Source organism: Benincasa hispida, chromosome 9 (genome assembly GCF_027475165.1).
Source record: "Benincasa hispida cultivar pf3 chromosome 9, pf3_genome.v1.1, whole genome shotgun sequence".
Classification (NCBI taxonomy): domain Eukaryota; kingdom Viridiplantae; phylum Streptophyta; class Magnoliopsida; order Cucurbitales; family Cucurbitaceae; genus Benincasa; species Benincasa hispida.
The window spans coordinates 12,450,957-12,523,045 of record NC_143486.1 but is presented as its reverse complement, the minus strand read 5'-3'; the positions used below and the strand labels follow the sequence as shown (position 1 = coordinate 12,523,045).

The following is a 72,089-nucleotide window of genomic DNA, read 5'->3' as shown; positions in this document are numbered from 1 at the left end:
ATATTGACATGGGTTGGGTCGTGGAACACTCCTTAAAATTTTAATTGTATTCTCATAAGCACTCTACACTTGCATTATCGTAGAAACGAGAGCTTGTGATATAGATACACCTAATTCCAAATCAGTTAATGCATCAAACCTCATTTATGGGATTTCAAACTCAAATCTCTGAGTTTGGGTAACTTTATTTATATGATTCAGTCTTCATTCCCCTCAATGACACAACAACTTGCCTTATCATGAATCAAGATATTCTCTCTGTTGTAATTAGCAATATAACTTGGTGTCTATCCACAACTAATTGTATTTTATCCAGTACTCGTACATACTTTACGTCCATTGGAAACTACCAAGGTTAGTAGCATCAATTATAGATAGGAAAATAAGAAATTTTTATGGGACACAAGTGTAGGAAAGTTGAGCCCTGTTGTGAACTAGAACATTGAAGCTGTACACACTAGAGTTAGGAAGGGATTGGAACAGGTAACTTAGGGAGAGGAACATAATCTCTCGATAAAATGGCTACGAAGAATCCCTCCAAAGAATAGAACTTTGTAATAGAGTGATTACCAGTTACTACAGGAAGAAGGAAGGAGATGGTTGGCCAAATAGATAACAAAGCACATGTAATCCTTGGAACATATCTAAGCTAATAGAGAAGTTTAATTAAAGCGGGCAATGCATAAAAATCGTCCTTTTAGAACAATTTTTGGGTTGGGATCAGCCTCTCTGTCAAAGTTTTTCAAGATGTGGCAGTGCCTAATAAGGAGTACGACATTCCAAAGGGCATGGGGGAGAATTCTAGTTCTTGGATGCGAGGTCCCTGCTAAAACCTTTTAAAAAAAATCATTATGGGGTTAAGAGGAGGAGAAAGCTTCAAGATCCGAATGGACTGCATCTAGAGGGAGGAGTGGGAGGACAATCGATTTCTTCCATAATGAATTGCCATCAAAGACTCAGTGATGTTACTATTCCTAGGAACCTAAGGATACGAACACGATGTTTGAGTTTTGCTATCACTTGGATCCTATACTACATACAATGCATTCATTGATCTTTAGTGCCGTCTTGTTTTTCATATCACCTTCTAGCTTCACAGTTTCATCTCTTGACATCTTAACTAGTGAAGCAATTTGTAAAAATCAAGGTCGCTACCTCCGTTAGGAAATAAAAACTTATAAAATTATCTTAGTATTAAGATTCATTAGAGAAGACAAACCTTTGTCCAGAAGATAAACCATTGTCCAGACAGCCCAAAACCTACCAACTTACAAATGACTAGAGAACAATTACTTATAAAAGAGAGTGTCATTGATGCAAAACTTCACGTCATTGGTTGAATTGATGAGGATGAGTTTGAATGTAGGATAGGGCAGGGTCATGATACTGTGAAGGGCGTTTGATAATGATTCTTGATGGAAAAAGGAAACTTCAAGTGTAAGAGGGCATGAACCAGAAGCATACTTTGAATAATCACAATAGTGTTGGAGAGATTCCTCACGGACATGGGGTCATACTTGAGGTAGTTTGTGTTTCACTCCATGGGAGATGGATTGATATATCTGAAATTTTGGTTTCAATAGTGCTACTGGGTGAGCATGCCAAAGTAGGAATTTCGAAAGCTATTATTTCTTCCGCTGAAGGCAAGTTGAACTACCATGGAAGTGAAAATTTTGAGCAGTAGTCAGGCTATAAATTCTTCACTTTCATCCTTGGCTTTGAACTGATTGAGAATGATTATCAAAATTTGCTATTATTAACTAGGAATGAGAATGCTAATTTTTTGAAATTGGTATAATACCATTGATAAAAGTACATACACAGAATCTAATTTTTTGCCCCACTGTTACCTTTGGGAATTGCTCTGGGATGCAGTTACAAATTTCTCCAGGTTCTCATTTGTTAGGCCATCTAAATGCATTAAGTAGAGAACTTCTAGTCTAAAACTAAACCGGGAAACAAACTATCATGTGTTGTCCTAGTGGTCAAGAAAGGTCATGGGTTTACTAAACTTAAAGTTAACGAGTTCAATCCGTAGTAGTTTACCTAGGATTTAATATCCTAAAAGTTTCTTCCTTGGCACCCAAATTTTGTAGGGTCAAGTGAGTGTCTCCTTAGATTAGTCGAAATGTATGTAAGCTAACTTGGATACTCATAGATATAAAAAAAATGGTTTACATTTTTATATTATTTGACCATGGAACGAGAAGAGCTAATTTCCAAAATTGTTATGAACTTATGATATCGTTTAATGAAAGTAACGTAGACAGAATCAATATCAACATGAGAACTGTGCCACCACAATCTAAGCTGGTGGGGGGAAGCAGTGACAAGTTTCTTAAATCTCTCATTTGAACTATGTCTATTTGTTTCACCCATTGTTTAATACATTGTAATTTGCTCTTTACATCTGTCCATGCCTGGAAATATTTGGACCTTATCTGCACTTTGTCTTTCCTAAAGATACATTTATTTTGCAGGTGGAATCACTTACCAACCAGGAAGAAGTTGAATTGCGTACAAAGATCGAAGCCCTCGGACTTGAAGTTACAAAAGTACCCTCAAAGTCCTTAAAGCAGCTTGATGAAGTCAGTATGATTACATTTATATACATTAATTGCATTTATCTTTGTTCAATTGTGCGAAGCATTTTCATGAAGAGATTGATTATGTACTTCCAAATTGTCTATTTCATGCGATCTATTTCAGCTGGAAATTGCCAAGGAGTTGGATAAGCTATCTGAAAAGCTAGACAATGTGGATGAAATGATTTCTTCAGCAATGGCTGCAGATCCACAGGTGCAATCTCTGTTGAGTGATACTGCTGATATTTGGATGCCGGTGATAACCGCATCAGCTGACGAACGACGAAACTTTACAGCTTCCATTGGAGAAAATTCAGAAACAGAAGAGAATTGTGCGAATTAGATATCATTTTTTTTTCTTTTGTTTATTTAAGGGATAAGTCATTTCATTTCCCTATCATAATTTTGTTAAGTTTGATCAAGAATGTGTTATAATGCTAGCATTTACAATGGTCGGAATGTATTTTTCCAACGGTGCCATCTTGTCTGTAAAAATCCTTCATAATTGTTTGGAGATAAATGTTACGAAGCTTTTTTTTTTTTTTTTTCAATTGATATGAAGTAAATAAATATGGTAATCTGATATATGCCCTTTTCTTTTTTGTTTCTATGAAATTAAGTTTACCGGCGTGAAAAATAAAATTTTGATATTTTGCAACAAATTAACGGGAGAAGAACTACTTAAATGATTGTATAAATTGGGTTGATAGTATGTAAATCATGTTGAAAAGTATAGAATCAAATATGGAATAGCATATTTAGATAATACCAAAATTAGGTTGAAAAATATAAAATCAAACATTGAATGGTTAAAGACATTTGTTTCATTCAATCAATGAAACAATCTCTTGAAAAAGAAAAAGAAGACATATTTGAGTCTTGGAAGTGATTCTGAACCTCCAAACATGAATCCTCCAAACATGAATGATCCTAACAAGAAAGCAAAATGACTTATAAAGAATATTGGACTAAAGTATTGGGAATGTTAATACATGTTTGGGAGTGATGTTAAAATTATTAAAAATTATTTTATCATTTCAAATACGTCTTTTAATTCTTCAAAATTAATTTATATTAAATTTTACTAAAATGCAATTTTTCATATTAAAGAAATCGATTTTAAATGATTAAAAAATAAAAATATGTTTCAAAGTAATTTTAAAAATGACAATCATTCAGAGGTTGACTTGGACATTTCAATAGATGGGTTAATCTACACAATTAGTTAAGTCCATTTATTTATAATTTACCGACTCAAGTGCCTGTATTCAGTTCCTCGCCCAAAATTTAACACAGCTGAGGCTGAAGCTAGGCATAAATGAGATGAAAATAAAAACTATTCACTAGAATTAAGCTAAAACTTGGCTAAAAAGTGAGTTTTGATAGAAGTAGGAACACCACACAGATTTAAGCTTAGTAACATGAAATTATGCCAATTAATGCCACACTACTTTGTTGAGATCAGCTTGACTACTAGACTTAAAAACGACGTGACAACAGAACTGAATATCCAGAGCACAAGGGAAAAGACAAAAATTCCAGCCAAAATGGTAAGAAATGGAGGACCTTGGGCATCGGTACTTGCTTTACTCGAACCATTTTCCTCCTTGATGGAATTCCCATCTGAGGAATTTGAGGCTGTTATAGAAAAAGATCTTTGCCTTAATTCCAATCCTCTGGTGTTCCTATACCTGCATAAAAGAAATCACACAAGCACTCATCTGATTTTAGTAATATTGTGAGTACAAATATCAGTCATCTCAAACTCTTAAATGTATTATAGTTTCTGGTAAATGTGCCTAGCAGGTGAAAAGAGAATCTCAGCTACTGATTTGGCTCTTATAAAAGCATATAAGTACTAGTAGTAATTAGTAAATGATGCGAAAAGAAAGCAAAAAGCAAAAAGGCTAAACAGATAAAGGATAATAAAGATTCTAAAAAGCAAAACAAAGGATAATAAAGATGGAACCAAGAATGATAGGAAAATACTTTAGTTTCCACCTCAATACTCCAGAAGATTTTAAAGAGGAAACTCCAAATTACTGAAAAGACAGAATTCCCTTGGCATGTAAGAACACAGAAATGCTGATGGGTTCGATTCATTCCACTTCGAGTCAACTGACAACTTGAGAAGATAATAGGATTGAATTAATTGTTTCAGGATTTAAACCATTTTTGTGACATCAACAAAAGGATACTTTGGTGCATCCAACAGCTGTGGTTAACCCAAAAAATCTTCTTTTTACAAGATACCTTATCGGCCATTCCAGAATTATTTTTTCCCGGAAATCTGAAGTATAACACTATCAGAGGAGCTTTCAGAAAGAACTAATAAGACTTTCCCTATCCGGATACGAAAAATTAATGGACAAAGTTCTATACGTGCTCTAGAACGACCAAATAAGTATCAAATCAAAAGATCCATCCCACGTAGACGTCGAATAAGATCAGAAAGTCTCAATCTTAATACTAATCAGTGTTACTAGCCATGTTGGAATATCTTTAATCTGATATCTTGCACTTCGAACAATCAAGTACGGAGGCTCGTTGTTGTATTTGTATTTGTACTTGACATATTTACGTTATTTTTGCCTGGTCCTTGAGTTTAGAAAAGTGCCTTATATAAACTCTCTAACTCACTCCTGATTTTGTAATCTAAATTATTCTCTCTAATAATAAACGATTCTTCCTTTGCTTGTAGACGTAGCTAACACACTATTAGTGAACCACGTAAATTAGTGTCTCATTTCTCTATTGCTTTACATTTTTTGTTCATCTTTATTTGTCGATTTCTTTAACAAGCCAAAACAAAACTAGTTCGGATTTAGTACCTACCTTCAAATTCTATTTTCAGCACAAGAATCAAAATGGATCCCCTTTACATACAAAATTATAGACGAACTGGAATGCTAACATGCTCACAAGTCACAACAGTGCAATACCATGTAAAACTCCAGATATCCTCAGAAACTTTATATGCCCAAGAAAAATGCAATGAATTGAAGAGGACCGCTTAAATAGGTATCCAATCAAAGGTTCATTACATTTAAACTTCAAAACATTCAGAGAAGTTAGATAATACTAGTATAAGCTGTTTGCGTCAGTAGCTGAAACCAATCAGGAAACAGCGAGGCAGCAACTATCATCCAATTCCACTTTCAACACAGAAATCAAAGTGGATTCACTTTAATGCTAGCATGCTCAATTCAACACATAACAATCCGATTATAAACGTTGAATGCAAGGGATCGAAGAAGACTCTTAAGTAGAAATCAAATCAAAGGTGCGTCACCAAAAAAAAAACTTATAAAACCAAAACCCAAAGCTAATGGAAGCACTTGGCGTGAGAAGCCAAAAGCAATTATGAATTAGCAACTACCAGGTAAATTCCATTTTCAACAAAAAGAATCAAATTCGATCCACTTTACAGAACTAAGTAACAGATGAACTTCATTGCAAACATGCTCAGCAGTCTCATTACAACATACAACAATCCCGATATCTTCTGAAGAGGAGTGATTAAACGACGGATACCTGAAAGAAGGAAATGGAGAGGCGTTCGAGTGAAATTGAATGGCATCGATGGAGGAGGGAAGAGCGGCTCTGTGAATCAGACTCGGGCGGGAAGTGAGATTGAGTCGAAACGACGGCGCGGCGAAGATGGAAGCCATTCTTCACCTTCAGTCGTAATACAAAGACTTTGGAACTTCCAAAGAGGAGAGAGCTCTCACGAGATGCTCCAGGGAGAGTGGATGATGCTTAATCAATCCCTTATCCACGTGTCATTTTCTTACCGTACAATTCTTTTAAGAACAAAAAACTTATTTAAGGTTGCCTCATACTAGCGGAAAGTTTAAACATAATTCAATTGAAATCTCGAACAAGTATAGTAGTGATTTAGAACAGTGTGAGATATATATATATTAAATTTTTGTTGCAGGTCATCATCACACTATTTTGTCTCAATTTTCATACAATAATCTAATAAATTTCTAATTCAAATATTTATAAAAAGTTAAAGATAATTTTGTAACTTTTCAAAAAATAAGACTAGTTTCTGAATGAATTATAAAGTTAAAGGATATTTGGTATAATTTAGATAATAAAATAACATATCATCTTAGAATGTGTTAATGATGATGGAAGTAGTTATATACTATATTAGTACCAAAAAAATTAGAATTACCATACTTAAATGGATACAAATTTTTAGGTTGTCAGCATAAAATTAATATTTGTTCTTAGTTCAAATAAATATGGGACGTAACTTAATAAAAGGTAATGAAACATGCACTTTGATCACCGTACTATACTTAAAATTCAAAAGCCAATATATTTATGAGTGAAACTAAAATAATACATAAATCGTACTTATTCTTGTATGAATCTGAATTTTATTTTAATATGTTAATTTGAGTCTAACATATGGTAGGTTAAGAATTTCTTACTAAAGAAAAGTTGAGAATTTGATCCCATTCCTGCACTATCTTGTTTATACGCAATTTGACCATTTTACTTGGCAACTTATTACCTGTCAATTTTTAACACCTAAATAATCCTTAAAAATTTAGAATGAAGTAACTTCCAAATTAGGTGAATTCAATGTATGTATATAACTTAACACTTTATTATTACTTACACTTTATAAAACATGTATTAATTTTGATTGAAAAGTAATATAAATGAGTCTGATACTAAATAAAAGACATATATGAATGAGTTTGAAATAGTCAAAATTATTTTATCATGTCTAAAAATAGTCATATACACATTTGAATCTACCATTCCCGATCAATTTGTTCATGTCTAGAAATAGTCTTATACATATATTTGAATCTACCATTCCCGATCAATTTGTTCAAAATGTAAAATCCAACATCAATTTTAAATTATTAAAAACCTTTATTGAAGTGATTTTTAAATATAGAAAAAGTGATTTTAACCCCTTCAAAATACTCTCAAATAGTAGCCTAAGTTTTAGTCCCAAGTTTGAACCTTGCAGAGAGAATGTGATACTGAAAAATGAACGTACACTTTGAAGTATGTAGTACAAGGAAAAGTGCAGCTGAAGCTCAGCTCGTAATGGGGTATAACTTGGCATTCAAACCTTTTTATTAATGGCTCCCACCATTTCCTTTCCTTCCCATTGTACTTCTAACGACTACTTGATGAGACCGAACGAATAAAAAATTAGCCAGAAAACTCGGCAAGTTTAAAAACAAGTGATGCTAAAATTTACTAATCCCGAAAGGTGACTCCAGATGATCCTGCATCTGTGTGGGTAAACCATGCTTGAATAATTATTACAAATGTCAAGAAATCTCTCAACCTGAACAAATTTGTGAAGCGGAATCAACTTTCTTTTAGTCAGTCACTTCAAAATCAAGCAGCTTTCTTGCAGTACTCCTCGAGCCATTTCAACGTCACACTCTTCGGCCTCTCTAGTGGCAACCCAAGAGCTCGGTCCCATATTAACTGAACCCAAAAAATAGAACACAGTAAATCTCAAAGAATTTGGCAGTAATATCACGAAGAATTGAACATGAATGTTGAAGAAAACAGACCTGAGAGCAAATCCCAAGACTCCTTGAAACACCAAAGAGAACAGTAAAGTACCTGTGCACATAGTTAATAATGAAAATTTTGGTTATCAATTGGTTAAAACTTAGAAAGTAAAATGCGTACAGTTGAATCGCAATCTACCTTGCTTCAGTTAAACCAAAGTAGTTCAACAGCACTCCACTATGAGCATCAACATTCGGCCATGGGTTTTTAACCTGTAAACGAGGAAAATACCACGAGAAGAGACAACAATGTAAGATCCTTGTGTGCCCTCCATGAGCATCAACAATTTAGAGGATAGTTTCATATAGTCAATCAAAAAATATACTATGTTGACTCAGAAATCAAGAAATATATAGTCTTGGGAGCATGTCTTGGTTCATAAAGAAAGAAGATTCAATCCATTTTACGATCATATGAAATGGAGAGAATTTGAATCTATATGGTTGGTAAAAATGATTTTTAAAAAAGTCAACCAATAAAAAAAAGAAAGAAAAGAAAAGTATCGCTAGAATAATTTCATACCTAACTGTGCAGGTCTTCATGTTAATAACGAAAGTTCGAGATTTACTAACCTAACCTCAAAAGTCAAAACTAACCTACCCTGCACCTCATAACTGGCAATGAAACTGCAGGTCTTCATTTATTTATTTATTTAGTATTATTTTTTTAATGTTGATATGGCCATACAATAAAATGAGTTATATATGCTTGTAGAAATGGAAGGTAAGGAGCACATACGGAGCATGCACAATTAAGCTAGATAAGGCACAGAGAGACTTATCTTGCCTTGCCAAGTTCTGTTAGGATCGGTGGCACAACTTCGTAGAGCTTGGATACCTGCAAACGCCCATGCTAGGTTATCATGTGAAGGATTTACAGTTTACGTAAATAAGAAGAGATCTATACAGGTCAGATATATGTTAATTTAAATTTCCAATCAGAGATAAAGGGCAACCAGCTGAAAAAGAGGATCGTCAGGCAAATGCTTCAAGGCAAACTCTCTCTGACAAGAATATCTTGGATCTGTTTTACGCAGAACTCCATGACCAAATCCTGGAACAACCTACAATTTGAAAATAAGGATAGAATTGTTGAAAGTTTATATAACCATTATGCAACCTTAAATTTGAAAAGGAATTGTGTAAAATACATCTCCGCTTCTTATAGTAGATAAGATCCTAAATACGTTGGTGTTTATGAAAATGGGAGAAAATATCTCCCAGACAAACAAGCCACTATGACAGAAATGCTTGAAGGAAAATTTTCTCAAACTGGCAAACTAAGAGGGGGGATTAAGCAATTTTCCAACTAAAAAACGGCCAAAAATGCACATTCCTATTGATGAAGACCTGGAGAGATAAACAGTGGTTATTATAAAACAGTACAGTTACCAAATTACACATGATACTATCATTTTATAAGTGAAGCTGAAGGTAAATAAAGTATGAGCTCCATGCCTAACATTTTTAGCTAGAATGAAAATGAAGAATGAATTTTAAGCTGTTACCTTGCCACTGTTTAGTGTTTTCCAAACATAGTCTTTCAACTGCTCCTTAGTTATGTTCTCTCCACACTCATCCACTACCGATTTGATCCAAAGCAAGACTTCCTGCAAGCAGTGCGAAATGAGCAAATTGGCAATCTCTACTTGTTGATAAGATGCATAGGGCAAAAAATTTTCCATGCATTCATGTCATTAAGCCAATTGCTACTTGTTAAGGTTAATGCCAAGCATTACTTGATTTCAGATCTAAGGTCTTTTCTTTTTTTTTTTAGATCTAACTATATAAGGTCTTAAACTGAAGAATAAGCACCATCACTCAAAAAATACAAAGCAGAAGCAAATAAATTTCTGAAGAATGTTCCATTACGTACAATCAGACTATCAGTTATAATGAATAAACCCAAAGAATCTTCTCAATACCATTTGCCTCTCTAGTGCTATGTTTTTTCCACTTTTTAGATAAATTGAAGGTGAGTGGCTTGAGGGGGGAAGAGGTAGTAACATTTTTCATGCATTCATGTCATTAAGCCAATTGCTAATAGTTAAGGTTAACGCCAAACATTACTTGATTTTAGATCTAAGGTCTTTTTTTTTTCTTAGATCTAGTTATCTAAGGTCTTAAACTGAAGAAATAAGTACCATCACTCAAAAAATACACAGCAGAAGCAAATAAATTTCTGGAGAATGTTCCATAACGTACAATCAGACTATCAGTTATAATGAATAAACCCAAAGAATCTTCTCAATACCCATTTGCCTCTCTACTGCTATGTTTTTTTCCACTTTTTAGATAAATTGAAGGTGAGTGGCTTGAGGGGGGAAGAGGTAGTAAGAAATAAATCCATCATTATCATGAGAGCGTTACAAACGATAATTAAATACTTTATTAAAGAGTTCAGTAGTAAATGGAGGAGAAGAAAAGGTAGCTATTAGAAAACAATCTACCCCGCACCTGATTTGCCAAACCATGTAATGGTCCAGCCAGACCATTTAGAGCAGCAGCAAATGAAAGATAAGGATCTGAGAGTGCACTGCCGACCTGCATGACAGAATTAAATAACTCAGAGAATGACATGGGCATGAATATTGATATGCAAAAACATTACACTAGCTATGCTTGAAAAGTCATTATGCAACAGATGTTCAGGCTATATAAGATGCTATAAAATACAAAAGAGAACAATTGAGAAGCGAGATTACTTACAAGGTGGCCCGTGTGAGCACTTACATTCCCACCTTCGTGATCACTGCAAGTCATTTTTACAAACAAACATTATATTTAATTTGATTATTCTCTCTTGCTGGCTCAAGTTTAGAATATGATATATAGAAATTTAAAGTCTAGATCATATGGAGTAGAATGACATACACAGTACCTATGGATGGTAACATAGAGCCTCATGAGTTCTTGCATTTGGGGACTGTCAAATCCTAACATGTGTGAGAAATTCCCACCATAATCCAGAGAGTCATCTTTTGGAATTATATGGCCATCCTTGAATATCCTTCAAATATGTTTAGAAGGAAATCCAAATTAATCCAACAAGGTAACAAGGAGGAGAACGTGCAATAAGGTGCCAGAACATTTTTAAATATGCTAAGATAATACTAATAGCATGATGGCACTGATGGAAAGGGAGGATTTCCATGTCGAGGTATAATTAGTTGAAATACAATAGACAAGTAAAAAATTAGAAAGTGATCTACCAACCTGCGGTAGACATAGGAAGCTACCAATGGCACTCGAGCAATCAAATTTAGTGAATCTTCATATGTTGGTTCCCAGTACCTAAAAGAATGAATAAGTTTCAGTACTTGAGTAAATAAGAAGCCTGAATCATGAATGCATAAAACTATACTTTGATTTATGAATTCCTTTCTCATAAGCCTTCTGGAATTCACTTTGAACCTGAAATGAAGTAGAAGTAGACACCTTAAAAGACCGCTAAAACAGTACATCAAGATAATTACATTACTACTAGAATATAAATAATTGTGCTTCTGACAAACTAAAACTTAGCAATACAGAGTTGATAAAATTGAAGCAAAGCATAAGATGACGGGGTTTTGATCAAAATAAACAAACTGAAAAATATTTAAGAAAATCAAATATGAAAATATCCAGATTGATCCTATTATGTCATACAGAAACCTTTCACATAAAGTTTAGCAAGAAAATCATAATCACCTCATCTAGGACTTGACAAATAGAGAACGTCATTACTAACCTGAAGACCCATGACACCTGTTGCAAACTGAGTCATCGGATGAGCTGTAATAGGAAGAGCATCAATGGCCTTGTATACATAATCTGCATCCAGGAATGACAAAAAAACCCACTATTTAGGAAAATGTCTTTGCTCGAGGGGGAAGAGGCTGCCAGTGGTAGTCTCAACTAATCAAATATGCTTGTGCAACAAATGCAAAGACATTTTGCTAAATGTCTTCACTGGAGGGGAAGAGACAGTCACCAGATGTCCTAAATTAACCATACATGCTTGTCCAACTAACGTGATGGATCTCATACGACTTAAAAGGTTCTAGAAGAGTAGAAGGAAAGTGAAATATTGGCAAAATCTTAATATACTTGCTTACTAACAAATGCTGATAAACAACACATTTAGACAATCTGATTTTCATTATCTTGTCATAGAAGCATCCAGCACACCATCAAGTTCTGAACAATTTAATATAGAAGCAAGCTGAACCTGGAACAGTGGCTCGACTTTGTAACTCCTTTGATAATGCATCAACTTGCTCTTTGCTTGGCACCTGATATATGAATGAATAAACGATGAAATATTTGGCAGTACAAAGCAAAAGCCTGCTTACCAAAAGTATTTGGCAGTATAAGACTGATATAAAACTCCTAAAAGTCAAACACAAGCTTTTGAGCAACTCACCTTCCCTGTGAGAAGAAGCCACAGAAGACCCTCAGGTAATGGCTCTCCATCAGGCTTGGCAGCTGGTAACAACTTTTGACATTCAGGAATTGACAAACCCCTAAAGCGAATACCCTGGAAATATAATATACTCCAAATCCATTACTGTATCGATATCAGCATTCATCCGATTCAAATGGAGCAGAGATAACCATGTGTATCGAGCACATAAACATTAAGAACAGGCATTTCAAGACCAAATCACTACACTAGGTATATTAACCAAAAGGATTGTATACCTCGTCAGGATCAAGTAGAGATGTTTCCCATAGTAGCCCTGTCATTCCTCTCATTCCTCCAAGTACCTTCACAATGTTAGAGATAAAGCATTTAATTAAAAGATTCAAAGAAAATGCTTGCAAAAATGTTAGTTTCCATAAGAACTCCCGGGAATAATTTGGTTGGATGGATCATGAGATAACAAACTTTGCCACTGATATTGGAGAGCAGCAAGATAGAGACTAGTTATGTAAATATACTTGCCATATCAACGGTGATGTTGCCTAGTTGAACCTTTCCATGTTCTGCTTTGAATTTCTTCAGGCGATCCTGTAATTATTAGACATGTTAAGAATACATACAAATGAACTGTAAGATTTTCCTGGAAAGTTTGATCAGGCTTAGATGAATACTGTTAGGATAAACAAACCTGCTGCTCTGGAATCAATTCCCTCAAATGAGATTGTAGGTCCTGCACGACAGATAACTTTATAAGCGAAATCACTCATTGGATTGAAGTAATCATTCCAATTGCTAGTTTAACTACTCGATGGCGAAAGATGCGCGCAGATTTAATGGCTACAGAGATCAACTCCGGCTAGATAGAAATTACAGCCGTCACAGTCCGATTATACAATTCACAACTGAAAGAGTCATCAACTGTAAGAGTCATCTTAAAATGAAGTCTCAACGCTTTAAAGAGGTAGCCTAACCAATCAGGCATGATGAAAAAAAGATTAACGTGAGATGAGAATATTACAAGATCGGATGAGCTCTGCATTTGAAGCCATCTAACGGAGTTACTGAGATTAGACTGCTGTCCCTGAAGCATCGCACAAATCTCAAGATCGTTAAAACCTTAACCGACTAAAGAAACTAACAATTACTATTAACAGAGGAAGAACTTGGAAACAATATACTCACGACACGCGACCGGAGCTTAGAAAGAGCCGTCAAACTTCTGAAGAACGCCATGACTCTCAAAATTCCCTACCTGGATAATGCATATAACACAAGTTGCAAAATACAAAGATCAAAGACATGAAAAAAAACAACAAAAACAAGCAAAATACAATACGCACAGTTATGATAAACGATAAAACAGGAAATCGAAACAGTAATCGAGCAAGATGAAGGAAGGCAACGAAAGGAATGAAACGAGAATCAATTGAAGGGAAATGGAACGTACAGGAAAGTCAGAGCAGAGAGAGAAAGTCCGCGACGCTGCAGGGAGATCGATTTGTATCGATGTTGATTCAAAGACGGAAAACTGAGCCGCCTTCGCGCTTCTTTACTCCCAGAGGGAATCAAATGAAAGAAAGTGGAAGTGAAATTTCTTTGATTGCTTTTGAGACTTGTCTTGTAGGTTCGCTTGCAATGGCTGAATGTAGGTGCGAACGTACCGAAAATACCCTTCGTTTGTGATTCCATTTTCCAAATTGACATCTTTCGCAATGACAATGAAGCCAGCCAGCCAGGTTAATTTCATTGAAAGACAGTAAAAATTGTTTTTCCTACGATAAATATTATCTTAAAGGACAAATATCAATTTATAGACGTGTTGTATCAATTTAAATCTAAACTAATAATTATATTAATTTAAACTCTAAGTTTTGAATATTATATTAATTAGTTATATAATTTAAACCTTGAATTTTTATAAGTGTATCAATTTAAACTCTAAACTTTCATAATTATATTAACTTACACCCTCCGTTGTGTTTTATTTGGATACATTTGTAAATGTTTAGGGTTTAAATTGATATATTTATGAAAGTTTAAGGTTTAAATTGATATAATTATTAGGTTGAGGTTAAAATTGATACAAATCCCAATGTTTAAGATTTAAATTGATATAATTATTAGGTTGAGGTTTAAATTGATACAAATCCCAATGTTTAATATTTAAATTGATACAATTCTTAATTTAGGATTTAAACAGATACAATCATAGAGTTTGGGGGTATAAATTAATATTTACCCTATTTTAAAATACCATTTTGATCCTCTTATTTTCGTATTGTTTCAATTTTAGTATATACTTTTAAATGTCTAATATAATTTTTATACTTTCGATAAATCTTAAATTTAGTCCCAATTACTAGTTTTGTTTTGATGATTGTTTTAAATGGTCAAAATGGTAATGTTTATAAATATAGTAAAATGTCATTGTTTATTATTACTGTCAATTATAGACATGACAAAATAAGTTTGCTCATTTTCCTATATTTGTAAATGACTATTCTTATTGTTGATTTTTATTATTTATTAGCAATTTTTACTATAAATTTTGAAAACATATTTACATATTGCATTTTCTTCGTAAATATTGTGATTATTATTATTTAATCAATTTTAAAAAAATTAATTTCTAAAGATTAAATTTAAGATTTATTGAAAATAAAATTACTAAAATTAGACATTTGAAGATGTTTAATTAAAATTGAACAGACTATAAATATAAGAATCAAAATAATATTTTAATATAAATATTACGTCGTCATTGCAAGTATAATTTAGTAGATGAGATATAAGTCAATAGTTAAATTACTCCAACGGATTAAAGCACAGATTAAAATTTAAAGTTTTAATCTTTCATCCCTATCATTGTAATAGTATATATTAAAAGGACATTATTTGTGTTTTAGTTTGTTGTGCTATGGAAAAATTATAGATAATCATCCATCTAAAATTCCACCTAAACTTTAGATTTCGTAATTAAATAAACATAAGAAAGGAAAGTGCTTGTGCTTTGATGTCATAGCATATATCATTGTCCAAGTCTTCCTTGATTATTCGTCTCATATTAGCATAATATCGGGGGGGGGGTCATTTTTTGTTCTTTTGTTTTATGAGATAATATCAAAAGTGAGGTTTTTTTTAATCATAAATCTCGTGATTACTAATATATATATATATATATATATATATCAATTAAGTCATATTTGACATAAAATATGGGATGTGCATCAAAATCTATTTTAATACATTTAAAATAGGGAGTTTCGAACCACATAATTCATAATATCTAGCATACTAATGTATCAATTGAATTATATTCGATTTAACAAAGTTTATGAATTGTTGAATGAAATATATATTATATGGGATGTGAAAGAGAACTTTTTTTTTCTTTTAATAATAATGAGTAAGATTAGGCCTAGGTCAACTTTTTTATTCAAATATATGTGTATATATAAACTCACTAAATTTCAACTTATATAAGTTCAACCAAATTCAAACAATCTTACACGTTTACATGTTTCAACTTTCAACTTGTACCATTTGAATTGTGTTTCTTTAATTTTAGGATTAAATTATAAGATGATTTCCGTGTTTGTGCCTTGACATGTGTTTAAAATTTAAGAGATGCCTACTTAGGTATTTGAACTTTTCAATTTTGTATCTAATAGGTATCTGACGTACTTAAAATTGTCTTTAAAAAATCAAAGTATCTATTTGATACATTTATGTTTAATTCAACGATTGTAAGGACGAGAGATTGAACCATAATTCAATTTAGCATCTAATGGATCAATGAATTATCTTTTTTAAAAAATATTAAATGTGAAGATCATATCAGTGTATAATTAAGAACTCATGAACTTACTATAAAAAATGTATTAAACACACCATTTGAAGATCAATTTCACGTAAATAGGAAAGTTCAAAAGTTAAACTTATAACTGAACCTATTTCAACGTTTATAATTTACTACAATCATTCACTCTCCTTGAAATAAAAAGGGTTTCAAATATTTTTTTCTTCTCAATCTTTTAGGTCTCGTTTGACAACGAATTGATTTTCTGTAATTTAGTTTTTGAAAATTAAGCATATAAATACCAATCTCATTTCTAAATTTCCTGCTTTATTATTTACTTCCAACCAATGTTTCCGAGAACTACTTGCTTTAAAAAAAAATTAAAAAAAATTTATTTTGAAATTTGACTTAGAATTCAACTCTTTTATATATGATAGATGAAAACTAACATAAAAAATAGCAAAAAAATATATTTAATTTTTTAAAAATCAAATAATTTCCAAACGTTAGACAAAATTGTACAATATAAGACAATTCTATTTCTTAGTTCCCAAGTCTATGAGTATGAGATTTCCCTTTAAAAAAACAGGAGAGAAGGAGAGAGAGAAAAAAGAGTCTATTAGTATTAGATAGATTTGACCTTGTAATTTTTCAGTGTATAAGCACTGGTTTCTACTTTCTACTTTCTACTTTCTACTTTCTACTTTCTACGGTGGTAAAAAAAAAAAGAAAAAAAAAAAGAGCTGTTAAAGTAGAGGGGCAAAAGCGTTAATTGATGTAAATATAAGGGGTATAGTAGGAATGCAAAATGAAAAGCACCATGTGGAAAGCGCGGCGGTGAGTTGTTGGCGATTGAACATCGGCGATTCTTTGGAGATCTCAGATTTGACTAAAGAAATTTGGTATTAACTCGTGGCCTGGCTACACACGTTCCTCCGAGAAAGTTGCACATTTCTGACCAAAACACCCCCTCATTTTCGGGTCTCTCTAATATTTTGTCAAACTTTTCGCACGTTTGTTTTTACTAACAGAATCTCCATATCATGCCGATTCCAACAAATATTACATTTTGACATGGTATATCATCCCAATTTTATACCATAAAAAGAAAGAGTAAAAATCACTTTTAATCCAAAGTTAGCAACATTTTAGTTTCAAAATGTTAGTTTGTAACCATATAATCTATATACTTTTAACTTTATACTTGTTGGGTGAAATTTTATTTTTCAAATATAAGAGGAAATCAATCTTTGGTTGGAGAATCCCACCTTGGAGAATTTTAAATTGGAAGCCTCCCTTTGTACTCCAATTTTGGATTATGGGTTTGGGCCAGGTACCCATATTTTAGAGGAAGTGAGGACATAGACCAATGTGGATTCACTGGACATCCCACACATGTGCCGTCGCCACCGTTCGCTCGGAAAAAATATTATTTATTTATTTATCTCTTTTAATAAATAAAACTGGAAAAAAAAATTAATTTCCCGCCCTCAAAGGTTCAGTTCCCGATTTTATACCAAAATGAATTTCCTAGCAGTTCAGAAATGCATTACACTTCCTTCCATTCTACCATCGAAGGCTCTCTTCTAACCACCTTCTCTTCCGCTTTTCGTTTCCAACAATCAGTCAGAAATGGTGTGTATTCCGGTCGGTAACGGTGCATTTTCGATCGGATTTTCTTTTTTCGGCTGTTTTATCCTGAGGACGACGTGACATTATTCCTGACTTGCTTGCACACTTAGGCAGAGCCGCGAAATGTCTTAAAGAGAGCGAGCTCTGCGACTCAGCCTATAATGAGCTTCTGTTTTGCAAGTTCCATTATTTGCTCGACCGCCGTAAACCGACCATTTGTTGTTGTCCTGTTCGTCGTCTGAGGGTCTTACCGTTGACAACAATAGCAATTTGGTCTACTTTTAAATTTGTAATAGTTTGGTCTTAAGTATATCGAATATGGATTTAGTCATTGCATTTTACTATTGGTAGCGTTTTAATCTATGTCATAAAAAAATATCATTAAATTTAAATGAATATTTGTACATCTGAAAAATTGTTAATTGATTAAAAGTTAAATTTGTTTATCATGTATGAAGATTGGGTCGTTACATACTTAAATTTAACAATGATATTTGATGAAAAAAATTTCACGATAGAGACTAAATTGTTACAAACTTGAAAGTATAGGAACAAAATTATTACATGCTAAGTTCATTACTAAATTATTATAAATTTAAATATACATAGACAAAATTGTTACAAATCAAAATTCAAGGATTAATTGTTATTTTTACGAAAGTTCTTAGATTAAAAGTGTTTTTTAATCTATGTTTATCTTTTCCTTTCTTGATATGTACATTTTTTTTTCTTCACTCTCAAGTCTCAAGTATTACTTTCATTTATGTTTTTACCTTTATCCACCTTCACTCTCATTCAACTTTCTCCTATTAAAAGAGTCATCCATTGATGGATTGAGTGAAGAAAAAATAAAAAGGAGATGCGAAGGTTGAAATTGTCACCGAGTAAGAAACATGAGAATAGGTAGGAATATTTTGAGCAGTAGAGAAAAGATGAGTTAGAAAGAAAATTGAAGAGTTTAAAAAACCTTCCATTGCTTTAGTCAAAATTCTCTTTTGACTTTCATTGTCCTACTCTCTCTTTTTTCTAGACGACATTTAAAGTTTCAAACCTAAACTTTACTCTCTTCTTCAGTCTTCATCTTCTCTCTCCCCATTTTAGAGATCGCAAAAATTTCGTAGGTGGAATCGCAATTCGATTGGATGGGGAATCCTCGATTTATCCAAGGATAGAGATCAAATTGGAGACTCTTTTCAAGTCCCTAGTTAGAGACAGGATGGGGAGGGAATCCCCACCCCCACTATATATATATATAGCCAACTCATATCTATTTTATCGAATATTTATTTGGTCCACTTTTATTTTATACTTATTTGACTCAAAACTAAAGCTTAAAACTTAAGACATTGGTTGTTGTATAAGACATTTGAATTTATTTTACTTCAAACGTTTATTATAGAACTTTATTTAATATGTGAACCTGTAGAATTTGACTTGTAGATTTGTGAATTTGTATAATTTGACTTTTGGATTTGTGAGCTTACAAGTTTATAGAATTTGTATTATTTGGCTCATGGATTTGTGAGCTTAGAAATTTGAAGAATTTGCTTATTTTATTTCATGGTTTTGTGTCTATTAAATTTTGTTTATTTTGTATGACTCAAATTTTTTTATAAATGAAACATATGAAATTTAAAAGAAAAAGATGTAACAGATTAAACAAGGAATCCCCATGGGGAACTAACAAGGGAATCTCCATGGAAATTAATAGTAAAAACAGGGAATGAGTTCCTAGGAGACCCGTTTCCTCAATGGGGAGTCCCCGCCTTCAAATGGAGGGGACGGGGGCAGGGATGAGGGTAAATAACCCTATGGGGCGGGGGCAGGGAACCCTCCCCCACCCCGCTCTGACTCCATTGCCAACCCTACCTCGTCCCAATACTTAATAGGAATAAAAGTATTCAATTAAAGCTATTTAGAAAATTTGGTCAAATTTTAGGTACTTTTAAAATTGCTAGTTTTTTTTTTTTTTTTTTCTAAAAAAAAATCTCGTGCAAGGCATGTTTATTTCAAATTCTTGTAATGTTATTTTCTCTCCAATTAATATTGAGAAAGTAAGTAGTTCATATATAAGCTTTGCTTTTAAAGTCAATTTAGGTATCATAAAAATATAAGAGAGTTAATTTAGGTATTATAAAAATATACAAGATTAGATATAAATATATGTTTATCTAGATAAATAGGTTAAAAGTCTAGGTTGGGTGCTTGAAGACCATTTGGGTTGCGCTCGGGTGGTGAAGTTCAAATTCATTCCTAACTACAATTAAATTAAGGTTCTTGAAGCAATGTCTATCCATGATGGTTTCGAGAGTCTCATTTCTATTAGTGTGCAAAATATTTTGGTTGAGTTCGATTGTTTGGAGGCCATCAATTTTTTGAACTACATCTTGTTGATAGACAAAATTTTCTTTTTTATAAACGAATCTAAGGATTTTATGTATGCATTGGGACTGGTTTTCTTCTCCCATGTGAGGCATTATCACAACAAAGTCTCTTTCTGTTGGGGATGATGCCCTAAAGTCTCGTGTCCTGTAGTTTGTAAATACATTTTGTACGAACACTTGTGATATATAATATATGATATTATCTTCACTTTTTGACTCTGCACATTGGATGTTTTATTTGCTTTACCACAAACCAATAAATTAAAATCCCTGGTTGTCTTTATGTAGCTTAAGCATGTATATGGTGACATATAAGTGGATCATGTCTTAAGAAATAACCAAAATGGTCTGTAATATATGGATATGGGAGGGAACCTTATCCTGGAACGTTATGGATGCGGCTCGCTTTGTGGAACAAAGTGTTGTGACTTGCTACAGATGGTCTAATCCTGATCATTCACATAGGGACGTGCGAGCGGGGGTGTCCTATACAAAAGAGTTTGTATAAGACCTGACCACGAAGTGTTAACGTCTAATTATATAACATTGTTCATGACAGAGACTTCACTTCACTAAGATGACCATAGGTAAACATGACTTCAATACTGAGTGAGTCGGGAACTCCTGCCATTGAGGGTGGTCCTTTGATTTACATGGGTGGGAGTGGCCAAGCCGCCAACTCAAATCTACCACTTTGGGGATTCATCTAATTTGGGAGCTGAGAACTCAGGTACACAAGATATAATTCACTCCTTCCTCAAAGCAGGGGTAAATAGATAGATAGCTCCCTTAAGGGCTGATCCCGGGGCTTGAACGATGTGGCGCCACACACCTTTTCATGGCCGAGAGGTGTTCACATATAGTAAGACTATGTTGTATTGTTCATTAGAGGGATCAGTGGTACTTAATGTGTAAGGTGTAACTTCAGGTGCAAAACGGTAAATTGGCCCAACTGTACTTACGAGCATCTGTGAAGGGTTATCGTACTCATGATTGGTTATATCCGATGGACACAGAAATATATCTGTGGTAAGAAGAGTTCAACTGTCAGTCTTTTGTTAAATGCCTAGCAGTTAACGGATGGTGGATCTTGTGGCTAAAGAGTTTAGTCAGTTAGTCACGTATAGTTTGAGCTTCGAGCCATAGATCCATAAGGTCCTATTGATAACTTGGATATAAGTTGAGAATCAGTTTTTGGGTCAGTTTGAAATGTTTCAATTGACAAGATGTAGTTCGAGTATATATGATATGATTAACTAAATGTATGAGATACATTAATTTGGAGGAAATTGGATATAAATATGATTTATATCAAGTAGAGGAGAAAACACTATGGTTAATATATGATATCAAACTATAGGTTATGAATATAATATGATTATATTTATTATTTTATTAATTGGACAGTTATGAGATAATTGCCTACCGTTTTCTCTGAAATCATGTGTTAATGAGAAGTTCAATTCAGTTTTCGTAACTGAATAATAAAATGAAAATAGTTTTCATTTTGCAATAGGTATGCATAATTTGCTCACGACGTGATTGGTTTTCCATCGCTTAGTATTCACAGAGCCTATACGATAGAGCCAACTTACTAAATGACCGCATTCACCCGCGTGCCCTTTCTTTAAACGATCGCTTACCATTTCCTAGATGATCGCTTAATGCTTGAGCTTAACTAAATGATTGTATAGACGATCGCCTAGCTTTTCTTATACGAACGTGTACCTCGCCTAAACGATCAAGCACCTAACTATATGATAGTTGTTCACTTCTCCCACTTGCTTGATCTTTTGTACACGATAGTTTTTTCTCCTCACCTCTACCAAATTCGAATAAAGCCACCCTTTAGATTCTCACTCCGAAAATACTGAGGGCTCCGAGTGGTGGTGTCGTTCCCATTTCTTGGTGTTCATGCGAAGTCGTTCATGGTAGACGACTGGAGGTGCTGAACGATTGCTTGTTGTTCTAGCAAAAGCAATAGGTGTTCGTTTGCGGAGAGAGAGAGTCTTGCCAAGAAGAAAGTCTTCAAGTGGTATGTTTACTCATTCTCTTGTCATTTATCTTTTAAGCATGCCGGTAATTTAGTTGTTGAATGCATATCTGTATGTGTGAATGTATATGTGAAAATTCGATCACAATGAATTGGAAATATCTGCTTCCACTCATAGGTACTCTTGTACAAGAGTTCCTTCACTTTCACCATCCTATTTGCTTGTTCCCTAGTAAATAGGGTGGTGGAAGAGTATGTTTCTTCTTGTAAGGGTTAATCTCACATGATGAAATGGTTTTTTTTTAGAAAAATTAGATTAAAAAATGGTATAGAAATGGTTTTTTTACCGCATCAAATTGGAAAAAAATTGAAGTTTAGAAAACAATATATTTTAATAAAGTTACAAAAAACAATATTATTAGTAATTATTTTAAAAAAATATCCTTATATATAATATTTGTGGAATTTTCTCTCTCTCTCTATATATATATATGTATGTATGTATTATTGTTTTGAATGATATAATGTATGTTTCTTTTGACTATGTGATGTTGGGAGAAAAGTCTTATATTATATACAATTATTTCACTCATTTTAAATTAAGGAGTTAGGAGTCTATTTAGTAGGCAAGCTATTTCTTTTAAAAAAACAAACAAACAAGTAGCTAAAAACATAGATTTGAAAACAAGTATATATATATATATATATCATATACATAATTGGTAATATATTTCGAGATTGGATATCGATTAATAATTATAAAAAAAAAGCATTTTATAATATATTTATAAACTATAAAATTAATTGTTACTGTTACCTTTTATATCTTGGCTTGAATACAATCGATTATTAATTAGTTTATGAATATTTTTTATTGAAAAATTTAAACATATATTATATAATGTATTTTTTTTTTTTGTTTTTACAAAATAATTTGAGTTAATAACATTGTTTGCACGAGGTTCTCGGAAAAATTAGAGTTGAACTTGTGTTAATATAGATTAATGCAGATATAGTTTGATCTTTAGTATTTGATTATTTGATTATTTGATTCTTTCTATGCTTGATTTGAGAAAGCGGAGTGCGTGATGTTTTGTCTTGGAATAAACTAAGATGTGGTTCAGTCTCAAGAGAGTCTTTTGATTATAGAGAATTCTCTCTAAGATCTATGGAGTCTAAAATTTCTGACCTCCATAAATGAATAGCATTCCTCTATTTATAGAGTTCGTAGGCAGGCTTTGTGAACTTGGACTTGGTTGATTTATGAAGCTGACCCTTGGGTCCAACTAATTGAATTTAAGTCTTATTTGACATTTTGGTCCAATTAAGCCGTACTCAATTGAACTTTAGCCCAAATAATAATATCAAGTTGGATCAAATTATATTATTCAATCAAACGCTCATGATGAACATTGGGATTTACCAGTTTATGTCTTCAATTTCAATATAAGACACATCAACTTTCAATTAGTCTTGAATTTAATTATTTGTAACTTCGTCATTAATTTGGTAAATGATGTGGCAATTTGTGATTAGTCCAAAATTTCTCATTCAACAAACATAAAATGCTATATTTATTAAGACTTGAACTTTTGAAAATGTATCAATTTACACCATCCTTCCTAAAGTGAGCTTAGCTCAGTCGAGGTCGGAGGTCTAATCCCCCACCCTGCAGTTGTTGAGTCAAATTACACCATCCTTGAAATTCCCTTAAAAAAACATTGTCTAAAACTTTTAACTTGTATCAATTAAATTTCTAAATTCTTACAAACGAATAAATTTAGACATTCGATTACAATTATCTTTAAGAATCATCTTATGCATCAATTTTCATAAGTATATAGACTTTTTCAAATATCAATTTTACACTCTAGACTATTAGAATGTATGAATTGATGATTTTCAAATAAAATCCTAAGTTTTATAAAAATCTTAGAGCTTAATGATAATACTTTTCCAAACTAATAGAACAATGTAAATTATATAAAAATTTAGGTCCAATTTGGTATTCATTTCGTTTTTGGTTGATGGGTTTTGAAAATTGAGTCCATTTCCTTTCCATTGTTTATAATGATTTGCACATTTATTGATTATAATAGTTGAATTCTTAGCCAAGTTCTAAAAACTAAAACAAGTTTTTAATTTTTTTTTTTTTTTTTTAAAAAAATTTGACTTGATTTTTTAAACTAGTGATAGAAAGTGGATAACAGATGAATAAATTTAGAGGTGGAAATAATGTCTATAAACTTAATTTTTAAAAAGAAAAAATAAAAAATCAAATGGTTACCAAGTGGGATCTTAGTGCTTAAATTATATCATTCAAATTTGAGCAATACTTAAGGCCATGTTTACCCTAGTGAAAACATGATAAATCAATGCTAATATGAAAAGTGAGATCCATTTGATTACCTTTGGCTATTTACTTTGCTCCGTATCGACACATGAGGTCCACTTCCAAATATGTAATAAAAAACGCAAACTGAGGAGCATACTCAATCTAATTGCGTTTAGAGATTATGTCATATTGCTATCGTTATCGTTACCGTTATCATTATTATTACTGTTTTAGAAAAAATATGAATTTCAACACTTTTATTGTTATTGTTACTATTTGACCTCTAAAAAATAATTATAAAGAATCTAATTATATTTGTAATTTAGACTTGTTACAAAGGATTCGTGAATGAAATTTCATTATGCTTAAATATAATAGTGCACCTATATTCATACCTCTACTTTGATGATAAAAGGAAACTAAGAATGCATCCAAATATTTTCTTTAACAGAAATCTGGATGATATTGATGTGATAAAATATAAAGGTAGGAAAGAGGGTAATTGAAGTAGCTATGAAGCCGACGGGAAAGTTTGTAGTAAAGTCAAAAGCATCGAACTTCACGTTCTCCAAATCGGATAATCCAAAAAAGCAAAAATATCTGACCCTTCACTCCGCCGAAAGGCTGAAGGAATCAATCGAGATGAGCGGTCGATCAGGTCGGTTTCCGTCGTCCTTCTCCGGCTCTATTCGCAGAGCTTCCGGAATCAATTGAATCATCATCGTCGTCTTCAACCTCCTTAATCGGAAGAATACTCTTATAGATTTCATTCTCCTGCTCTTGGCTATTAATATTTGTTTCCTTTTCAAACGAACTTCTTGTTGATGGCTTTGGCGACGCATATGAGAAGAAATGCATGCATCGTCTCCAATTGGCTTGCGGCGTCTGGAAAATTAAATTTCCTATCGGTTTGTGCTTTCCGCTTCCATTAATTTGCTGCCTCGTCTTTTTGCGTCTGATATATTAGTTTTGTATGTTGAAATTTTGATGATAATCATGATTTGTTTTTGTGTTGAGTGTTTTGAATGGCTTGAATCTTTTTTCGGTTATTCCGCTTTCTTGTTGATGCCGTTTTTATTCGACGATCTTGCTCGGACCGGGCTTTAGTCTTTGGTTGTCGGGTCCTGAAGCACAAGGAGATTTTACTCGTTGGTGTCAATTAGGTGGTCTGTGGACTTTTGTTGCTCTCCACGGTGCTTTCGGACTTCTTTGTTTTTTTCCTCATTTTTAATTGTTTCGAAGTTGATTGTACTTCAGGAATAACCAACATTTAATTATTGTTGAAATTATTAGGTCTAAAATTGCAGGAGCAGTCCATATCCAATCTTAGAAATCTAGTTGAGATAGAGATATTTGCATTATCTTTCGCATAATCTTCCCTTGTTTCTTGATATTAGAATTCTGATATCTGCTATATTGAGTTTTTATATATCTCTTATGTAATATAGGTGGGATCTGAAAATGCATCTTGCGTCATGATCAGAAAAATAAATGGTTTTAGAATACTTGGGGATCAGCTTGAGGCTTCAAGAATGTATGGTACTACGTGTGCTAAGTTGTCGGATGAAATCCAGAAAGAGAATTCCGACTCCAATATGTTGGTTGATTCATTTGGAAGGCTGCATACTTACTTAAGGATGTCATTGACAGAACGGTGCAACTTGCGATGTCAGTACTGTATGCCTGCGGAAGGTGTAGACCTAACTTCCACCCCAAAGCTTCTTGCTCGGAATGAAATTATTCGATTGGCTAATCTTTTTGTAAGCTCTGGTGTGAATAAAATTCGTTTGACTGGTGGGGAGCCTACCATTAGGAAAGATATTGAGGATATATGTTTAGAGCTGTCTAATTTAAAAGGTTTGAAGACATTGGCTATGACCACGAATGGGATTGTGCTTGCAAGAAGACTCCCGAAGTTGAAAGAATGTGGGCTGACGGCTATTAATATTAGTTTGGATACGTTGGTTCCAGCAAAGTTTGAATTCATGACCCGGCGCAAGGGGCATGAAAAGGTTATGGAATCTATCGATGCTGCAATAGACCTTGGTTACAATCCTGTTAAAGTATGTATTATCCCTTGGTAGAAGAAAACTATCCTTTTTGGACTGTTGTTAATTTTCTCATTTTCCTATATCTCTATCAACTCTGTGTTGTCTTTGGAAGTCTGTTCTAATTCATTTTCTGGTTGATTCTTAAAATACAGGCATAGAATGATTATTCATATCTCATACCTGGCACATGCTCTTATAAGGATTTTCTTTTACAACTCTTTCCAGGTGAACTGTGTTATAATGCGCGGGTTCAATGATGATGAGATTTGCAATTTTGTTGAGTTGACACGTGAGAAACCAATTAATATTCGATTCATTGAGTTTATGCCCTTTGATGGAAATGTTTGGAATGTTAAGAAACTGGTACCCTACTCAGAAATTTTGCAAACAGTGGTAAGGTAGAATCCTCACAGGCAATCAATCTAAAAGATTTTAGATTTCCGCTAATGTTCTTTCTATGTGCTAATTCCTTATATATCGCTGAACAGGCTAAAAACTTCACGAGCCTTACACGACTTGGAGATCATCCTACAGAGACAGCAAAGAATTTCAGGATAGAAGGGCACCAGGGTACAGTTTCTTTTATCACGTCAATGACAGAGCATTTTTGTGCTGGTTGCAACAGATTGCGACTTTTAGCAGATGGAAACTTCAAAGTCTGCTTATTTGGTCCCTCAGAGGTAAATCTTCTTCCAGTCTATTGTTGCTCTTATCTCAGAATGAGAGTATGGGAGACAAATTTGTTTGAGTGTAAATCCTCAATTGAAATCCTCCTTGGAAAGCTTTTTAAATTCGTTGATATTTCAAGGTCTCATAGGTTTTAATTTAATTTAATTTAATTAATTAATTAATTAATTTTTTTTCCAAAAGTTGCCTTTGTTTGGTTTACTATTGACTAACGTCTGGGTCCTAGGCCTTATAATGCTCATGACAATGGAGGGGATGTAGAACATCACTTGGATATGTGGTGAACCTAGGCGTTAAAAAGATGGCCTTGATTAGTCTTTATTTGATTCTCAGAGGTACCTGGTTTTCTTGTGGGCTTCTTGAAGTAAGGCCCATACAGGTATACTCATGTATTCTAAATCTTGATCTAGCCCTACCAAAGATCTGGATTTTCCCAAACATCCTCTTGATATGATTGTCTTTGGAGTTTATGGGGCGTTGGGTTTCGTGCTTTCTTTTCGAGTTTATGGGGCAAAAGGAATAGAAGGCTTTTTCCGTGACTCTCTTTTGTTTGTTTTATGGAGTACGTTTTGTCTACTGTTTTCTCATGGAGTAAAACAAAACATCCTTTCTCTCATATTAACTTATCCTTTTTAGTCAGTAATTGACACTCAATCACCTTTAGGTGTTTGGGGTTCTCCCCTAATTTCATGCGTCAATGAAATGTTTCTATTACCAAACTAAATATTGATCTTAGTGATATTTAGATAAAATTATTTCCTTTTGCAATAGCTATTACTTTTTCCAGAGGGCACATCCATCTAGACTGGAAGGAATGTAATATTATCAGAGTTAGTGAGTAAATAATCTATACATGTGGTTACACACCTTAAATTTTCAGTAGAGAAGCCTCCAAGGACCAAGGTCTCGTGGTGTGTCCTGCTTTTTAACCGAGGGGCCGGGAGAATTTTAGGTACATGGATGAGAATAGTCTCTACATGTAATCTTACTATCATCTTTTATTCATAAATAAACCAGCCTCAAAAGACCCATAGTTTTTTGTGACCAAGTTGAATTACATGCATATGTTGTTTCAATAGCCCCATGGCTTTACGAAAAGGTCTTCAGTTGAATGCTTGCAATCATAACCGCCTACCCCTCCCCCTTCCTTATTACCTTGTTATCGACAATATGGTGCTGTGCACAGTTGACTAGGATGGACTTTTAGATTTATTACTTGCTCAAAATGTGCCATTTGCTACTTGATCTTCATTTTCTTAGTTTTATACCACCTAAGGACCAAGTTATTATGTAGTGGACATAGCATAGATTTCTGATAGAATACCCCATCCTGTATTTTAAGTGTGTTATTGATTATTGATATTGCGAGCAGAAAAATTCTACTTTGCCCATTAATTTCAGGTTAGCTTGAGAGACCCACTTCGTCGCGGTGCTGATGATAACGAGCTAAGGGAAATAATTGGTGCAGCGGTACTCAACTTTATCTTCTTAAGATGCCCAAAACTTCATATTCTTAACAATTGATGGATTTCAAGTATCATTTATAACTTTCCATATCATAGGGTATTGTTATTAATTGCACTCCTGTGCTTCAGGTAAGAAGAAAGAAAGCTTCACATGCTGGAATGTTCGACATTGCAAAGACTGCAAACAGACCTATGATACACATTGGTGGCTAGTCTAAGCTTGGTAATTCCTTTGCCAATACTACCTTGCTCCCTTTCCAAACATATCCTAAAGATAAACACACATCTCCTGCAAATCGACTGTTAACTCATCTTTGTTAAGGACTCTAGATGCATCTGTTTCAGGTTTCATTTCTGTCCAACTAGCTTGACTGGAGTACAAACCTGTTGGTATATATGGAAACTGTAGAAACCAGTCAAAACTGTAATGATAATATGAAGAAGCCTGGTAAGTGAAATTCCATCAAAAAGCCGCCATACACTGTTCATATAATTACTGTAAAATATATGTGTCTGGCTGTTTCTTGTGCAACTTTGGTACCATATTGCCATTTGTAACTTAAATGCTAATATAGAGTGGTTAGTGTTGTTCATTTTGCACCATAACTTTGGTGCTATTAAGCAAAATGTAGTTTCAAATTCAGTAGAGAATGTTGTGGTCTGATCTTCATTACCATCACATGAAACAAGCGGAGCAGATTAATGGAGTTTTTTATCCGAAGGGAGAAATTGCCATGTGGCCAATCATGTAGTAAACTTTTCTTTAAAAAAGAAACTATGGTCCCCCCTCTTTTTATGATTGAGGGGACACATGGAGATGTGTGCATGTAAGTATTACTCTTTCTTGGATGGTAGTATATTGTTTTTCGTCGGTTCAATTGCTAGACTCTATTGCATTTAGTAGTTGAATTTTGATACTATAAGTAGATGAGCACTATGTGTCTTGAGGTCTCTCAACTCTTCTCAATGACAACTAGATAGATCAATCCATAATGGTCATTGTAGATGTATATTTTTTCCTTTCATATATTTAAAAACGGTTTTCGAGCACTTAGAATGATGTTTCAAACATATCAAACATATCCATAATCCAACTCATTTTTCAGTTTCAGTTATGCCACGCCCTCTTTTAAAGGGCAGTAAAGAAGAAAGAGAAAAACTCAATTTGGTTTCATTCATGGATGATCGAAATTATCAAACATGGTAAGGAAACCCCAAATATTTAACCCACTTTACCAATAGAATGAATATGCATAATTATTCACAAAATAATTTAAAAAAAAAAAAAAAAAAAAGAAGAAAACAAATGAGAGATAACAGAAGAAGAAATCCATGGGCAGCTTCCTTTAAGAACTGCCTTCATCGAATGTCGTTTCACTGCTGTCGCTGCTGGAGGGGAAGTCGGAGAGAGGTTTAATAATCCGGCTCAGAGATTGGACCTGTCGAAAACTAAGAGACCTGTTCATCTTCTTAGAGAAGACTTGGGAAGATTTAGAGAGAATTAGATAAACAAGAATCTGTACGAGGATGAACACGGCAGCAGTAGCTACCATTCCTTGAAAATGGCTAATCTCCATCATCATCATAGATTAGAAAGTTAACTATAAAAAATGGGAGGCCAAATTCAAGCAATGCAATGAATTGGAATTACATGCGAAGAAGAAAGCATATATATATAAATACGTAATTGGGTGAAATATGAATTGGAAAAGCGTGGAAGGCTTTGTTTATTTAAGAAATTGAGGCTTACTTTTGACTTGCTGCCTTAAGCTTCATCAACACTAAGATATAGGTGGTGGAGTCGTGGAAGTTTCGACCTAGTAGAATTTTGAGTGCTATAAAAGGACATTCAAAGTCATGCATGTTCAATTTCATTCATTATTTCATCTCACATCAAAAGCAATTGAATTTTGTCCTCTAACATACGATGTATAGATGAAACCAAAGTTTTCCTAAGATTAAAGATAAATTTGAAAATTAGTTTAGATAATATATGAAAAGGAAAAAAAACAACTTTCAACCGAAGATAGACGTAATGAGAGTGAAGGCTCGAAGACAAATTCTCGAGAGAAGCTCCAACGATCGAGAGAGAATGAAGCCTCAAGTATGAGGAACACCCAAAAGATAGATGTATAGAATTTTTTTAGTTTTTAGTTTTCATCTTTCAAGACTAACATCTTTTCAGAAAATTTGTTGAAATAGTTTTTCTCAGTTCATCTTGGTCGAGATTGATTACCGAGATTTAGATTAAAAAATAATTTTTCATCTATATTTTGGACTTTCTAAGCGAAATCTCGGACATAATTAACATCGAGATTTTATATATTTGGATTTTATCAGTGAAATTTCAAGAATTAATACCAAAATCTCGGACATAATTAACCTTGAGATTTTATATATTTGGATTTTCTCGGTGAAATTTCAAGAATTAATACTGAGATTCTATATATATTTTAAATCTTACTTAATTTTTCACAAAACTTTATCTTTTTCAAAATTTTAAAATCAAATAAGATTTAGATAACTGAATTTAGAGTAAATTTGAAGAGATATAGGATTTGGCATAAAATTTCATGATATTTAGAAATATGGGTACAAAGGTTGGTGTTAATGTTGGATGAGATTTCAGCGAAAAAATTCAGAATAATCAATAAATGAAAAAGTCAATTTTTATATTCAAATCTTGAGGGTCGATCTCAGTCGAGATATACCCAACAATTTCAACAAATTTTTTTTAGAAGGGTGCATGCAAACATTTGAGGGTTATTTAGGATAATTTCCCTTTTAATTCATCAACGCGGTGGAGCCGTGGGCCCGTGGAAGTTTGGACCTGGTTGTAACTTGTGGCTGTGTACCTCTTTTGCTGCGTCCATGTTGGAGTTTCAACACATTTCCTCTCGAAACGTAATATTAAATTATATAATCTTTAAAAATCTATAAATGCTTTTAATGATTTTTTAAGGGCGATTGGGTAGATAGGAGTGGTCATTTAAATCGCAAAATCGAACCGTTTCTAAAAACTGAACCGAACCGAAAACTCAGTGAAATCGAAAAATGCGATTCGATCTGGTTTGAAGAAATTTTGAAACCGAATTAATTTAGTTCGGTTCGGTTTCACTTTTGAAAACCGAATTTAAAACCGAACCGAACTATTTTTAACTAATATATATATATATTTATATATTTAAAAAAAGAGTAAAATCGAACCGAACCGAACCGTTTTTAATTAAAAAAGAATATAACATGGCTTTTTTAAAAATGCCAAAACCAAATTTGAAACCGATGCGGTTCGGTTCGGTTTGAACCAATAAATCGGTTCGATTTCACATTTTAAAAAATTCGGTTCAGTTTGGTTTGACTACCAAACCGAACTGTTTCCACCCCTATTGGTAGAGAACTTGTAAACATAAATTTAAAAATAAGAAATTCAATCTAAACATAATTATATTTCATATTTTCAAATATGTGTTTAGTAACAATTTAGAAATTGGATTCTAATTTAATCAATTATTTAAAATGTATTCGATACTATATCTTTATAAATCGTAAAACTACTTTTACTTATCTACTAATGTTTTTTAGTTGGCAATAAATTATTGTTAATTTATTAATGAATATGATTTAAGTTAAAAATTTATATAATTATTATTTTATAATATTATATATTTTATAACACACTACATGATATATATTATATTTTTTAGAAAATGAATTGAGTTTATAACATGACATATCGTATTGTTTTTATTTTTATTTAATATAATTTGTATTTTAAAATTAAAAATTCAAAATCTTAGCACAGTGAAAACATAAAAATATTGTTTTTAGAATTTGCACGACTTGGAACCCAAAATCCGAAACAATTTTCAGAAATAGAATCCAAGTTGTTTACTAAACACATATTTGTTTAGCTTAGTGAATATGAAAGTATAAAATTGAATCTAGAATTTCTACTGAACCGACTCCTAAATTTACAATTTTTTTTATTTGATTTTAGGTAACTTTAATCTCTTAATTTTAAGGTTGGTCTCTAAACATTCAAAATTATAAGAGTAAACCCTTAAGCTTTCGCTTTTTTTTTTTTTTTTTTTTTTAAATAATTTTTTTTACTCACATATTTAATAGACACAAAATTGAAAGATTAAAGTTGCAACACACATAAAGTTTAGGAAAAAATACCTTTTTAGTCTCCAGTAGGTATGTTTGGTTCTTGAATTTTCAAGTTAGTCATTTTAGTCCTTAAGGTTTTAATAATAGGTTTAAAAGGTCCATTTCGTTAACAAAATTGTTTAAATTAACAGATCTATCCAATTAGATTATTTAAATACTGATATGACTTGCTGACTAAGTTGATGATTTAGATTTAAATTTGTTTCGTGAAGTTCGTCTCGTGAAGTTACTTCACGAGATGAACTTCATGAGACATAAAACAGAAATGACATGAAGTTGACTTCCTTGAGTTTACTTCACGAGACAAAAGACAGAAATGACGTGAAGTTGAATTCTGAATTCATTTCTTGTGAAGTAACTTTGTGAGACGAGCTTCACAAGACAAAAGACAGAAATAACGTGAAGTTGAGTTCATTTCTCGTGAAGTTACTTCATGAGACGAACTTCACGAGACAAATTTAAATCCAAATCATCAATTTAGTCAGCAAGCCACATTCATTTAAATCATCTACTTGGATAGATATGTTAATTTAAACAATTTTGTTAATAAAGAGGACCTTTAAAACCTATTATTGAAAACTTAAGGGCCAAAATGGCTAATTTAAAACTTTAGGGATCAAACATACTTATTCCAGAAAATTCGAGGACTAAAAAGTATTTTTTTTTGCAAAGATATTGTAATTAAAAGTGCTTATACTATCGACCTCGAGGTCAGAAGTTCGATTCCCAAAATACCTTTGCAAAAAAAAAAAAAAAAAAAAATATAAAAAAAGTATTTTCCCGTAAAGTTTAAATAGATCAATTAATTTTTAAAATTTTTTGAATCCTAGATCCTATGATATGCAATATTAAAGGTAAAAGGATCTACTTCATATAAAATTGAAAATTTATAACCTATTTTACACTTTTAAAAGTTTATGGATAAAATAGAAATAAATCTCTAATTTTTGGGATTAAATTTATAATTTAACATTAATTCTAAAAGGTGTCTATTACATATTAAAATTTTAAATTTTATATATTATAAATCTCTAATGCATTATTTGACATTTTGAAAATTTGTTAGGACTTAAAATTAAGTGTAGGGTTTGATAAGATCCTACATTTTCCCAATATATCAACAATACACAAATACGAAATTTAAAGTTCATAAATATATTTGATACATATTTAAGTATTATTAAATGTTTGAGGGTTTATGAGACATGAAATTCATTTTTTTAAATACAAATTAGACATAAATTGAAAATGAAAAATTTAGAGAAAAAAATTGTAATTTAACCGATAAATTTCAACCAATTCTCTTGAACTTTTAAATCTACTAATTCAATCGATGAACTAATTTTAAAAATTTATGAATCTAATTGACTTAAGAATGAAAGGGCCAAAAGTGAATTTAAGTTGATATGACATTCTTTCTTAAAAGTCGAAACTTCAATCTCTCATCTCGTTGGTGTACCTAGAGAAACAAAAAGGTTGAAAGCTTAAATTTACAAACAATAGATGAATTAATTTTTAAAAATTTCAAAATTTCAAGGAGACACAAAATAAAAAATTTTAAAAACTTATATGTTCTTATAAAATTGAGGAGCACAATAACGCACAATGAGAATACGGATATGGGAGAAATATAATATAATAATAATATATAAAATAAATACATAACTAAAATGACTAAGATGGAAATTGGAAAAATTCTCCAAGACTTTCCACTAATTTCCCAATCTTTTGGATTCTTCACTAATGTATGTATGTCTTCCAAAACCTATCAAATACCACTACAACAATTTATCAAGTAGGAGGTGGATTACATGGACACTAACGATGTGCAATCTTGAGACACATGGACAACATTTGGGGTAATGGAGATATGACACATGGTAAATGGATACTAAGCACGAACATTTAATGAGCATATATTACTGTAATTTTTATAATACTCCCCCTTAGATGCTCATTATATATATATATATATATATATATGAAATATGTCTCGTTAAAACCTTACTAGAAAAAAATCTATTGGGAAAAAAATCCTAGGGAAGGAAAAAGAATACATATTTCATATGATCTAATACTCTTAAAAAGAATATAATATATTTACTCCCCCTCATAGAAACATCACTTGAGATCTCCGAGTCACCGCATTCCAATGTTGTGTATCAAATTTTCAAAGGTTGCGGTTGGTAATGATTTTGTAAATAAGTCTGGCAGGTTACCATTCGAACAAATTTGTTGTTTGGTGATGTCACCATTTTCTTCAAGATCATGAGTATAGAAAAGCTTTGGTGAAATATGCTTTATTCTATATCCTTTAATATATCCTTTTTTGATTTGGGCTATGCAAACTGTGTTGTTCTCGTATAATATTGTTGAAAGATAAGCCAGACTTTCAACGAATGTGCCGAGTCATTGATCTTAGACATACACATTCTCAACTAGCTTCGTGGATTGCAAGGATTTCAACATGATTTGAAGAAGTGGTTGTTCTGGTTTGTTTCACTAATCTCTATGATACAACAGTTCATCCACATGTGATAGATAACCTGTTTGAGATCTAGCTTTGGGTGGATTAGATAAATATCCATAATCTGCATAACCAACTATATCAAAAATTGATTTATTTGACTAAAACAAACCAATATAAATATTTCCTCGGAGATCATGGAATATATGCTTAATTCAATTCCAATGTATTTTTGTTAGAGAAGAACTATATTTAGCTAATAAATTTATTGAAAATGCAATGTCTGGTCTTGTATTATTAGTAAGATACATAAGTGCACTAATTGCACTAAGATGTAGTACTTTAGGACCAAGAAGTTTTTTGTTATTATCTTTAGGTATTTCACCTTCCTCACAAGTTATATAAATGATTTCTTCATGGATATTTACATCCTCAACCAAGTCCTTTTGATTGTTAATTATTTTTCTTTTTCAAGGATTTTTATTTTTGGAACCGTATACCACACTTCTGACATGTTCCAGACTCATCAGTGACAACTGTGTTGGGATATCAATTTTTGAATATTTGCAGTTGGTATATGTGACTTAGTTACTTTTTTTGCATCTATAAATGCATCTGGTAATTGATTTGTTATATTTTTCAAATGAATTATTTTCTACACTTCAAGTTCACATTGATCTGTACGGGGATTTAAATGAGACAAAAACGATGCATTCCATGTATTTTTTTTTCCAGCTTCTTAATTCCTCTGTCTAATTGGAAAATTTATCTCATTAAAATGACAATCAACAAATCGTGTCGTAAATACATCACCCGTTAAGAGGTTCAAGATATTTAGTAATTGATGGGAAGCCATATCTAACATATATTCATAATCTCCTTTGAGACCCATCTTAGTACGTTGTGGTGGAGCAATTGGAACATATACTGCACATCCAAAAATTGTCAGGTGGAAAATATTTAGCTCATGACCATAAACAAATTGTAATAGTCAGTACTTGTGATAAGCTACTGACCTAATGCGTACAAGTGATACAACATGCAAAATAACATGACCCTATATAGATGTGGGAAGCTTAGCTTTCATAAACAATAGTCTAGCAATTAACTGCAGACATTTTATAAATGATTCTGCTAAATCATTTTGTGTACGAACATGAGCTATGTTCAACACTTATCTCAATTGACATACAATAATTATCAAAAGCTTGGGATGTAAATTCATCAGCATTATCAAAATGAATAACCTTAATTGTATAATAAAAGTTTTTTGCTATTAATTTAATTATTTGAGCAAGTAATCTTGGAAATGCAAGACTTCAACTTGATAATAAGCATACGTATGACCTTTTGCTGGATACGTATCATACAATACTTAAATGCTTCACATGGTGGGTTAATGGGTCCACATATATCACCATAAATTCATTCTACAAATGCAAGTGATTCAATTCTCATTTTGGCTAGTAATGGTTTAATTATTAATTTGCCTAGAGAGCAAACATTACATAATAATTCATTAAATTGAATAATCTTCTAGCTCTTTAATGGATGTCCATTTGAATTCTCAATAATTTTTCTCATCATTACGGACGCTGGATGACCTAACCTATCATGCCAAATAGCAAATATATCTGGATTCATAAACTTGAGGTTCATTGTTGTATATGTTTCAATTACTTGTATATGAGTATACTATAATCTAGAAAATAAAACAGACAACTTTTTCAATATATGTTTTTCATTTGAGACAATAGAGATAATATAGATATTCCACATTATTCTTACTATTAGTTTCAATATGATAACCATTACAACGTAGATATTTAAAACTTAGTAGATTTCTCTTTGATTGACTAGAGAATAATGCATTGTTAATTGTAAATTTTTTTTCTCTAGGCAAAATAATATTTACTTTTCCAAATTATTTGATCAGATTTTGCAGAACTTGATCTATTTACTTTTACTTCCAACATTGTCAATTGGAAAAAATATTTCTTACTTATAGGTATTGTGTGTAGTTACATTGTCTGCCAAATATAGATATTCTTTGCTAATTTTTTAATCACCCAACATATGAAAATGATTCAGGTTTCTTCATTAAAATAAAATAATTACAATAAGAAAAAATAACATTTGGAATATACAAAAGTTAATATTTACTAAGAGAAAAAAAACATGAAGATAGAAAAAAAAAAAAAAAATCTTAAGTCTAGATATTTTCAAGGTCAAAAGAAACACTTAATGTTCTATCAACTGTGTTGATCTTCTCTTCAGGAGATTAAAATAAGTCTGTCACATCCAAATTTGTCATATGGAATGGGTCAAATATATCATTGTCCTGGTATGCAAAATTTGCTTCCACATTTTTCTCATTTTCCTTCAGGGAAGTTTGATACAAATCAACTAAGTGTCCAAATACGTGACCAATGCCCAGTCATACCACATCAGAAATATTTTTGTTCATCACCTTTTGAATTTTTATTATGTGGAGCTTTTTCTTTATGATAATCATTTCTTGTGGTTCTCTTGAAATTTGGATGATTATAATGTCCATCACGAAAAGAAAAATTATTTCTTCCTCTATCGCGGTCACAACTTCGACCACAATCACGACCTAACCATGATTATTATTAAAATTCACAGCATTCACTCCAGGGAATGATGTCATTCTGATTGGACGAGATTCATGATTTTTCATCAATAATTCGCTATTTTGTTCGGTCACGAGTTGACATTAAATTAGTTTAAAATACTGTTTAAAACCCTTCTCTCGATATTCCTGTTGCAGGAGCATATTTGAGATATGAAATATAGAAAATGTCTTCTCTAACATATCAACATTAGTAATTTTCTCTCTGCATAACAACAATTTTGGAACTGATTTTAAAAAATGTGAAATTGTAGTAACTTACTGATTTAAAATCTTGTAGCCTCAAGTGCATTCACTCATAACGAGTTTTAAGAAGAATAATGTTTTTTTTTTATGATCATATCTTTTTTTCAAATTTTTCCATAAGATACGAGGATCTTTTATTGTCAGATACTCCATTTTCAATCCCTCGTGGAGATGACGACGAAGTAAAATCATAGCTTTTGTTTTATCTTGACTGGATGTCGTATTTCTTTTTTTAATTGTTTCTCCAAGGTTCATAGCATCCAGGTGGATCTCGACATCAAGTACCAATGACAAATATTTATTGCCATTAATGTCAAGGGCTACAAATTCTAATTTCGTATGATTTGTCATGACAACACTTTAGGACATATTTTAATATGAGAAATGAAAGAAACTCGTGCTAATAAAGTGTTGTAAAATTAAGAAGCACAACAACGCACGACGAGAATATGGGTATGGAAGAAATATGATATGATAAAAATAATATAATAAGAATATATAAGATAAATAAATAACGAAAATATAAAAGGACTAAAATGACTAAATGGAAATTGGAAAAATTCTCCAAAATTTTCCAATCTTTTGGATTCCTCACCAATGTATGTATGTCTACCAAAACCCACCCATGGCAAGTAGGAGATGGATTACATAGACACTAGTGTGTAATCTTGAGACACATGGACAATATTTTGGGTAATAGGATATGACACATGGTAAATAAATACTAAGCACAATTATCTAACGAGCATCTAGTACTATAATATATAAAATATATACAAAATTGGAAGGTTTTTGAACTTATTTGGAACCAATAAACCTAACCCAAAAATTTAGGATGGTGTGGTTTTGAGTGAAGATTGTGAAAGAAGTTGCCGTCACTTTCCGTGGATAAGAAAAGTGTTCTAGTGGTTGAAAAGTCTCTATTAGTTCATCTGTCTGCAGCGGCTGTGTTACCTCTTTTTTGAAAGATTCCAATTTAAAAGGAACAGTTTGTCCCAATGAGAGAAAAGAAAAAGAAAGAGAATTTCTCAGAAAAAGGAGTGAAAATGACAAGAGAGGAAGAAGACGATGAAACTTGAAAGTGACTTTCTCTACACCAAGAAAAAAAAACAACCAAACTCAGTGTTTGTTGCTTTGTTGATTTGGTTGCTTCTTTCCAAATGCAATGTCTATGTGGATCTGCCTCACTCCTTTTTCAGAGCGTTCTTAGGAAGTTGTTTAGTCTAAAAAGTTATTTAATCGTGGGATTCAAAGTGTAACGAGTTGACAAGTAATAAAATCAATGTTAATAAGCTATACCGTATGTCTGAAATGGTGGTCGGGTTGAAGTTCTTTAGAGACTATATTTCCATGGAATATTCTGCTTGAATATACCAATGTGAGAAACTTTTATAAGAAGAGACCAATGGAGGAAGTTGATATGGTAGTTAATATGAGTCAATGAATAATCCTAAAATGCTTAGAAGAAATTAGTTTTAAGTGATGATGATTATAGATTTAAATATCGTATAAGCTACATTGACAACAATATATAATAGAACCAAATAATTTTCGAAGAATATAGTCAAAGTATGTGTGTAAGTTGACTTGATCACTCACAGATGTAAGGGATAGGGTTGGCAACGTGGTCGAGGTGGGGCGGGGAGGGGTTCCCTATCCCCGTCCCCAATAGGAAATGTACCCCATCCCCACCTTCAAATGGCGGACCTTTTTTTTAAAAAAAAATTATTTTCCTAAAATTCTCTTTTGTTTAGATTTGGACATTTTAATTGAGTTTAAATTTGACTAAATTAAAAGTTAGACTAAATGTAAAAAGTTATATACCTAATACATATAGGAAAATATATTTAAAAATCTAATCGGGGTGGGAACAGAATCGAGGTCGGGACAGGGATGGGAACCCTTAAGAGGTCCTCGGTTTGACCCCATCCCCGATCAAATCGAGGATTTCCCTCTCCAATTGAGGCAAGCCTCAAGGAGAATTTTGTTAGTAAGAGAAACAAAAAAGTTGATTTTAATCCTCGTACTTTCAAACTTATTCTATTTGTCATTAGGCTTTTAATTTCCAAAATAAGTCATCACACTAAGGTTGACCACAACGAATTTGAGAGCAATGAGATCTGAACTTTCAACTATGTCAATTAGATTAAGTTATGTAGTGTCTTTACAAGTTACAATTAATTTACAGTTAAAAAATTTCCAATATCTAATTTGTCTACATCAACTTTATTTCTGCCCATATTAAAAACATGAACCTTTTTAAATATAAAAAGATATTTAAAAATATTCCAAGAGTACAAAACACTTTTGAAACTTTTTGAAATGTAAAATCACATCATGTATTTTCTTTAATGGAATAGTATTATTATTATTTTGCAAAGTTTAGTATAAATTAACTTCAAACTACGATGAAGACTTTAAAATTTATTGAAAGTATATAAAGATAATCTCAAAATATAAGAACCAAAATAGCATTTCAACCCAAAAGAAAAAGTATGCCAGTAAAAAAAAAGAAAGAAAAAAAAGACTGGATTAAAAATTCTATGTTATTTCTCAAAAGATTCAAACTGCTGAACTTTATATATATATATATATATATATATATATAGAGAGAGAGAGAGAGAGAGAGAGAGAGAGAGAGAGAGAGAGAGAGAGAGAGGTAGCTATATACTCAATGACTCAAATCATGACTGAAAGAGAGAATTGGGGAAGAGGGGAAACATTGCTAGGTGAATAAGATAACAATGTAAATAAAGTTCATCTCTTATTATGTAGAGACATGGTTACCAAAGATGAAAAAGGAGAAGAAAATAAGGAGGAAGAAGAAGAAGAAGATAGCAGAGTCTATCTCTGTAGCAATTTACACTTCCAATCAATCATCTACTTGGGGTAGGTTCCTCTAACAAGCATATATTCTACTATATTACCTGCAGTAACAAATAAATGACAGTACAAATAAGTAAATATAACTAAAAGAATGCTTGACAAACAAACTTTAGCTTTAAGGAAACATGTAAACATTAAAATTCCTCCAATACAAGTAAAATCATTAAACATTGCTAGCATGATATGAGTTGCTTAAACATGTATACATCCTTAAAACTATCCAGCTCATTACAAATAACTTGGATGATGGTTTCTTCATATTTAAGGTGGTTTTTTAGAACTCAAATGACAGAACAGATCCTGTTCAAGTAAGCTTGTCATATTTGTGGTTGTTTTAGAGAAAAAAGAAGCATAAATCTCAGTTCTGCAGTTCACAGGAGCTCAGAAGTTGCATACAAACATGAAAGAAATTGTGCAATGCAAGAAAGAGCTTCCAATTATAGTCAGGTAAAGGATATCATATGTTTTCCTTTCCAAAGAAGAATCACAAATGTCCGAACTGTTAGGCATGATTTGGAGGTGTGTTAAACCAGTACACATTTCTGCAAGACTAGTTTTGTACATAAAGGTTATCCAGACAGATTAGTCTAGAGCCACAATGACTAGCTAGAGTAAAGATAGGCCAGAACCATGTTATGATAGATTTTTGTGATATCCATGAGTGTTCGAGCCAGTTTAACCCACATGGATCCTATAACAATTGGGTGTTAAGAAAATCTGTAGGATGTTAAATCCTAGGTAGGTAGATACCATGGATTGATAGTAAACATAAGCTTATGATCATCAGACACACACAAAGAAGGCAGCAAAAGCATAAGAAACCAAATTTGCAATGAGAATCATACACATGCACCAACCATTGGTAATGACATGGTTTATAGTTCAAAACCAGAAATATTATACAAAGTTAAAGCACACTGGTCTTTTTATGTCAGCTGAGTTGCATATTCCTGCCCATGTTTAATTTATTTTTCCTTCTTTTGCTTGGTTTCTCGATTAAAAATATGTTTGGCTGCCTCGTGCATCCCAGATTATTCATCCATCTCAGAACCTAGTCTAAGTGCTTAAAAACCTTTTTCTAGCACTTGAAAAGTCATCCTAAACAGTCCACAAATCTTCTCATTTTGGAACAAAATACTTGACGGGGAAAAGAATGGAGGCTGTAGGAAAGTTACAATAGGATGATGATATAGCGCTTAAGGAAGGAACTAAAAAGTGGTGGATATGATGTAACTCGGAGAACTTTTCTTAGGAGTTTAAACTAGATTTCTTAGAATTCTTGAAATGTTTATCACAGGCTCTGTTGAATTGTCACAAATTTGTAGTCTTTTTGCATCATCATCAAAAAATCATCCAAAGAGTATCAGTAGGAAATAACAGCAGAACGTTTAGATCAAGCTTCCATCTTTACCTAAGATCAATATGCTCTAGATGGAAGTTTCAAGTAACTAACACAAACACAACCATCATAAATCCAGAAAAGACAAATAAAGCTGCCCAATCAACGAGTTCTTAAGCTCTAAGAACTCAACTCAATCATTGGCACTCTATCTGTTATTACTTGTTAATTTATATAAAATATAAGCTTTTTCAGTCCAAGCTCAGTATGGAAATCCCTCTCATCAACACAAACTAGAAGAACATGGAGAACCATCATAAATCCTGAAAAAACTGTCAAAGCTGCCTAATCAATGAGTTCTTAAGCTCTAAGAACTAAACTCAGTCATTGGCACTCTATCTGTTGTTGATTTATATCAAATATAAGCTCTTTCATTCCAAGCTCAGTATGGAAATCCTTCTGATCAACACAAACTACAAGAACATGGAGAATTCATAAAGAACAGCAGACAAAAGGGAGAACACAAACCTCAAATTTGCAGAAACAAAACTCGAAGGAGAAACTCCAATATCCTAAACTACAGTGCCAGCATCCTCATTTATAGGTCCATCCATTCCCACAAATCCATTTTCATCACCATTGCTATTGACAATTACAATCCCATCATCTGTAGCCACACTAGAAACAGTCTCAACACTATCAGTCTGCTCCCCATTCCCCATCTCAGCAACCCCAAATTGAGTAGATGATTGAGACAAATCCACTTGAATTCCCTCACTATATATAGAAATATGCCTTCTAGCCATATGTTCCAAAGTAGTCCTCAACCCATAACTATCTTCTTGATGTATCAGATCCCTAGCCCTCAACAAAGCCGTAGTAGCCCGTCTGCATCTCACATGATCAGAAGGGTCATCAGAGGGAAGCTTAAAACGGCAAAGCGGGCAAGAATCATGATTAGAAAGCCAAGGAAGAATACAATCTGGATGATAAAGATGAGAACAGGGGAGCTGTTTGGCTTCAACCTCGAGAAGGAACTGATCCTTACAAATAGCACAAATTAGAACTGGGTCTTCCTCGAGCAAGGCGGAGGTGACTTTGATAGTGGGAATCGCCATGACAGAGGCCTTGATCGGAGTAAATGGGTTGAAGGGTACAGATGGGACAAAATCAGAATCGGATGAATCTGCAAGCTGCTGAAAAAGACGGAGGAATTGAGGGCTGTTAAGGAGGTAATTGTCATCGGTAGTGATCGGAATAGGGTCGACGACGACGAAGGATGATGGATCGGAATCTGGAGGGGAAGAAGATGAGTTGGGGTGATCGGAAATTGAAGAAGAGGAAGTGGGGATGGTGAAATCCATGTGTTCCAGGAAGTCAGTGAGGCAGTGAGGGCAAAGAAGAGAGGAAGAAGAGGAAGAAGAAGAAGAAGAAGGGGATACCAAAGTGACGCTCATATCACACTCGTGGCACCAGTAGGTGTGGCGTTCGGCGGCGGTGGTAGCGGTAACGGTGGCGGCGGAGGCGGAGTACATGGTTTTTTACCACACCAGAGGTGACGGTATCGATGAATTTAGGCGTATCAATCAATCTCGTCCCTCAAAATTGGGTAAAGATAAGAGATTTTGGGATTTCGGGTATGATTTTGAAATTGGGTTTTAGCGCAGTGGGTAGTGGCAGGGTCGTCCCTGTGGGTCCGTCCGCCATTCCCTTTGCTTTATTTGGTAAGTTGTAGCTTTCGATAAATATTTTATTTATTTATTTATATAAAATTTAAATTAAATCGTTAACAAATTTAGTCGCTTTGGCCGAGTGGTTAAGGCGTGTGCCTGCTAAGTACATGGGGTTTCCCCGCGAGAGTTCGAATCTCTCAGGCGACGGTTATTTTGGTTAATACATATTTTGTTTTTGAGATTCAAATTTAGTTTTTAAGGTCTTACCATTGGATTTTCGTTTTTGTTTTTTAAAATTAAGCTTATTTCATCCACATTTTTTACAATGATTTGTATCTTTTTTTAATTACAATGGTTGAATTTTTAGCTAAATTCCAAAAATAAAAACAACTTTTTGAAAGCTATTTCTTTTAGTTCTCAAAATTTTGTTTAGTTTTTTAAATTATTGGTAAAAAGTAGATAACAAATGAATAAATTTAGATGTAGAAGTAATGTCAATAGGTTTAATTTTTTTTTTTTTAAAAAAAAACAAAAATAAAATGATTACCTAACAGAACGTATTTAAGTTTTAAAAGTAACATGTCTTGATCCCTAAGGTTAAAATTGGTTTCTCGCCTATTCTCAAAGTTCAAAGTTTATTTTCTAATTACATGTTTTGTCCTCCGTAGAAATCTGTGAGATTAACTTAGATCACGTTTACAGGAGGTATATCGCAACAACTGAAAGGCATTTTAGAAAGTGGAATTCATTTTTTTTTTTTTTTTTTAATTTTTACGTTTGTTAGTGTCTATGGGTGCTTCGTATTCATAATGATAGGTAGAGCTCAGTTGGAGATCTGTAATAAAAAAATATAAAATGATTGAAAATTATATTTGCGAAATGTGTTGAATCCACTTATGTCTGAAAATTATGTCGTATTATTACTATTACCATTATAGTTACCATTATTGTTACTGTTCCAGAGAAATAATTGTGAATTTTGACATAGTTACCGATACTATTATCACTACAGTTTGACTGTAACGATAATGGTAACAGTAATAGTAAATGTGATCAAGAACAATTCAATTACGTTTGTGATTAAAGCTCATTATGATCGATCCATCAATAGAATTTCATTTCGATTACACCAATATTCATTACGATTTGATAAACGTGGCTTTAATTCGTTGAAGAATATGCATTTGGTAGATTTTTTTTTTAAAAAAACTATTTCTAGATTTTGTATGCAAATTCTGTGAAAAAAAACCTTTTTCTTTTATTTGTACTTCTAACATGAAAATTTTATATTAAAAATATAGAAACTTTAACAAATATAGTATTTCAGCTTTGTATGACCTTTTCTTGCTCTAATGATTGTTTTATTATTATTTATTTATTTATTATTTTTTTTTAATAAAGTATTGTAAACCTAAACATTACATAACTCAAGGGTATAGACACCATTTGATAATCATTTCGCTTTTTTTATTATTATTATTTTTTTATTTTTTGTTTTTGAAAATTAAGTCTATTTCCTCTTCATTTCTTACATTGATTTATATTTTTCTTAAGTACAATGGTTGAATTCTAAGCCAAATTAAAAAAAAAAACTTTCAAAAAGATACTTTTTAGTTTTAAAATTTTGACTTGATTTTTTAAATCATTAGTAAAAAGTAGATAACAAAATAAGAAATTTGGAGGTAGAAGTGGTGTCTATAGGCTTAATTTTAAAAAACTTAAAAAATATATATATATGTATGGTTATAAAACAGGATCATAGTAAAAGAGTATCAATTATTGTTATTAAGCTAGCAAGATAAATGGAAAATAATAATAATATATAATTTTAGGTTTTGAAAAATGGTAAAAAAAAATTGTTAATGTAAAAATGAAACAACGTAATATTTTAATATTAAATTAAATTTATGAAAGGACTAAATCCTCAAATTATAAAGGGCTATTTTAGATCTCAAAACAATAAGATGAATTAATTTAAATCTCAAATTAAATATAAGATAAGACTGGTTAATTCAATTTTCTTGAGGAAAAAAAGGTTAAATGGTAAAAAATATCCCTAAACTTTATACTACTTTGTGTAAAAAATGTCCTTGAAGTTTCAAAAATACATTTAAACTTTCAAAAAGAGTTCAAACTAGGGTTAGTAAAATTTCCTGGGGACCCGCTCCGATCGGGGCGGGGAATCCTCGGTTTGATTGGGGATGGGGTCAAACTGAAAAAATTTGTTGGAGCCTCGTCTGGGGACGGGGACGGTATCCTCACCTCGACCCCGACCCTGATTAATCCTCGACCCCAATTTGATATATTTATATTTTTATAAATATATATTTATATATATGTTTATAATGTATAGTGTTGGATTGGAGTCCAATATTAAATATCCAAATTCTAACTTTAAGCCCAAGAAGCTAAGCCCATTTTAATTAAAAAATGGGGAATCCTCGCGGGGAACTAGTAGGGGATTCTCCACGGGGAATTAGTAGGGGAATCCTCGCGGGGAAATGAGGAATGGGGCCCCGTGGAGACCCCGTTTCCCTGACAGGGAATCCTCGCCCCCATTCGTACCTTCAAATGGCGGGGACGGGGGGCTCCGTTGCCAACCCTAGTTCAAACGATACCTTTCCCGTTAGTTTTGAATAGAAATCGTTAAAGTTTTGTTTCAAAAGTACCCCTAAACTTTCAAAACGTTTAAAAAATACTCTTAACTGTTGGGGTTTATACCCTAAAGCCTCGTGTCCTGTAGTTTGTAAACAACTTTGTAAGAATACTTGTGATCTATAATATATATGATATTTACCTCACTTCTTAACTTTGCACATTTAGATGTTTTTTATTTTATCATAAACCAATAAACTTAATATTCCTGGTTGTCTTTATGTAACTTAAGCATGAATGTAGTGACATACAAGTGGATCATGTCTTAAGTGACAACCAAAATAGTTTGTAGTATATGGATATAGGAGGGAAACCTTATCTTGGTAACACTACGGATGCTTCCCACTTTGTGGAATTGTTACAAGTGTTGTGACTTGTAACAGATAGTCTGATCCTGATCATTCGTGTAGTGAACATGCGAGTGGGGGCGTCCTATACAAAGAGTTTGTATAAGACCTGACCTTGAAGTGTTAATGTCTCCTTATATAACTCTGTTCATGACTGAGACTTCACTTCACTAGGATGACCATAGGTAACATGATCTCAATCCTGAGTGAGTTGGGAACTCCTGCCATTGAGGACAATCCTTTGATTTGTATGAGTGCGAGTGGCCAGAGTGCCGACTCAAACCTACCACTTTGAGGTTCGTCTGATTTGGGAGCTGGGAACTCAGCTTTACAAGATGGAGTTCACTCCTTCCCCAAAGTAGGGGTAAGTAGATAGATTGCTCTCTTAAGGGCTGATCCCAGGGCTTGAACGATGTGGCGCCATGCACCTTCTCATGGCCCGAGAGATGTTCACACATAGTAGGACTATGTTGTATTGTTCATTAGAGGGATCAATGGTACTTAAGGAGGAAGATGTAGGGGCAAAATGGTAAATTGGCCTGTTGTAATTACGAGCATCTATGAAGGGTCATCGTATTGATGATTGGTTATATCCAATGGACATAGAAATATATCTATGGCAAGAAGAGTTCAACTGTCGGTCTTTAGTAGAATGCCTGATAGTTAATAGATGGTGGATATCATGACTAAAGAGTTTAATCAGCTATTCACGTACTGTTGGAGCTTCGAGCCTTAGGTCTATAAGGTCTCCTTGGTAGCTTGGATACAAGTTGAGAGTTAGTTTTTGGGTCAGTTTGAAAAGTTCAAATTGACAAGAGGGAGTTCGATTATATATGATATAATTGAACTAGTTAATTATATATTATATTATTAATTTTATGTATGAGATACATTAATTTGGAGGAAATTGGATATAAATATGATTTATATCTAGTAGAGGAAAATACTATATTAATATATGATATTAATTTATATGTTATGAATATGAAGTGATCATATTCATTGGACGGTTAAAAGGGAAATGGGACGGCATCTCTAATGTTTTAATAACGGATGAGTGAGTTGAAAGATCACTTTGAGATGCATAAATAGCTCACGGTGTGTTAAGCATGAGATGTGCGGACATTGTGTTAAAAAATGTGCCATTACTTAGAAAATCCGTGCCTATACAATAGTGCCTACACGATCGCTTACCTATACGATATTACTAAGCGATCGCTTAATGATTATACCTGCGCGCGCTATTTACTAAGCGATCATTTAGCTTTTCCTAAGTAGTCGTTTAGCTCTCGATATTTACTAAACGATCATATAGGCGATCGCTTAGTTTTTTTTCTACACGATCGTTTAGATGATCGCTTCCGTTTTCCTACACGATCGTTTAGATGATCGCTTACCTTTATCCTACACGATCGTATACTTCACCTAAACGGTCAAGCATCTTGTCTATACGATAGATGAGCTCATCTCCCACTTGCTTGATCGTTGTATATGATCTCTTTTCCTCTCTCCCTCTACCAAATCGAATAAAGCCCACACTTTGGATTCTCACTCCAAGAATACTGAGGGCTCTGAGTGGTGGTGTCATCTACGTTTCCTTCTGTTTGTGTGGTGATTGTTCGAGGTAGACGATTGAGTTTTAGATTGTTGTGAAGAAAAAGTCTTCGTATGATTTCTCGATCTCTTTAGTATTATGAACGCATTATAGTATGTTTCAATGTATATGTGGTAATTCTGTCATAATGAATTGGAAAGATCTGCTTCCACTCGTAGTTACTCTTGAATAAGAATTCCTTCAATTGGTATCCGAGCCAGGTTTCTGATATTTGGTGATGTAAAATTAGCCGTAAAAAACTTAATGACTAAAATCATGTGGGACGTAATATGCGATGCATGTCTTAGGTTATGCGTTTAGACTCATGCGTCGGTTGTCATGCTTGGAATGAAAATATGCGTTACTCTTATATGCGATGACCATGCGTTCCTGTCACAATTTTTCTTGCACTCGCGCCAAGCATAACGTGAACGCAAGTTTCTTGGGTGATCCGAGGTCGAACTCAAGGACTTATAGATAAGTGTATGTGGTGATGTGTTTGCGACGGATGAATAAAAGAATGATGGGGGGTATAAGCTAATAAACTACTCCTACTCCTAATTAACAGACAAAGTAGTGGGAATATGAATGAGAGATAGAGACACGACAACTGTTGATGCGTAGTAAAGTGCATGGAAAAACAGATAAAATGTGAGGATGTCTTTATCACAACCCCAAGCTTGATCACAAGGGCAACCTCACCCAGCGCAAAGCTATGCGATCATGCCACACACACTTGTGCCTATTTCTAGGACGCATGTGATGTATATGCGACAGTGTCGAGAGGCCTTATTAAAGGAAATCGGAACACGAGATTTCTGTGAGTAGCGGAAGCAAGACTATTCCAAATTACAATCATGAAATAAATAACATTTACAGTCGACTTCAGCACAAACGGTTATGCGATTCATACAGAAATTATAGCATGAATAAATACAAATGCATAGAAAGAAAACTCTACACACAATAGCAGAAGTGTCTCCACGCTTCGATCTGCATGGCCGCTCGAACAACAGCACCCTCGAATGCTCAATCTACACGACCGCAACTCCGCACGAACATAGCACGAACACTTCACGCTCGTCCTCAACGATCTCCTCAGTCGCGAACTCCTCCGCAATAGCGAACGACCAAGCACCACAAACGGCCTCCAGAAAATCTTGACGGTGTCGAGTTGAGTTTGACACCACCAACAAGGCGACCTTGGTATTCTCGGTGCGAAAATCTAGAAGGTGGGCTCTGTTCAGACTTGGTGTGAGGCAGACGAAGGAGGAAACAACGATCGCGTACACGATTGGGCAAGTGGGAGATGGCTGAGACTTATCGTATAGGTCGATGCCCAATTGTTTAGATAAAGCTATGCGATCGTCTAGCAAAAGCTATGTGATCGTTTAGCTCAGTCTGTCGCGTACAGATTCTACACGATCGTTTACCTTGGGCCAGCGATCGTCTAGCAAAGATATGCGATCGTTTAGTAAACACTGCACGATCTTTTAACTTGCACCTGCACGATCGTTTAGCTCACCCCAGCCGTCGTTTAATAAACCTGTATTTACTTGACGAATTATGTGAGTTTATTTTTGCAGAGATAAAACTCAAAAAATCTTTTTAATCTTTTGTAAAAACCTTTTTTTTCAAATAGGAAGCCAATTCCCTTTTAAACTCACGGTTACCATGATCCAATAATCACCCACTACTTTGGTTATTTAAAAGAAAAAGTATTAATTATCTAATAATTAATATTATTATAAACATAAATGGTAATTAACTTATCATACTATATTTATAACCTATAGTTTTAATATCTCATCTCATGAAACATATAAACCATAGTTCTTTTTCTATTCCATGGTACTTAAAGTAAATCTGATTCACATCAATCCTCCACTAGATGTATCTCATACATCATACCGATTATATCATATATAATCAAAATACCTCTTGTCAATTTAAACATTTCAAATCAACATTAAGAACTGATCATCAACAAAATCCAAGCTACCAAGGGGACCTCATGGACCTGTAGATCCGAAGCTCCAATGGTATGTGAATAACTAACTAAACTCTTTAGTCACGGGATCCACCATCCATTAACTGCCAGACACTCCACTAAAGACCGACAGCTGAACTATCCTCATTACTGATATATTATGTGTCCATCTTAACCAATTAGCAGTGCAACAACCCTTCACAGATCGCTAGTAAGTACAGCTGGGCCAATAATCGTTATGCCCCTGTAGTTACATTTGTCTCCTTAAGTACCACTGATCCCTTTAATGAACATAAGTCATAGTCCTACTATGACTGAGTCTTCTCTTCTAGAGAGAAGTTGTGGCCACAATGTTCAAGTCCCGGAATCAGCCCTTAAGGGAGCAATCTCTCTACTTATCCCTGCTTCGGGAAAGAAGTGAATTCCATGTTGTGGATTGAGTTCCCAGCTCCCAGATCAGACAAGTTCCCAAAAAGGTAGGCATGTTGAGTTGGCAATTTGGTCACTCTCACCCATACTAATCAAAGGACCGTCCTCAAAGGTAGGAGTTCCCAAAACACTCAAGATTGAGGTCGTGTCACCTATGGTCATTTAGGTGAGATGTAAATCTCTAGTATTAATGGCGTTATATACAAAGTCTAGTCATCTCGTGGTCCAGGTCTTATACAAACTCTTTGTATAGGACACCCTCGCTCCACGTCTCCACATGAATGGTCAGGATCTACCATCTGTAGTAGTTTACAACACTTGTAAACCTCGAGCCGTATCCGTAGTGTCACCAGGATCAAATATCCCATCTTAATTCTTATACTACAGACCGATTCAGGTTATCACTTAAGGCATGATCTATTTGTATATCACATATACATGCTTAAGTTCACATAAGATAACCAAGGAGCTTTGTTTATTGGATATGAGTAAATGCCAGAATTAAATAACACTTATTTTATTCATTGAACAATGTGTATCTTTATGAAACAACGAGACTCCGAGAGAATTAGAACACCAATCCCAACACTTATTTCTAAGTCTCTATTCCTACTCATGTGCTTCCACACATAAACAAGATGACCGCATACCACCATATCCTACTTCTGGACGCATGCAATATCCTATCCGTAGGGTGCATATGCTGTGTAATAGCAAACAGAGCTTATTCTTAAGTTTCCCATTCTTACTTATGCGATCCAATCTGCTCTCCCGAGACTTAGATTTGGTTTTTAGACTACTCTTCCAAGTATGCCTAAATGATGAATGATGCCCTCATAAGACAAGATAATCGCGTAAACCTGGTTGACGTAAGATTATTCCTATCTCTAGTGAATACTTGCTTACATTGCTTAATGCGATCAACCACTTACCCTCCCGGACAGTTAGTTGTTGCTGACTTTACTCATAGACAAGCATTGCGTCTGCCTATAGATAGGAGTTGCTACAGTTTGACACCAAGCAAATAAGGTTTTCTCACAACACTCACGCAACGTACACCTCCCGATGGTTTGCTACATGCTTCATATTCTTATGCCGCATGATTAAGTATGTGATACTCTAGTAATCTCACTAAGTGATGCAATGAAAGTTAAGGATGCTAAGTAAAGGAAGATGGAGATAGAATCGAAGAAAATATAGAAATGCATTGATCACAAAATGTATTAATTTCTTAAGCCAAAATGTAATACAATACAATATAAGGAAAGAAGAGAAAATGAAAGGACCAGCTGGAAGCAATGTCTTGCTTCCAGTAGATGTGTGTCAAGGCTGTCGATGGTGCCATAGATGGGCAGTGGAGCAGACTCTCTCGAGCTCTAACTCCGACGAAGGCTCCGGTCGTCACTCGAAATGGATGAAGGAGATGAAGAACTCTCAAACTTTCTTCTCATGTGTTCGTCTAGATCACAAGGATCCGCCCTAAGGCAAGCCTTGGGCAAAAAACCTTGGATAAAATGAAATTCTGCTCAGAATTTATAGAGCTTGATTGCCGACAATAGTAATGGACCTGCTCTGAATCTGACACTTGCGGCGTGATGATCCTTTTCTAAATATCTACTGCTAACAGCGTGGTAGGTGAAATGTCAACATCATCTTTTGATACTCCTGAGATATGCGTTCATGTTGCATTTCACCAACCTTGCATTCATCCCTCTATTATGCAATCATCATGTAGCCGCAATCTCCTTGCGATGATCGCATTTGCTCGATGACTGCAACTTCTCAGCGATGAGCATATTCGCTTGACGACCGCAACTTCTATGCGATGGACATATGAGGTTGATGGCCGCAACATTCATGCGTCTAACGTATGCGTTCTTCTTTGCGATGGAGAAATTATCTACATGCGGTCGTCTTTGCGATAGCTCGGCTTCCGCGTATGCATTTGCTTCCTGCGTTAGCTACAAAGATAGACAATTGAATGCAAATAACTCGTAATAGTGGGTTAACCGAGTTTCTTTATGCTGATGGATAGAAACTCATTTTCTCATGAATTCCTAACATAATCACCGTATATTACGCTTAACAACCTTCATAATTCTAAATAAAAGGCTTAGGATGACGTGCATTTCTGCATGTCATCAATATTTCAATTCATTGCTACAAAAGAATTGCATTTACATTCAAGGTGGGTGCAACATGTCTACTCTCTGTTTTAATTGTTAATTTGTTTGTGGATGTGTTGATTAATGGAGTTTTCTGGGATGTAACCTCGGTTTGAATTCTCAAGTAAATTGTAAAGGCCCCTACATTTTTTGGCACAATTAATTTCTATTGAGTTTGTAAATTCAAAGTTGATTTGAGTCTTGAGTCGTTCGTGTTGAAGTTCAGAGCAAAGGTTGTTGTTCTTTGTGGAAGAAGACAATCAAGTGTATGTTGTGTCGTGTAGACGATGAGGTAAACGATCGTATAGCTCAGCAAGCCTCATCGCTTAGTTATTGACTATACGATCGTGGAGTAATTGCATGGTAATTTGTTTACCTTTCACGTGCTAAGCGATCGTTTAGACGATTAGGCTTCGCAGCCTCATTGTTGTCCATGCAATTGTTTAGCTTTTACGTTATCGTCTAGTGTGTGCTACACGATTGTTTACCTGGAGGCGTTTACTAAACAATGGGAGCTTCGTCCAGTAGTTCAAGACCCGGTTCGCTTGTGAACCAATTTACTCAGCAAAATTATTTAAATAGATTGTTTTCTCATTCTGGTTTTGTTTTGGTTCATCCCGGTCCATTAATCCATGGTTTTATACATGTGATGTATGTTTTTTTTTATGTCATATGGTATGCACATATAGATAAATCCCACCTTAGGTCATGCATATTCTCTTTATTATAAGTGTTATGATTTAGTGAAGCATGATTTAATTTACGTAAGTACATGCTCATGCATCATATAATATAAGAGTTATATTATGTATGCATTATTTATTTAATGTAATATTTATAAGCGTTATAAATACTTCATTATGTGGCATGTATATTTTAGTTGTTTATTTTATAAATGGTTAAAAAAGGAAATTAGATCTAAAATAATAGTAAAAGATTAATATGTAGTAAATCTATCTATACTTGACCTTTTGTCTAAGGTGGGTTTTGTCTAGGCTAGGGTATTTAAGGTGACGGCAACGAAACACCCCTACTTGGGAACCTACTTGGAAAGATGTTTTAGATAGATTTGATGCATGCATGCAAGTTAAGGCCAGTCCATTAAAGAGTTTAATGTGACTACTTGGACTTGTTTTTTATTTCAAAGAAAAAAGTTGTTTTTGAGCAAATTTAATAAATGACTTAGATTATAATCAGTAGCCGGATTGTCTAGGTTAATAAACCACTAGGTAGAACATTCAGTGGGAGGTACTTGGGCATTTGATGCTTCATTTACACCTCTTACATTTCTCCCTCATAGTTCACACCATGAGATCTATCCTGGGCCTTGTGACATCCTGGGAGTGTCCCCTTAAAGGATGGTGTTTGGGTAGATCAATATCAAGGTTGATGGAGAGAATGTTCATAGTAAGTGGGAGTGGGAAGTGCAACAGCATATCCCACGGTCTCTCTCGTTAGATTGAATAAAGTTTCTATGCATCGTCTCGTGGCACCCTGGGTGTTCCCCCTATAGGATGGTTATTTTACACGTTTCTTCATCTGATCTCCTGTAAGAGGATAAAGTTACTTAGTCTATTGTCCTAATAAGATTTTTCCCTATGGTGGGCGCATTAGGATTGAACTCTTGGGCCGAAAACGAGGGGTTATTCTTACGCAGAATTTTAATGGTTAACAGTTTTGGATCGAACAAATGGTGGCTATTAGGTTCAGTTCCAAGAGTTGGTGCTACCTAATGGTTGAGAATGTCTCATCCCGGTGAAGAGACATCTGATCACCCCATTGGTGACATTTGTCCTGCCTTGCTAGGACATCATTGCAAAATAGAAGTCTTATCACTTAGGGTACTTGGAATTTGTTTTGCTAAAACTAATTGGTTAAAAAATGTGGTATTTGCAAAGTATTATAAAAGGTTATTCATTTTTTCAGCAACGATTTTTTTTTTTAATGGTTATAGCCACTATCAGTTTACTTAGCGCCGAAAAACTGAATGGCCAAAACTATTCAAGTTGGAAACATATGTTCATGACGATACTCATCATTGAGGATCTGAAGTTTGTCCTTGCGAAGGAATGTCCTTCTATTCCACCTCAGGACGCTACTCAAAATGTTCGGGCGGTGTATGAGCGTTGGACACGGGAAAACGAGAAGCCCTGAGCCTATATCTTGGCTAGTCTTAATGACGTATTGGCCAAGAACCATGAGCCCATGGTCTCAGCACGTGAGATCATGGAGTCCCTGTGTCGAACAACCGTCTGGACAGCCCAAGCACGAGGCTCTAAAGGAAAGGAAGACAGCCAAGCTTAAGACCAAGGCAGACAAAAGTAAATGTGATTTACTTGTGTTAGAAACTTGTTTAGTGGAGAATGATGATTCTGCTTAGATAATAGATTCGAGCGCCACTAATCATGTATGTTCTTCTTTTCAAGGGATTAGATCCTGACGACAGCTGGAGGCTGGTGAGATGACATTACCAGTAAGCACCGGACACGTCGTCTCATTGTGGTTTTCTTGAATGTGCGAGCCAAAGAGCCTCTTGAATTAATGCATTCTGGTCTTTGTGGTTCTATGAATGTGCAAGCTCGAGAAGGCTATGAGTACTTTATCAGTTTTACTGAGGATTACTCTAGATATGAGTATGCCTATCTGATGCAACAAAAGTCAGAATCTTTTGAAAAGTTCAAATTATTTAAGGCGAAAGTTGAGAATGCTTTGGATTGACGAATAAAAACACTTCGATCAGATCGAGGTGGAGAGTTTTTGGATTCTAAGTTCCAGGACTATTTATTAGAACATGGAATTGTTTCCCAACTCTCGACACCAGGTACACCTCAACAGAATAGTGCAGCAGAGAGGAGAAACAGAACTTTTTTGGACATGGTTCGTTCGATGATGAGTTATGCTTCCTTATCAGACTTGTTTTAGGGTTTCGCAGTGGAGATTGCGGTATACATTCTCAACTGTGTTTCTTCTATGAGTATTTCAAGAACACATCTATAGTTGTGGAACGGACGTAAAGCTAGTTTACGTCACTTTCGCATATGGGGTTGCCCAACACATGTGCTTGACGCAAATTCCAGGAAGTTGGAATCACGATCGAGGTTGTGTCTCTTTGTAGGCTACCCCAAAGGTACACGAGGAGGTTACTTTTATGATCCGTCCGAAAATAAGGTGTTTATTTCCACGAATGCTACTTTCCTGGAGGAGGATCATATCAGGGAGCATAGTCCACGTAGTAAAGTCGTGTTTAGTGAGGTTTCCAAAGAAATTACTAAAACTTCAATAAGAGTTGTTGAAGAACCTGCTTCATCAACAAGAGTTGTTGATGATCGTTCATCTGGAGGTCGGTTCCACCTAAAGAGTTGAGGGAACCTTGACGCAGTGGGAAGGTTACAAACCCGCCAGATCGCTATCTGGGTTTGAAAGAAATCGTAGTTATGGTGTCAGATGGCGACGTTGAGGATCCGTTGTCCTATCAAAAGGCAATAGAGGATGTGGGATGAATGGGTCAAAGGCATGAATTTTGAGATGGAGTCGATGTACTTTAACCCGGAATGGGATCTTGCAGATCAACCTGATGCGGTAAGACCTATAGGTTGTAAATGGATCTACAAGCGCAAACGGGGTGCTGATGAGAAGATGCAAACCTTTAAGACTCGACTTATGGCAAAAGGTTACACCTAGGTGGAGGGAGTCGACAATGAGAAGACTTTCTACCCTATTGTCATGTTAAAGTCGATCTGAATCCTTCTATCCATTGCAGCTTATTATAATTATGAGATTTGGCAAATGGACGTCAAGACGACTTTTCTGAATGGCTATCTTGAGGAGTCCATTTACATGGTGCAACCTGAAGGATTCATTGCCCTAGGTCAAGAGCAAAATGTTTGCAAACTGAATCGGTTTATTTATGGGCTGAAGCAAGCGTCTCGATTTTGGAATATTCGGTTTGATGCTGCGATCAAATCTATGGCATTGACCAAAACGTTGATGAACCTTATATTTACAAGAAAATAGTCAACGATTTAGTAGCTTTCTTAGTATTGTATGTAAACGATATACTACTCCTTGGGAATGATGTAGGTCTACTGACTGCAGTTAAGAACTAGTTAGCGACTCAATTCCAAATGAAAGATTTGGGAGAGGCTCAGTTTGTTTTGGGTATGTAGATCTTTCGGGATCGTAAGATCAAAGTGCTAGTGCTGTCTCAGGCATTGTATATTGACAAAATCTTGCTCAAGTACTCGATGCAAAACTCCAAAAAGGGCCTACTACCATTCAGGCATGGTGTCACTTTGTCTAAAGACATGTGTCCTAAGACGCCTCAAGAGGTGGAGAACATAAGACGGGTCCCATATGCATCTATCATTGGCAGTTTAATGTATGTGATGCTCTGCACTAGGCCAGACATCTACTATACTGTGGAAATAGTCAGTAGATATCAGTCTAACCTAGGCTAGGGTTACTGGACCGCAATTAAGAATTTTCTCAAGTATCTTCGGAGTCGAGGGACTACATGCTCGTGTATGGGTCTAGGGATTTGATCCTTACTGGATATACAGATTCTGACTATCAAACTGATAAGGACTCTCAAAAGTCCACTTCAGGGTCAGTATTTACTCTTAATGGAGGAGCTGTAGTGTGGCGGAGCACTAAGTAGGGGTGCATCGTCGACTCCACAATGGAGGCCGAGTACATAGTGGCTTGTGAACCTGCTAAAAATGCCGTCTGCCTCAGAAAGTTCTTGACAGAGCTGGAAGTTGTTCTAGATATGTCTAGGCCCATCACCTTCTATTGTGACAATAGTGGTGCTGTGGCGAACTCCAAGGAGCTCAGGAGTCATAAGCGCGACAAACACATAGAACAGAAGTATCATCTGATCTACGAGATAGTGCATCAAAGAGACGTGATTGTCACAAAGATCGCCTCGGAGAAAAACGTTTTTGATCCGTTTACGAAGGCATTCACGGCTACAATGTTTGAGGGTCATCTTCATAGCATAACAAAGAACAACTACATGCTCATTTAGGTTAACAACTAATTTTAAACGTTAAAATAGATTGTTACCTTATAAAACACGGTTACAAACTCATATCGGTTTATAAACCCTTTTAAGGCTAGGGTTACTTAAGTTGATGGTTTATGGAACACCTCCTACCTGGGGATTATGACCGAACTATTGAGAGTTGTTGACTGATTTTATGAGCTTGCGTGAGCGATGTGAGGTAATAAAATGGTTTATCACCTAGACATTATAGGTTAAATCACTTAGACTTAGATTGTATGAAATAGCCGTCATGCCTAAGTAAATTACCCAAACATTTAGAACACTTCAGTGGGAGATTAACAATATATTTGATATGTAGTTATTTGCTCTCAAGTCCTCAAGAGTTCACACCGTGAGATCCATGCTCGACTTCTTGTCGATTTTACCTCGACTGAATGGAAAGTGTTTGCATGGGTCAATAACAAGGTGAATGAGGGAAGTGGTTCTTAGTAAGTGGGTGAAGGAAATGTGTCAACATTGTCCTACGGTCTCCTCTATTAGTTTGAATAGTGAGATTTCTATGTTGCATCTGCTGTCGTTTTTATGCGGCACTAGCTAGTTATTAACCGCGGCGATCCCTACGGAAGGTTGTAACATAGGATTCGGAACAACCCAGGTTTCAGTAAAATGAGTAGGGTCTTATAGTTCTGTCTTGGATATTGTCTTCTATCTCGGAGGTATATTCATACCGTCCTATAAGATCTAAAAATGGCGGATCACACTTACAAGAATTACTGAGTGTTAGTAAAGATCTTGACCGAAAACGATAACCAAAAGAACTATTGGAATATGAGTTATTCTAGATAATGTATTTGGTCAAGAACTATCTTGCTTCTGTGAAGGAATTCTTGATTGCCCCACGGTAGCACTTGGTCTAAATCACTTAAGTATCATTGCAAATAAATAAGGATTTATTGGGTACTTTATTAGTTTTGCTAAAATGGATTTAGATGCATATTTAATAGAGTTTTTTTTAAAATTTTTCGGCAATGTCAAACTCGATTATACAACTGCTTGCTTATGAAAAATTTAACGGAGAGGGTTACTCGAATTGGAAATCAAATATCAATACAATATTAGTAGTAGACGATTTGAGGTTTGTGTTAACGGAGGAGCGTCCTCCATTTCCTAGTTCAATGGCTACCCAAAATGTTCGGGATGTTTATAATAGGTGGGTGAGGGCGAACGAAAAAGCCCAATCCTATATCTTGGCTATTGTTTTTTATGTCCTAAAAACTCGTAGTTTGTAAAATAATAAACATTTTCTATTATCAATATACTTGTTATTGATCGCATAAATTGTACAAAAGTCTAAATCCAATAAACTAAGACCCATGACTATTGTATGAGTCTTGAACTTTATGTGGAGACATAAGAGTGGATCGGGTTCGAGTAAGTAGTCAAAATGATTTATGGTACATGAATGAAGTTGGGGGCGTCCTATGCAATGAGTTTGCATAAGATCAGGACCAAGAAATAAGTCACTCTTATTTTATAACGCTGTTTACTATATAAGACTGACTATTTCACCTAGATGACCTAGGTAACTCGATCTTAATCCTGAGCTAACTATGAACTCCTGTTTATTCGGGATTGCCTTTAGATTTGCATAGTTGAGGGTTGGTTCAACAGTGCCGGCTCAATAAGACTTTCATTTCAGGGGTAAGACCAGATAGATAGCTGGGGACATAGGGTGCAAGACGGAGTTCACGCCTATCCGATTTAGAGATAGGAGAAAAGTTGTTCTCTCAAATACTGAATCCAGGTCTTGAACAAGGGGCCTGACCCTCTCATTGGGCTGAGAGAGTTTGGTTTGGTGATTGGATCACAAACCAGTTATTCATTAGAGGATCAGTAGGGACTTGAGGAATAAGACGTAATCTCAGGGGTAAAACAGATATTTGACCCAACCGTTATTACGAACAACCTGTGAAGAGTCAACTTGCTGATTATGGTTAAATCATGTGGATATAATATATCTACAGTGAGAGGAGTGCAACTATGGGCTTTAGTGGAATGACCCATTAGTTAACGAATGGAGATTAGTTTGGTCTAATGAGTTTAGCCAATTAATCTCAGATTGTTGGAGCCCATGATTTGTAGGTTCGCGAGGTCCCCCTACTAGCTCGTAACGGACTAACTCTAGAATAGCGTGATAAGTTAATTTGAAATGTTCAAATTAGAATTAATATTAATGATTATATGAGATATAATTATGTTTAATTTTAGAATTAAACGGTATAGAAGAATTTATATATTTAAATATGATTTAAATATATAAAGATGGATATGTGTTAAAATTAATTTAATATTTGATATTAAATTAATTAAATTTTATTTAATAATTAATTTATGAAATTAATTAATTTTTCATTTTTAAAATCAAATAGATTTTTTAAATCAAAATTTTATTTTTAGATAAAATTGGAAAAATTGGAAAACAAAAACACAAAATGGAAAAATGGATTTTTCCATTATTCATCACCAAGTAGCTCACACATATTGCATTGTCTTGTCCTTGTCTTCTCCAAGCATAAGCTGCAAATCATGCAACTCTTCTCTTTGCATGTTAATCTACAATATAATGAGAAGATTTGATTGAAAATCGAGCATGCAATCAAAAGAGTTTTGAGAGAAAAACTGGTTTGAAGAAAGGTTCTTCAACAAGGTTGCAGCAGTGAGCTTTTCTCCTTCGTCCCTTGATTCAAGCTTGTTTTTAGTCCCACAACTCAATCTTTACTAAATTATATTTTACTTAACTCCTCCATAAATCTTATCTCTCTCACTAAGAATTTCCATCTCGTAGAATTCCTCTTTGCCAATTTGCATTCGTTTAAACTCCAAAAGACTTTTGTTTCTTCAAATCTGTCTAACTTGGATCTCTTTAACACAATAAGGCTCTGGGTTTAGTCTAGGTATACTAAAATAATCCTTCAACCTAAATAAATAACACCTTGCTTTGCCCCTTTAAGTCCAAGGTCATATCCAACTATTTTAGCTTCCTTTAATGACATCTACCTAGGTAGATATTCAAAAAGAATTCTTTATATCATTGCACATACTTTACCTAGTTCATTAAGTTGTAGTATTACCCAAATGATTATGACTTATGAATCCTTTCTAAAATTCTTCTCGAAATGTTGGGTTTTTAATATCTCAAAACCTTTAATAAATCTATAGACTCTTCTTCTTTTCCTCCTTATTCATAAGACAACTTTTAACCTTATACTTGAGCACTGGCTTGTGTATTTATACTACCACCGATTGCACTATCCAACACAAAACATAACACCAGTCCTTCATCAATTCTTGTCTCGACAATTTTATTCTTTGGCTTAAACGTTTAAATATCTTCATTCCTAAATTGTCATAACTCTACATAGTTTCATCAACCTTTAACATTGCTGAACTGAGGTATATATTTGTTCGTTTCTAACATAATTTCTATGAGATTAACTAGTATCAAGTGACCTCATAATTTACTCTATTTTATTTTTCTTCTTTTGTAGTGTCGTATCTGATAATCCTCTTATAATAACTTCTAATGAGTCACTAACCTAGCATTAGAACATAACTGGTGCATTTAAACTAAACAAATATTTTAATGCACAACTATCATAAAACTTATAACTAATAGGACGTACCTGGCGATGATGAGGAATCCATTCATAGGCCACAGGGACAATCTAGACTTAAGTTAGTCTACAGAACCCAAAACATGGACTCTGATACCAATTGTAATGACCCGACCCCCTAGGACTTAAGTTAGGCCGTTACTAAAATACATACATGCATGGAACTTAAAACGACAATCTTTTATGATGTATAAATGCTAAATAGATAATGGGAGTTCAAAAGTCCTTTATTAAATGCAAATATTAAAAACAATAATCGGGTACCCATAAATCATAAAGGTTAATAAATAAGTATGAAAAACAATGCTCAACAATAAGTTTCAAACATCAAAACTAAAAATTTAGCAAAAACATGAAGGAGATCTAAGTCTTATGAGCGGAAGCATAAAAACTGGTCCCAGTGGTTCGATCACGGATTTCGCTTGTCATTTGCTAGCATATCCCTACTCTTACCTAAAATGACAACATGAGAAAGAATGAGTATAAAATATTCAGTAAGTAACCCCATTACTGGGATCAGGCTAGGCATCTATGTCCTCTAGATACCTACCTCTGGTGAAACATATAAACTGCTCTAGTCCTCATGGGACACATATACACATGAAATAAAAAGGAGACTGAGTTCTATCCTATTGTAGTTAAGTATGCCCACTACCTCTGGTGAATCCCGAAGGAGACACAAATTGGTGAATCTCGAAGGAAACACAAACTGGTGAATCCCGAAAGAAACACAAACTGGTGAATCCCGAAGGAAACACAAAATCTAATGGGCATCTAACTAATCAGTAAAGACACTTGCACAGTCTCAATATCATAAGTATCACTATATGAATCTATGGCATACATATATACCTCAACATCATGGCTCTACAACATACACATATACCTCGACATCATCAGATCAAATACAACCTTATGGAATCACATACCATCACATGCTAGCATTCAAGTGTCTATGTGCACAAATAAATCTTTCAGATCTCATACCAGAACATACATTGGTCATACTATATTATCAGTCTATCATGTTGTCATTCTGCTATAACATTCATTTATTATGCTAGCATACATCTAATGCCTGGCCCGTGGGCAGTTCCAGTAGTAAGACTACTTACCTCAAATCGCAATTCTAAAAAATTAATCTAAGCAATGAATCCTTTAACGTTGTTGGAAGACCATAATCCCTCCAAAGGTCCCCAAATTAAGCTTAACAAAGTTGTGGTTTGGTTCAAAGTCAGTTCCAAAGCTCAATTTATGTGTCCAATCAAACCTTTGTAACATCGTACAACATGCTTTCAATCTTTAACCTCCGCTAAAACTCGAATCTAAGGTCCAAAATTTTGGCGACTGACCATGGGTTCCGGTTGCTGTGATGGGCTGAAGAAGAGATCGTCGGCCGAGTGTGACAAGCCAAGCGAGGACAGCTGGAGTGGCGGTGTGCTTCGATGGAGACGATGGAGACTGACGGCGTTGCATGGTGAGCGGGGATCGCGCAGCTGAGGCTGGAGTAGATCTGGGCAGCGGCATCGGTGGTCGGTCGGTGAGTGCGAACGGACGACCCAATCGGCGGCTGGATCTTGTGAGGATAGACAAGCGGCAAAGGTTTCTTGCGCAGCGCGACTAAGTAGACGAAACGGCACGGATGTGAGCGGCTGGGTGTCACGGCTGTGAGGACACGAGCAGTTGGGATTCTGCAGAGGCACGGTGCATGGCGGAAGATGACAACTCCATCGACGACGGGACAAACAACAGTTGCTGGCAGAGGCTTAGTCGACCAGCGGTGGCGATGTGAGTTGGAGTAATTCTTTCACGAAGAAGAAATGAAAATTCTTCTTTTTCCCTCTTTTTTTAGCACGCTTGTCGAGAGAGTATATATATATATTCTTCCTTTATTTATATATATATATGTATATTATCTCTTCCCAAAATTTTGATTTCTCAAACTTCAAAAATATATTCAATTTCCAAAATAATCTATCCAACTTTCCTTAAACTAAATCCAAATTTCCAAATCTTTTCAAATATTTGCTTTAATGAATTCCCAATAAACCAATTATCTCTTCCTAATTCTTTTAATTTAATTTTAGATCCAAACTCCAAAATTAAAGAGGAAAATTTTTAAAACCACAAATTTTCCCTTTTTCTTCTTAAATTTTAATTCCTTCAAAAACTCGAGATAATTAACTTAAAACTTCCTACATTCGGGATGTTACATCAGTATGTTCTAGGAATGCATATCTTTCGAGACCAAAAGAATAGAACATTGGCACTGTCTTAGGCATCTTATATTGACAAGATATTGTTAAGGTATAATATACAAAATTCCAAGAAATGTTTATTACCTTTTAGGCATAGAATTCATTTGTCGAAGGAACAATGTCCTAAGGCACCTCAAGAGGTTGAGATGATGAACAAAATTTCATATGCTTCTGCAGTTGGGAGTTTGATGTACGCTATGTTGTGTACACCCCCCGACATATGTTTTCTAGTTGGAACCATCAGTAGATTCCAATCCAATCCTGGACACGATCATTGGACCGCTGTAAAAAATATCCTCGAGTATCTAAGGAGAACGAGGGACTATATGCTTGTGTATGGACCTAAGGATTTGATCTTTACGGGATACATTGATTCTGATTTTCAGACTGACGTAGATTCCAGGAAATCTACCTCAAGATCAGTTTTCACTCTTAACAGAGGAGCTATAGTTTGGAGAAGCATCAAGCAAAGTTATATTGCTGACTCTATCATGGAAGCGGAATATGTGGTTGCATGTGAAGCTGCTAAGGAAGCAGTATGGCTACACAAATTCTTAGTTGATTTGGAAGTCATTCCAAATATGCACATGCCTATCACACTGTATTGTGACAACAGTGGTGCAGTTGCTAACTCAAAGGAACCCAAGAGTCACAAGTGTGGAAAAAACATTGAAAGAAAGTACCATCTCATCCGAGAGATGTACATAGGGAGATGTGCTCGTCACAAAGATATCCTCTGAAGACAACCTTGCTGATCCATTCACCAAAGCCCTCTCGGCTAAAGTTTTCGAGGGCCACCTAGTTGGACTAGGACTCCAAGTAGTGTAATCTAGGGCAAGTGGGAGAATGTCTATGGTATTATAGATGCCCTAGTTTATTGTATTTTTCCCATTATGTATCTCAACATTATATTGCATATATTTGTTCTCACTGGAGTTTTAGTCCAAGTGGGAGATTGTTGAGAATATCCTAGAACTCGCCGTTCGTGTTAAACATTCTATTTTATCAATAATAATGACTTGTTGATTTTGCATCTTATTATGAAAATCCAATAAACGCATCCTTGGCTATAGTCTTAATGCTGTAACTTCATGTAGTGACTAAACAGGATCAAGTGGACAGTATATAGCCTAAATGGTCTAATAAGTATATGGATGAAATTGGATATCTCATCCTGGTAACACTATTGGATGCGACCCACTCTGTAGTTGTTACAAGAAGTTGAAAGGTACTAAAAATGATGTGATCCACAAATCGTTCATGTTGAGACATAGAGTAGAGGCATCCTATGCAATGAGTTTGCATATAGATTGGACCATGAAAATAGTCACTTTTCTTTATAACGACGGTTTACTATTAAAATTGACTATTTCATTTAATATGTAACCTAGGTTAACTCGATCTTAATCCTGAGCTAGCTATGAACTCCTGTTTTTTCGGGATTATCCTTTGATCTGCAAACAGTGAGAGTAGTCCAACAACACTACTCAATAAGCTTACCATTTTGGAGATAAGACCTGATGAATAGCTGGGGACATAGCCTTGCAAGATGAAATTCACTTCTACCCTATTTAGGGTTAGCAGATAGGTTGTTCTCTTAAGTACTAACTTCAAGTCTTCAATAATCAGTGTCCCCTCTTCTCATGATAGAGAAAGGATTTGATTCATAGGGATTATGAATCAGAATTCTTCATTAGAGGATCAGTAGGAACCTAAGAAACAAGATGTAGTCACAGGGGTAAAACGACATTATTTGACCTAGCTGTGATTACGAATAACCTGTGAATGATCAACTTACTGACTATGTTTATTAAACGAACATAATATATCCACAGTGAGGAGAGTTCAACTATGGGCTATAGTGGAGTGTCCCATTAGTTAACGAACGGGGTTTAGATCGGACTAATGAGTTTAACCTATTAATCTCGAATCGCTGGAGCCCATGATTTGTATATCCGCGAGGTCTCCCTACTAGCTCGTAAATGGATAAGTTTTAGGGTAGCTTGAGAAATTAATTTAAAACGTTCAAATTAAATGGAATAAGAGAATATATATTTAAATATGATTTAAATATATGAAGATGATTATTATGCAAAAATTAATTTAATATTTGATATTAAATTAATCAATATTTTAAATTAATTTATGAAAATCATTTTTCCATTAAAATGGTTTTGAAATTATTTTATGTTTGAAAAAGAAAAATGAAAATTCGTTTTTGCATGTTGCACAAAATGGAGAATGAATTTTTTCCATTACCTTCATCTTCATGCTCACACAAAGGCCATTATCTTCTCTTTATTGATTCTCCAAGCATGAGCTACAAGCCATGCACTTCACCTCTTTACATGTTAATTTGCAATATATAAAGAATTTTGGAGTCATTTGAGAAGAAGGAATGCAAAATTTTTTAGAGAAAAATTACTGTGAGAAGAAAAAGTTCTTCTTGTCCGGCTGTGTGTGTTCCTCACCTTTTCAAGCTGTTCTTGAGTCCCACAGCTCTGCCTAAATCTCCAAAAGGATAGTAGGGAAGACTTTGAGGTGGTTCACGGTGATATCAAGTGAAATTTGTTGCTGTACACTCGGTTTCTTGGAGAGTTCATCAAAGGTATGATCTTAAAACCCTCTTTTTAGAAAAACATGCTTTAGTTTCTACCAAAATTAATGAATTTTAATGCTTTTGGATCCTTGATACTTGCACTGCATGTTATTTAAATCTTTCATAAGCATCTTGTCTATACGATAGACGAGCTCATCTCCCACTTACTTGATCGTTGTATACGATCTCTCTAACTCATTTCCTCTACCAAATCCGAACAAAGCCCACACTTTGGTTCTCACTCCAATAATACTGAGGGTTCTGAATGGTGGTGTCATCTCCATTTTTTTCTGTTCGTGTGGTGATTGTTCGAGGTAGACGATTGGATTTTAGATTTGTTGTGAAGAAGAAGTCCTCATCTGGTACGATTTCTCGATCTCTTTAGCATTATGAATGCATTTTAGTATGTTTGAATGTATATGTGGTAGTTTTGTCACAATGAATTGGAAAGATCTACTTCCGCTCGTAAGTATTCTCGAATAAGAGTTCCTTCATTAACTTAATAAAAGTTCAAAAATATTTCCACCGTTAGTATTTGAACAAAAATCGTTAATTTCTTGTGACAAAAATGACTTTAAAAATTAAAAATATATTAAAAAATGCTCATACTAATCAATTTTTTTGAAGTTTTTTAAGTTCGAAAAAGAACCAATTTTAAAATAAATTATATAGGAATCCTCTTTTTTTTTTTTTTTTCAATATAATTATATTTCCAATCCTTAGCTTACACCAATTTTCTCAATAACCAAAACATACCAAAATGCTACGATGTTGAAGGGACTTTCACGAACCACCTTGGAGAGCAAATTGGAAGGAGTGCCTCTTCATGCACGCATATCAAATTTAGAGCGATGCGGCGCCGTATGGCAGGACTGCAATGCTTATCTAGCAGACTGTATCTATGAATGGCACAGGGCACAAGTGTCATAGCACTTACGTAACGCCATGCCTCCGCTTGCTCGATTTCACCATTTTGTCTCCGGTTGCTTATTAATTGCTTCATTTAAGTCCAATTGCACCCGAAACGTCCCGATGAATTTCTTTTGCTTGATAATCTATTTAAGAACCGAAATAAATATTAAATTCTTAAGAACCAACATGATTTAGGTTGATACTTTTTTATTTGATTATTTATCTTTTTGGTATGTTTTAAGAGGAGATTTTGATTTTTTTAATTTTGTAAAATTTTGTGATATTTTATGTTTTAACTTAAAATTTTGGTTTTTATTTTGGGTGTTGAGAAAATTGGTATAAGCTAAGAATTGGAAAATTAACAAAAATATAAGAGTAGCTATATGAAAAAAATGAAGATATCTATATAATGTATTTTAAAATAGGTTATTTTCGAACTTAAAAAAACTTAAAACAAATGGATCAGTAGGAGCATTTTTAATTTTTAAAAAACTTTTAAAGTAATTTTTGTCACGAGAAATTAATGGTTTTTGTTCTAATACTAACAGTGGAGGTATTTTTGAAGTTTTATTAAGTTAAGGATATTTTTGAAATGTTTTGAAAGTTCAGGGGTATTTTTGAAACAAAACTTTGACGGTTTCCATCCAAAACTAACCGCAAGGGTATTTTTTTATTTTTATTATTTTTTTTTAAGTTTAAAGGTGTTTTTGAAACTTTTGAAACTTCATGAATATTTTTTTACATAAAATATAAAATTCAAGAGAATTTTTTATAATTTAACCAAAAAATAATAATTTCGAACTTATATAAAAAAAACAAAATAAGTACGTAGAAATGAAAACTAAAAAAGTCCTATCCCAAAGAAGAATATTGCCTCTTTTACTCTCTATGGATTATTATCATCTTAATATTAATAATCCTCTATAGTCGTCCTATACTCTTAATCGAGGTTTCGAATCTTTCATCTCCTTGTGTTAGAACTAAAAGAAATTATAAAAGATATTTAACAATTCACTAATAAATTGAAATTAATAACCACTTAACCTGCCAATCTACATTATTTTTTAGATCCATTTTATAAGATTTGATATATCAACTCATTGAATTATACTCAAGTTATTAATATTGTGAAACTCAATTGGATATGTAGCTACAAATCGATATTTTTTTTTAAAAAAAAAAAATATGTGAGGGGAAGAGAAATCATATTTCTAATCTTGTGGTTAATATTACAAGATTTATGTTAATTGAGTTATGCTCATTTTTGCAATTCATATTCTAATCGTGCATGTTTAATCAACGATAAGACGTTCTAATTTAAGCTATTAAATTATTAGTCCAATAAATTGACAAGTACAACAAAGATAGAAAATTTGTACGGATGGGTCGCCCAGTCGAAATTCGACCCACCTTTAAAAAATGCTAGCCTTTTGATGACGTCAGCCACATGTGAAATGTCCGTTTAGACCCCAAAACGCTTGATATCATGCACGCGTCCCAAATTCTCACGCATTCCTCTCATTTTGGATTCTTTCCTCTCGTGCTTTCCTCTCTTTAAAGCGCACTAACACGCATACAACCCATATTCTTGCACATTCCTCTCGTTTCGGACTCGTTGCTCTCGTGCTTTCCTCTCGTTCTTCATCGAACAGTAATCTAATATGTAACGGAATAAATCAGAATCAATAAGCACTCTAACTACTCTTAATTTGAGTTTTAAACATGCTATTCAAAAGAAGTTCAAAGAGGGTTTGAAACAAAACTTACTTTGAAGACTAAATCCAAGAATTCAGTAGAATCACTTCAAGATTGAGCTTGAAATTTCAACAAGACCACCACTAAGATCTTCTCTACAAAGCTTAAGAAGGAATGTGTGGTGAAAATACTCAAATCAAGCTGAATATTGGATGATTTTTTATAGTTTGAGAAGATTTTCAACCTGCAGCAGTTCAATATCAAAATCTCAGAAATCCCCCTAAAATTCTCTGCATGGAGGTTCAATTTATACTCTGAAATCATGCAGCAAAGCTAGGCTGCATGAAGGGAAACTTCTACTTGGAGAATTGACGAAGAAGATGGTGGAATTAGGTGATAAACCACCATAGGTTTGGTTAGCGGATTTTTCCTAAATTGGAAAAATTCACTAACTTGAAAAACAATTTTAAAATAAAATTGTTTTTAAATAAAACCATTTTATTTAAAAATTATATTTTATAAAATTAATTCAAAACAATTAATTTAATTAAAACTAATTTTATTTTTAATTAAACCTTTTAATTAAAAGAAAAATTAATTTAATATCTTAATATTAAATTAATAAAATACCAATTCCACCAATATGATTCAATTTCATATTTAAATCATAATTTAAATATTAATTGATTCTCCAATTTCGTTTAATTTCAACTAAATTAAACGGTTTTAATTGTATCAAATACAACTAATCGAAAACCCTAATATTTGAATTTGAACATTTCAAATTCATAATCCCAATTCCAAAATTCATCCTATCCAATACTTAATTTGCAATTCTAATTTATGAGTCATTAGAGGGACCTATTGAACCTACAGATTATGAGCTCCAACGATATGTTATTAATTCGTTAAATTCTTTAATCGAATTAATTACTATTCGTTAACTATTAAGACACACCACTATAGCTCGATAGTTGCACTCTCCTCACTGTAGATATATTTCTGTCCATATAAACCATTATAAGTAAGTTGATCCTTCACAGGTCGTTCGTAATTATAGCTGGGTCAAAATTGTCATTTTACCCCTGTAAATACATCTCGTTTCTTAAGTTCATACTGACCCTCTAATGAACAATTTGATTCATTATACCACTTATGAATCACGTCCTTCTCTATCATGAGAAGGCGGGGCCCTGATTGTTCAAGACCTGGAATTAACATATAAGAGAACAACCCATCTGCTAACCTTAAAATGGGTAGGAGTGAATTCCATCTTGCAGGGCTATATCTCCAACTATCCATCCAATCTTGTCCCCAACTATCCATCCAATCTTATCCCCAAAATAAAAGGTTTATTGAGTAGTGCTGTTGGACTACCCTCGCCCATACAGGTCAAAGGATAATCTTGAATAAATAGGTGTTCATAGCTAGCTCAGGATTAAGATCGAATTATCCTAGGTTACTTTAATATGAAATAGTTAGTTTTAACACTAAATGGTCATTATAAAGAAAAAATGACTATTTCATAGTCCAGTCTATATGCAAATTCATTGCATAGGATACCCCCACTCACATGTCTCTAAATGATCTGTGGATCACATCATTTGTATTACCTATACAAAATGGGTCGTATCCAATAGTGTTACCAGGATGAGATATCCAATTTCATCCATATACTTATAGACCATTTAGGCTATATACTATTAACTTGATCCTGTTTATGTCACCACGTAAAGTTAAAGTATTCATACTATAGCCATGGATATGTTTATTGAATTTTCATAATAGAATGAAAAAACAACTTTATTGAAATAAGATACTCGATAATAGAATATTGATAAATAGAATGTTTAACACAAAATTTATGAACTGCGAGTTCTAGGACATTCCCAACACTTTGTATAAGATACCTTCACTCACACGTCTCCACATGAATGATCAGGATCAGATCATTTGTAGCATTTTACAACACTTGTAACAATTACAAAGTGGGTCGTATCCGTAGTATCACCAGAATAAGGTACTCAGCTTTATCCATCTACATGTCTCCACATACATGTTTAAGTGACATAAAACAACTAAGGTTTATAAACTACGAGAATACAAGAGATTTAAGACACTAATCCCGACAATCTCCCCCTTGTCTTAAAGCTAAGGGGGTGAAATGTACAATACAAATAAAGTACAAAATACAATAAACTGAGGCATACACTATACCCTAGTAATATTTCCCCCTTTTCCTAGAAAATATGTCGTATATATATTAGATCTAGACTTTCTAGATGACCCTCAAACACTTTGGTCGTGAGAGCTCCATAAACAGATCAACAACATTGTGCTCAGAAGCAATCTTAATAACAATCACGTCACCTCGTTGCACAATCTCTCAAATCAAGTGATATTTTCACTTAATGTGTTTGCCTCTTTT

At 34.0% G+C, this 72,089-nt stretch overlaps 6 protein-coding genes and 1 non-coding gene across 8 annotated transcripts in view; 3 read left to right on the top strand and 4 right to left on the bottom strand.

The window, feature by feature from the left end:
- LOC120086812 (ecotropic viral integration site protein) overlaps positions 1-3,172 on the top strand; it is a 4,479-nt gene extending 1,307 nt beyond the window's left edge. Inside the window, exons 2-3 of the mRNA XM_039043603.2 lie at positions 2,481-2,588; positions 2,710-3,172. Coding sequence (XP_038899531.1) covers positions 2,481-2,588; positions 2,710-2,928 — 327 coding nt within the window. The 3' untranslated portion in view covers positions 2,929-3,172. The remainder of the gene's footprint in view (positions 1-2,480; positions 2,589-2,709) is intronic.
- A 148-nt stretch (positions 3,173-3,320) lies between these two features.
- Positions 3,321-6,314, bottom strand: LOC120086813 (uncharacterized). 2 transcript variants are annotated; one of them, XM_039043605.2, is made up of 3 exons: positions 6,120-6,314; positions 4,152-4,276; positions 3,321-3,515 (listed from the first exon to the last, which is right to left on the bottom strand). In XM_039043605.2, the coding sequence occupies exons 1-3, from the start codon at positions 6,254-6,256 to the stop codon at positions 3,418-3,420; spliced, it is 360 nt and encodes a 119-aa protein (XP_038899533.1). In that variant the 5' UTR covers positions 6,257-6,314; the 3' UTR covers positions 3,321-3,417. The 2 variants fall into 2 exon arrangements, with proteins under 2 accessions (XP_038899533.1, XP_038899532.1); XM_039043604.2 differs by lacking the exon at positions 3,321-3,515 and having other exon boundaries at positions 3,947-4,276.
- Positions 6,315-7,668: 1,354 nt separating this feature from the next.
- ATCS (Citrate synthase family protein) lies at positions 7,669-14,216 on the bottom strand. Its single transcript, XM_039043678.2, has 20 exons — positions 14,005-14,216; positions 13,740-13,809; positions 13,576-13,638; positions 13,246-13,287; positions 13,080-13,145; positions 12,836-12,901; positions 12,558-12,671; positions 12,363-12,426; positions 11,883-11,965; positions 11,514-11,563; positions 11,366-11,443; positions 11,031-11,159; positions 10,859-10,901; positions 10,607-10,693; positions 9,658-9,759; positions 9,106-9,213; positions 8,937-8,987; positions 8,289-8,362; positions 8,150-8,201; positions 7,669-8,060 (listed from the first exon to the last, which is right to left on the bottom strand). The coding sequence occupies exons 2-20, from the start codon at positions 13,788-13,790 to the stop codon at positions 7,968-7,970; spliced, it is 1,416 nt and encodes a 471-aa protein (XP_038899606.1). The 5' UTR covers positions 13,791-13,809; positions 14,005-14,216; the 3' UTR covers positions 7,669-7,967.
- Positions 14,217-25,101: 10,885 nt separating this feature from the next.
- Positions 25,102-29,782, top strand: CNX2 (cofactor of nitrate reductase and xanthine dehydrogenase 2). Its single transcript, XM_039042528.2, has 7 exons — positions 25,102-25,608; positions 26,149-26,763; positions 26,977-27,144; positions 27,240-27,431; positions 28,840-28,908; positions 29,034-29,127; positions 29,250-29,782. Exons 1-6 carry the CDS (start codon positions 25,525-25,527, stop codon positions 29,115-29,117), a joined length of 1,212 nt encoding a protein of 403 aa, XP_038898456.1. The 5' UTR covers positions 25,102-25,524; the 3' UTR covers positions 29,118-29,127; positions 29,250-29,782.
- Positions 29,783-30,059: 277 nt separating this feature from the next.
- On the bottom strand, positions 30,060-30,522 carry LOC120086089 (uncharacterized). The gene has a single exon (XM_039042529.2). The coding sequence runs from the start codon at positions 30,488-30,490 to the stop codon at positions 30,251-30,253; it is 240 nt and encodes a 79-aa protein (XP_038898457.1). The 5' UTR covers positions 30,491-30,522; the 3' UTR covers positions 30,060-30,250.
- Positions 30,523-41,108: 10,586 nt separating this feature from the next.
- On the bottom strand, positions 41,109-44,355 carry LOC120086676 (uncharacterized). Its single transcript, XM_039043431.2, has 2 exons — positions 43,194-44,355; positions 41,109-41,367 (listed from the first exon to the last, which is right to left on the bottom strand). The coding sequence occupies exon 1, from the start codon at positions 44,198-44,200 to the stop codon at positions 43,238-43,240; it is 963 nt and encodes a 320-aa protein (XP_038899359.1). The 5' UTR covers positions 44,201-44,355; the 3' UTR covers positions 41,109-41,367; positions 43,194-43,237.
- A 108-nt stretch (positions 44,356-44,463) lies between these two features.
- On the top strand, positions 44,464-44,545 carry TRNAS-GCU (transfer RNA serine (anticodon GCU)). The gene has a single exon. It is a non-coding gene; the product is annotated as a tRNA-Ser (tRNA).
- The last annotated feature ends 27,544 nt before the right edge of the window (positions 44,546-72,089 follow it).

Bases quoted from the DNA above. Each gene is read 5' to 3' on its own strand.
- CNX2 (XM_039042528.2), top strand. From the start codon at position 25,525: ATGGCTTTGGCGACGCATATGAGAAGAAATGCATGCATCGTCTCCAAT. The intron at 27,432-28,839 runs GTAAATCTTCTT...CATTAATTTCAG, and splicing joins GCTTATTTGGTCCCTCAGAG to GTTAGCTTGAGAGACCCACT. The intron at 28,909-29,033 runs GTACTCAACTTT...CCTGTGCTTCAG, and splicing joins GGGAAATAATTGGTGCAGCG to GTAAGAAGAAAGAAAGCTTC.
- LOC120086813 (XM_039043604.2), bottom strand. From the start codon at position 6,256: ATGGCTTCCATCTTCGCCGCGCCGTCGTTTCGACTCAATCTCACTTCC. The intron at 4,277-6,119 runs GTATCCGTCGTT...TCTTTTATGCAG, and splicing joins TCTCCATTTCCTTCTTTCAG to GTATAGGAACACCAGAGGAT.
- LOC120086676 (XM_039043431.2), bottom strand. From the start codon at position 44,200: ATGTACTCCGCCTCCGCCGCCACCGTTACCGCTACCACCGCCGCCGAA.
- LOC120086089 (XM_039042529.2), bottom strand. From the start codon at position 30,490: ATGATGATGATGGAGATTAGCCATTTTCAAGGAATGGTAGCTACTGCT.
- ATCS (XM_039043678.2), bottom strand. From the start codon at position 13,790: ATGGCGTTCTTCAGAAGTTTGACGGCTCTTTCTAAGCTCCGGTCGCGT. The intron at 13,639-13,739 runs GTGAGTATATTG...GCGATGCTTCAG, and splicing joins CTAAGCTCCGGTCGCGTGTC to GGACAGCAGTCTAATCTCAG. The intron at 10,902-11,030 runs GTACTGTGTATG...AATGACTTGCAG, and splicing joins CTCTATGTTACCATCCATAG to TGATCACGAAGGTGGGAATG.